Here is a 57,801-nt window from a genome sequence, read left to right as displayed (position 1 = left end):
CACCTGCACTATCGTGGTGAATCTTGCCAACAGAGCTGCAGAATTTATATAATTTATATGTATAAGCCCATTAGTACAAAAGTCAAGAAATGGAAAATGCTCTGCGCCAATATGATATTGAATTAGTTAGGGTGTAGCTTTGGCTTGGTGAAACAGAGTCCAAAATAACAGTGGTTTAAATGAGATGGTTTGCCTGCCCCTCACGGAGCAGTCAGGGGGAGGCGGTTTGGGGGCTGGGATGGCGGCTCTGCTCCAGGGTGTAGTCCGGGGATCCAGGCCCCTTCTCCCGTCACAGTCCACACAGCCTGACATGGCTTCCTACCATCACCTCTATGTTCCAAGCAGCAGGATGAAGGGAGGGGGAGGGCGGGACAGACCCCCCTCCTTTTAAAAGGTTCTACCTGGAAGTGGCACCTGCCATTTCGGCTCGCCGGTCAGAACTTAGTCACATGACCACCCCTAGCTGCAAGGGAGGCTGGGCAGTGTGCCCTTTGTTCTAGGCAGCTACAGGTGCCGGCAGAATTTGGAAGGTGGAATCACTGAATATTAAAAGACAAATAGTAATCTTTCCAATAACCATTTAGGGATATATCCATATGTGGTACACTTTTAAAGAAAAGTAATGAATTGATAAAATCCGGGTAGTGATGATCCCAGGATGGCTGTGAAGAGGGGAGGAAGGTGGGATGGTGCAGGAACCAAAGGGAATATCTAAATTTCTGCTAATATTCCGTCTTAAAGTCAAATGGTGGGTTCGTGAGTACTCGCTGTTCTTTGTTAAACCATACACTTAAATTACGCACATCCTGTCGTGGATGCATGCCGGGGTGGGGTGGGACAGAGCCTTACGCAGTGGCTGTCCTGCCTGGAGCTGAGGAATCAGCACCTTGCTCCAAGACATAAGGTCTTTTATGTGCCTACCTGCTTGGTTCCCCAGTATCCTCTCCCAGCAGCCTTTAATCCTTCCTGGGTACGGTTCCAGCCTGCTTGGAATTGCTTGTTTCTCCCTGAGAAGGCCCTTCTTAGCCCTCCTGCTCTGTGTCTATTCAGTAGACTCATTGTGAGCATCTGCCAGGTGCCAGGGATTCACAGATGTATCGGGCACTTCTGCCTCCTTCTCCTCAAAGCCCTCTCCATCCTCCATCCCCATTTGTCCCTCAAGGCCCAGCCTAGAAATCACCTCCTTCTTGAAGCCCTCCTAGATTTCTCTGGTCATACTGGTCTCTACGTCTCCTGCCCTCTCACGGTATTTCCTTTGTGCTTTTAATATTCGAATGTTGGATTCTCTCCTCCCACTGCTCCGGGTGCTGTTCGGCAGAGCGCTGGCCAGGCCTAGGGAGCAGATCCCCACGCCCCTTCTTATGAGCTTTGTGACCTTAGCTAAATCACAAGACCTCTCTGTGCCTCAGCGTCTCGCTTGTAAAACGTAGGTTGCTAACTCATTGGAACAGGTTAAGGGTATGCCCCGACAGTTAAGAAAACCAAGCACACCCTCCGCCTACAGTTCTAGGGTGTAATTGCTAAAATGCACCCCCAAAACCCCGCTTTCTCCCGAAGGCACGGCGGGGCCTTTTTCCTCTTGGCCTCCATTGGCCTTCGGGAGCGGGGCTCTGCTGGCGAATGAATCTCTACTGCTCCCGCCCCTGCAAGGTGGGGTTCAACAGCCCAGCTCCGCGGGAGGCCAGCGGGGAGACCTAGACAGGTGCCCAGCTCCTGGGCCCCAGGCCCCGCCTGCAGCCCCGCCCCCACGGCAACACCTCACTCTCATTGGTCCGTGACCTGCCTAGCCCCGCCCTTCGAGGCCCCGCCCCGCGGAGCCCGGAGGGTTTCCTAGAGGAACCCGCCCATTCCTGCCCTCGCGGCCCCGCCCCGTGTCGTCACTTCCGGGCGGAGGAGCCCGCGGAAGGCGGAAGTGAGTGCCGGCGGCGGCGGCGCGGCCGGGCTGAGGTGTGCCGTGTTGGCACCTGCGGCTCTTCCGGGTCTGGGCGCGGGCCACGGCGGCGGTCGGCGGGAGCGAGTGAGCCAGAGACGCTGCCATGAGGCGGCCGCCGGGCCTGGCGGGGTCTGCAGGTTGACGGCCCCGCCGCCTTCCCGCGAGGCCGCCTCCTCCAGGCAGCCCCCGGTGCCCGTCAGCGCCTCGTGCCCCGCGGTGGTCCCGGCGTCTCGCACCCGGGCTCCCGGGCCCCCAACTCGGCGCTATGACCGCGGCCGCCGCCTCCAACTGGGGGCTGATCATGAACATAGTGAACAGCATAGTAGGGGTCAGTGTCCTGACCATGCCCTTCTGCTTCAAACAGGTGAGTCCGCGGGCCGCGGTCGCCGCCCTCTGCCCCCCCCCGTGCCCAGGGCTGGGTGGGCGCGCTCCGCCCCGGGGTCTGCAGGCGGCACCCGGAGCTCAGCATTGGCGCCGGCAGCACGTCCCGCACGTTTAGTAACTTCAGACAGAGCGACAGGTGTAGCGAAGCAAAATGATCGATCCGAGGGGTCAGTGCGACTTTTATCGCTTTTTTAAAAAAACTCCGACCCCACCGCGCTCGCGGTCAGAAGCAGGCAGGTCGAGCCCTCCAGGCGGGGAACGGGGGGCGCTGGCTACGCGGCGGCTACAAAGTTGCCAGACTGCACAGCGGAGGGCCGCGCAGTCCGCAGAGGCCGATGCAAACACTGAAACAAGCCTCAGCCCTTAAAATCAGTAGCATCCGACATTAAATGCCGCCTGAGAGAAAGTCGCCGTTTCGATCTGTGGCTCCATGTAGCTTCTGTTTAAACAGCCCACAAATAAATAGGCATTCGGTGCGTTTGGCGGGGAGGGGAGGGTTGCTGCTCCCCCTGCCCCCGAGGGTGAGGGGTGGTGGAGGAGTCTTATGTGATGAAATGAAATAGGTAGGAAAATGGAAATAAGAGGGTCATTTTGGAACTGAAAATGAGCCCCAGTAGTTTAATTTTAGATTAACAGACACTTTGCATTTTTCACACTTAGCGTCTTTTGGGTAAAAACTGCAAAAAAAAAAAAAAAAAAAAGTTTCGGTCCCCCACCTAGAGCCCTGCAGCCTGTCTGCCTGAGGATGCGTCTGACGTGGCTGGCGGGCATGTTGGCAGGAGGATGGTGGCATGCAGGCAGTTGTGGGAGGCCTGGCTGGCAGTTCCTCACGCCCCTGGGGCAACACCTGTATCTGGGCATCGAGCATCCCTGGTGGGTGGCCAGCGCTGGGCGTTTCTGGAAGGACTACGTGTCCCAGTGTGCATTGCGACTTGCCTGGCACGGAACTGCACCCTGGGTCGTGTAGTTGTTTGGCTGCCCATCTGCACCTCCCACGCTGCCAGCCTTGATGCCTGTGTGGGAGGTGCCACCGTGGCTGTCCATGGACTTGAGTGTCTGCCGTGTGTGTGTGTGTGTGGGGGGGGGGGGGGTGTCACATGGCCCCGGCCCGGGCATTTAAACATGGCCAGGCTGACTTGCTTAGCAAGAGCTCACAGCCTAGTGAGCCGAGGACTGGCAATGGTCACCTGTGCAGAGGGCCCGGCCAAGTTAAGGGCGGCCGCTGTCCCGTGGGCTCGGCATCTCCTCCCAGGGGAGCCCCTGGCTGCAGCATAGCGGGAGGCGAGGGGGCAGCTTAGGGGGGTGTGTGTAATTTTAGTGTGTGACAAACAAGTCATTTTTAAAAAGTTTTTTTTTTTGTGTGGTTTTTTTTTTTTTTTGGTTGGTTGGTTTTAGTCATTTTGGTGTTTGTTTTGAAAATTAACATTTTATTGAAGTATAATGTGTATACAGAAACGTGCACGTATTTTAGGTGTGGTCCTGATGAATTTTCGTAAAGTGAGTGAGCACATGTAACTAGCTCTCGAATTAGGGAGCGCGACCTTGCCCGCAGCCCTCCGACCGCGGCCTCCCCGTGAAGGGTCCGCTGCCCGCTGCTGGCCCCAGAGGTCAGTGTCGCCTGTTTCTGAGCTCCGTGGAAAGGGAGGTGTGCGATGCCCGGTTTTAATGTCTGGCTAGCGTTCCACTGTATGGATGTACCACAGTGTATTCCTTTACCTTTGCCGGGCACACCTGGCGTGTCCTGTTTGGAGCTCTATGAACACACGCACAGGGTCCGACTCTGTCTGCCTTTTGTGGGGAATTTACCTCCGAGGAAAGGGCCGGATCGGAGGATATGTATGCGTTCAGCTCCAGCAGGTACCAGGAGGTTGTTTCCTCAGTTTTTGGATCACGGAGAAGCCTGCTGTGAACGTCGGTGCACAGGTTTTTGCGTGAACACGTTTCCACATCTCCGGGGTGCATACCCAGGAGCGTGGTTGCTGGGTCGGATGGGACATGTCTGTCTAACGTATAAGAAAGGTGTAAATGCCATTTTTAATCTCTTCCTTCCAGAACACTCTTACCACTCGTAGCTGCTGATCCGGGTGGCTAGGAGGTGGCACACGGCGGGGTGTGCAGAGAACCGAGGGACGCGTGGAGCCCGTATTCGGACTCTCGGAGGGGCGGGGAGGGAGGTGGTCCCTGCTCTTTCAGGATCACGCACAGGTCTTACGACCCAGACAAAGCGTGCGGCCCCCACAGACAGGGCCTTGCCTCTGCAGGGGTGGGCGAGGGCCATGGAGGGGCTTTTGGAAGCGTTCACTGCGTGCGGTGAGGACACCAGGCCCGCTTCATGCTGTCAGTGTCTCTTTTTCTTTCACCCTCCAGTGTGGCATCGTGCTGGGGGCCCTGCTCTTGGCGTTCTGCTCTTGGATGACGCACCAGTCCTGCATGTTCTTGGTGAAAGCCGCCAGCCTGAGCAAACGGAGGACCTACGCGGGCCTGGGTGAGGATGTGGCCCGGGGAGGGCCTTAATGCCTCCTGAAGAAGCGCGGTGTTCTAGGTCGCGGCGGGCCTTTCGCCTTGGCCCAGTCACGTTCTTCCACCTTATTTATTTGTTCATTTAATACGTCTTTATCGGTTTCAGAGAGAGGAAGGGAGAGGGAGGGAGAGAGAAACATCAGTGATGAGAGTCATCGATCGGCTGCCTCCTGCACGCCCCCTGCTGGGGACTGAGTCCACAACCCGGGCACGTGCCCCCGACCGGGAATCAAACTGAGATCTCCTGGCTCACAGGTCGATGCGCAGCCGCTGAGCCACCCCGGCTGGGCCTCCCACTTTATTCTTAAGGCAGCATTCCTTCAGTGGCAATTGTTTTCCTTATTTTTAAATTTAATGCAGTTTTAAAAAACTGTTACTATAGTCACATGCTTCAAAATTGAGGTGATAGAAAAGCGTCTGAGGTGGCACCTCCCTCCCACCCTGGTTCTCCTGCCTCGCCTGTAAGCAAATACACACAGAGAGGCCCCCCTCCAGGCTCAGGCAGAACCAGCAGCCCCGCCTCTCTGTGGACTTGCTTACTGCCTGCCTCTCCTGGGTCCCAGAGCATCCTCGGAGCTGTCTGGTAGTGCCATGCTCTCCTGTCCCACTCCGAGTGTCCCGGAGGACACGGGAGCAGGCTTGTCACTGGGGGATGAGGGCAGAGGGACGTTCTGGTCTCCCAGGAGCAACCAAAATGGGGTGCATCTGCCCCGCGGCTTCTGTGTTCCTGGTGCTGTTGGTTGCAATTCCGTTTCCTTCGGTTCTTTCCCTTGTCCTTGGATTCTGGCTGCACTTCTGCTTCCTCTCATTTGGGAACATTTCCTGGGCAGCTCGGCTCCGGGACCGAGTTGAGGCTGCATTCCCTGCGCTACCTCGGGACCCTGCAGCTCTGAGCTCCGTTCCTGGGAAACTCGGGGTGGGAGCTGCCCTGTGCCTGTCTGGGGAAAACTCCTGGCCTCCAGGTAAAGCCCCAGACTCCCCCAGCCCACGTGCAGCCGGGACACCGGGCCCTCCTGGGGAGCCTGCCTGGCCCTCAGCTGGCAGCTGCCACACGGAGAGGAAGTGGGGCACAGAGTTCCAGGGACAGACGGATGATGAGGCCTGCAGGACCCTTAGGGCCGGCCTCTGGTTTCCTCCGGTCTGTCTGCTTTGCACGGGCTCCAGATGCTGGTTTGCCCTGACCTCAGGAAGGAAGATGCTTCCTTCTGTCAGACTCGCTGTTGTCCAAGTCACCCGAGGAAGTGAAATTTACCGGCTGAACTTGACCCGTGGGGAGACCTGGCTCAGCTTGGGATGAAATGTGCTCCAGGTGGCCCTTCCTTCATCCGCAGGGCTGGGGCCCGGGGGTGACCCTTTTCTTCCCACTGAGGGCCTCTGTACAGCGAGGTTCCTGTGGCCAGGCCCCGCGATGCCTGAGAGTGGGCGGGTGACCCTAGACTGGGTAGTCCTGGCGTTCGACAGCTGTCTGATGATTCTTGGAAAGTCCCTGAGAGGGCAGACCGGTTTGGCTGGATGGGAAAGACTGAGGAGAGTAAGGCTGCCTGTGGCCACCCTTCCACGTGGCTGCCTGGGGCTCCTGCTTGACCTCGGCCCAGTTCCCACCGCCAGAGACAAAAAGGTTGGGAACAATCAAGTGGCCTTCTATGATGTCCTGGGCACCAAACAAGGGCTCCCAGTGTCCCAAGGCCCGGTCTGCAGCGTCAGCTGCCCATGGCCCTGGCTGTCGCCCGGAGGCATGGGCCTCCTCCTGGTGCCAGCATGGCCGCAGGCTGCTGCTCGCCCTCTGGAGCTCCCAGCTTCTGAAATTCCGTTTGATCTTGACCTGGATCCTGTGCCAAGGGTCTGTGCCTGGTTCAGGTTGGGTTGTGATGCAAACAGGCTTTGTTAGGGGCCCCTGAGATGTGGGTCTCGCCCAGGGGTCCGACAGCCGGGGAGGTGGAGGGAGCCCGAGCGCAGCCTTCACCAGGCGCAGGCCGCTGCAGCCGGCGGAGCTGAGCCTGGTGCCGGGCTCTCTTCCTTTTGGCGGCTCCCTCTTCCTAAGTGATTTGAGAGTAAGGACAAGTGTTTTTTTGGAGTCATTCATGCCAATGGCCTGCATGCCTCCTGCTTCCCAAATCTCCCCAGGGGGCTCTGACCCTGGTGAGGGTGACATGAGGCCGGAAGCTGGGGCCCTCCTGTCACATACACCCCATTCTGGTTGCTTCTGGGAGACCAGAACTTCCCTCTGCCCTCGTTCCACGGGACCGTGGGGGGTCGCAGGGTTCCTGGGCCACTGTGAGGTTGTCCAGTCAGCTCCTAAGGCCCAGGGTTCCTGGGCCACTGTGAGCTGTCCAGTCAGCTCCTAAGCTCTCCTCTGCTGGAAGCATTTCCATGGTCAGGAAGGAAGGACCGATGCCGCTGTCCGCTGCAGGACGTGCGAGGCGCACCGGTCACCAGCCAGGCTCCTTCACTGCCTACCTTGAAGGGGGCCAGCCTGAGAGCGCTTGCTGGAAAGCATTCTCTAAATCTAAGATCAGACAGGGAACATCAAACCCCAGCCAGGCCCTGTGGTTTGAGCTGTGAAAACTGGGTGTTTGGGCTGAGGTGACTGCGCCCACGGGCCCCTCTCAGCTCTGTCCCCAGCATCTTCCACTCCAGGCAGGTTCCTTCCTGCATGCCGTGTGGGGAAACAGGTACAGTGCAGGGACCGACTCCCTCCCTCCCTCCCTCCCTCCCTCCCTCCCTCCCTCCCTCCCTCCCTCCCTCCCTCCCTCCCTCCCATTTTGTGTGAAGCACCAGCCTGCCTGCCTTTCCTTGCTTTGTTTTAGTTTTATGTGGTTTCCATTTGTTGATCGCAGAGCTGACAAAAGTGTGGGACCAAAATAAAAATATGTCTCCCTCACACCTGGGAATCGCCAGACCCAGGGTTTTTGTCACGTTGCCTTTCACGACTGTTACCTGGGGCGTCGTCACCAATGTGCTCGTGCTGCGGGACTGGACGGAGACCGATTCTCTCTTTTTGTTCCGCCCTAGCGTTTCACGCCTATGGGAAAGCCGGGAAAATGCTGGTGGAGACCAGGTAGGCGGTGCCCCCTGGCGGGGGCTCCTCTGTCCTGGCTCACCTGTAGCTGAGGGGAAACACCGCATGGGCTTCGGGGCGGCTGGGCTGGGATCAGCCGGTAACTGAGGGTGTGTTTCTGAAGTGTTACTAAGTATTTGAAAGTTCAGTGTCCTGTGCTCTTAGAACAATTTGCGTCAAGGTTAAAAGAAAATTAAAACGGGAAAACAGGAGCGCAGTGCAGCGGCCCTCCCTCGGCGGGATCACCCCTGGGGGCTGGCCCTGGAGCTGGTGCCCCAGCCCTGCACTGTCGCTGAGGCATTAAATTGGAAACGTCATGGTTTTCCCCCTTTGTAGTAAAGTTTTATGCCCCGAGAGTTGCTGGGGAGCTGCCCTCTCAGGCCTCTAAACCCAGGGCCACGTTTCTGAAGCACAGGTCCTGTGGCTTGTCGGCCACCGCAGCGCAACTTTGTATCCCGCAGTGCAACTTTGTATCCCGCAGTGCAACTTTGTATCCCTGAGGGAGCCTCGGAGCTCCTGCGGGGGGAGAGCCAGAGCCCCGTGGGGCAGAGCACTGCGGCCCTGGGTCTTTACTCCACTCGGACCCTGCGCTGCACAGACGCACCCAGGTCCTGGGCGTGTGCAGAGTTGCACCTTTCACGCAGCCCGGTCTTTGGGTGACGTGTCAGCAGGGGCTGGACCGTGAACACAGCCCGAGCCCGGCCCTCGGCGGAGGGCGGCTCTGACCACGGGGAGACCACAGACCCCTGTGAAATGCCGTTAATAGCCCGCTTGGCTTCCTCCCTCGCAGCATGATTGGGCTGATGCTGGGGACCTGCATCGCCTTCTATGTCGTCATCGGTGACCTGGGGTCCAACTTCTTTGCTCCGCTGTTCGGGTTTCAGGTAGGGACCCTCTCGGGTGTCTGGTGTCTGGACATGCTTGTGCGACGCCCTCAGACCTGCGGGAACAGGGGGGCTCAAGTCCTGGCGCTGGGCAGGAACCCCCGGGGACCCCCAGGTGGCGCCCGCCCAGCATCGCACTCGCCCCCAGGTGACCGGCAAGTTCCGCGTGCTGCTGCTCTTCGCGGTGTCGCTGTGCATCGTGCTGCCGCTGAGCCTGCAGCGGAACATGATGGCCTCCATCCAGTCCTTCAGCGCCATGGCCCTCCTCTTCTACACCGCGTTCATGTTCGTGGTGAGTGCCCGGCGCTTGCTGGCTGGTCTGTCCGCCAACTGCTGCCTGGGGACGACCGGAAGGGAGCTAAGAGCCTGGGAAGTGATGTGAGGGCCACTGCGGGGCCCACAGCGGGCGCTGGGGAGGGGAGGGTGAGATGTGCCTCCTGTCGGGTGGAGTCTCAGGTGGGTGTGGCCAGGGTCCTGGTGCCCCGTGTGCTCACGGGATGTTTTCTCTGTGAGGTTTCTAAGCGACTGGACGGGAGGACCTGTGTGCCGTGGGCGCTCAGAACATTCGGTCTTTACCGAGCGTGCCCCAGGCCCTGAGCCCAGGCCTGCCTGTCCACCGGCAAGGTCAGGGTGATCTCTCCTGGGGAGCAGAACCGGGAAGTAACTGCTGTTGGTTTTCCTCAGAGGACTGGGCACCGGTGCACGTTCCCAGCGGCCCTTGGCCGTGAGCACCAACTGTGAAAGCAACCCACAGCCCTCCCTGAGCCCTTCCTCATGGGGCTGGGGAAGGACCTGCCCGGTTTGGGGGGGACTGTCCTGTCCCTGAGGCAGTGGAGTGGGCATACTGGTGGCCTCACTGCCCGCTGCCTGGGCTAAGGGGCCCCTGCACAGGCTGCTGCCCTGAGTGCCAGGCGGGCCCTGCAGCAGTGCTCCTCTTAGCCGCGCCAGGCCAGCCTGTGGCCTAGAAGAGGGCAGAGAACCTTGACGGTGGGGACCCCGGCAGGCACACGTGGGCTGAGACACGGAGCGGGACTGGCGGGTCCCCGAGCGCCTCTTTCTCCTCTCGCAGATCCTGCTGTCCTCGCTCAAGCACGGCCTCTTCGGCGGGCAGTGGCTGTGGCGGGTCAGCTATGTCCGCTGGGAGGGTGTCTTCCGCTGCATCCCCATCTTCGGCATGTCCTTTGCCTGCCAGTCGTAAGTACCGCCTGCCCCGGGCCCAGGGGGCCTGTGTCCCGGGTGGGTGGGGTCAGGCTGGGCCGCGGACCCCTGAAGAGCCCCATCTTGTTCAGTTGTCTCCTTTGCCCCCTGCCATGAGGGAGACGGTTATGTGTTCACACATCTCTCACACGGAGAAGTTGACTTTATTCCTGATATGTTGCCGGCACTACTGGGGAGAGAACCATTTGCCAAATCCCCCCGAGAAGAGTTGGCTGTGGGAGCACCGAGCAGCCCAAACCATCTGATCCACAGTCCCAAGCATTTTGCCAGAAGTTAGCTGTTTGTGTGAAAGTATTTAAAAGGAAGTTGCATAAACATTGCCTGCAGGCTGCCTCTGGGTGCTGTCAGAGGCCCGTGTGCGTGCGTGTGTGTGTGTGTCTGCGTGTGCGCGTGTGTGTCTGCATGTATGTGCGTGTGTGCGCACGTGTGTGTGTGTCTGCGTGTGCATGCGTGCCTGTGTGCGTGAGTGCGTGTGTGAGTGTGTGTCTGCGTGTGCACGCGTGCCTGTGTGCGTGTGTGTGTGTGTGCGCACGCGCGTGTGTGAGTGCACGCGTGCTCGTGCGCCTTCCCCCAGCGAGGGGCTCTGAGCTCTGAGTGTAGCCCAGGCTGTTCCCACAGCTCCAGCAGCGCCGCCTTCGCCCAATGGCGAGAGCCAGTAACCACTCAAAAGAGGTGCGAACCGGGTGCGGACGGGAAAAGACCATCGGTGTGCCGGGCTGCCAGTGCCCCCCCGTCGCTCTCGTGGGCACAGCCCCGCCGAGTGCAGACCAGTGAGACATGAATGAGCTCCTCCTGTGTGCTCACACCCGCACGGGATCCAAGCTCCATCTCCTACCTCGTCCCTCCTGGCAGCCCGGCACCGCCGGAACGCGCTCCGCCTGCTGCTCAGTGTCCCCTTTACAGCTGGCGACACGGCGGCCGCCTTCCACGGTGCCTGGCTGCCCCTTGTCCCTTCTGTCTCGAGTTTGCTTTTTTTTGCTTTTTGTTAATCCTGACCCGAGGATATTTTTTCCATTGATTTTTTTTTTTTTAGAGAGTGGGGGGTGGGCAGAGAGAGAGAAACATCGATGTGAGAGAGACACGTTGATCGGTTGCCTCCTGCATGCACCCCAACCAGGGCTGGGGATGGAACCTGCAAGCCAGGCACGTGCCCTTGACCAGGAATCGAACCCGTGACCCTTTAGTGTGAGAGCTGATGCTCTAACCACTGAGCATGGCGACCAGGGTGCACCTCACTTTTTAAAGGTGGCTTGGGGGTTGGCTCCACTGACTACTGTGCTTGTCCTGGATCGATGACGGTTTCCTGTCCTCACAGGCCCCCGCCAAGGGCCTTGGGGCCATGTCTCTGGGCCCCACGGGGACCACAGCAGACAGGACAGCAGAGTGACCACCCTCAGCACAGCACCACCCCTTGCTTTCTTGTCTGGGCATCCCCAGCGTAGCTCCCTGCCCCCGGGGCTGCCCTCGGACCTCGTACCCCCCCGTTTCTGACTCTCGCAGGAGAGCCTGCGTGGACCACCCCTTCCCTGCCCAGCTGCACTGCGCGGCTGGCCCAGGGCTGGGGGGCAGAAGCCGCTTTTCTGTCCTCTCCCGTCTCCTGTCCGCGGCTCCGAGCGCCTCCGAGGCACAGAGATGGGCGGGCGTCCAGGCTGCTTGTGTTTGTTTAACTTTCCAGTCTTTTGACAGCAATGCTCTGAACCGCTTCCTGCTTCCCCTGTAAACACGCCGCCTCCGACCGGCGCGCTCCCCGTTAGTGGTCACGCTCCTGCTTCAGCAGGACAGACGGCCTCTCGCTCTGAGGCACTTGTCAAGTGTCTGCAGGGGCGAGTGGGGAGGGCTCCGGGCACCAACCCAGGCCCCCTCCCCCTGGTTGCAACATCTTGGCTCAGCCCCGAGTTAGGCCCTGAGTTTCGTGGTGGCGAGCGTGGCGGGAGGGGAAGGGTTGGGGCCTCTGGGCTGGGGCCTGTCTCTCGAATCTGCTGAGTGAAGCCACCTGTTCTCACAGTCAGGTCCTGCCCACCTACGACAGCCTGGACGAGCCTTCGGTGAAAACCATGAGTTCCATATTCGCCTCCTCCCTCAACGTGGTCACCACCTTCTACGTCATGGTAGGACCCCGCTCGCCCTCTCCCCGCTCCCGCATCACAGGCGGTGGCAGCTCCTTACAGTCCCTGGCAGGGACCAGCTTCTGACCCCTGCGTCGTGTCCCAGAGCCCGGCGGTCGCAGGCAGGCCTGCCCCTCAGCTCCACCCGGGCCACCCTGAGACTGCTTCTCCCGGCGGCCTCGGTGCTTCCGTCCCAGGATGGCTGGGCTGGCTGCCTGGGCCTCGGCTGGTTCCCCCAGAAGGGGGTTGGGGGTGGGCAGTAGGAGTTGCCGCCACAGCCGGTGCCCATTCTCCGTGATACCCCGTTGGCTGTTTCATCGCCAGGTTATAAGTGCACTGGGCTCCTGGCTTGGTACCCGAGCCTCTTGTTCTCGGCATTCTTGTTGTGTTTACAAACGGTCCGTGAAGATTGCCGCCAACCAAGCGTCTGCACCCACAGGGACACGGTTTACCCTGCAGTGCCCTGGCTGGGCTTTCAAACCACATGAAATCCTGCCCTCCACGTGGAGGGCACATGGGGCCCTGGCTCCTTCTGTCCACACAAGAGCTCCGTGTCCTCGGTGCCCTTCCCCATGAGTCGCCTCATGGGACCCTCCCCTTTGGGCATTTACCCTTCTTACCAGCGAGGACCTGTGTCGAGCCGGGAGGCTGGCAGGCACGAGGGTCTCGCTGAGGCTGCTGTGAGGGGCCCACGGGTCCTTCCGGGGAGGGGCGGCCCAGCACAGCCCCCCGCGCTGTCCTCCGCAGGTGGGGTTCTTCGGCTACGTGAGCTTCACCGAGACCATCGCGGGCAATGTGCTGATGCACTTCCCCTCCAACCTGGTGACCCAGATGATCCGAGCGGGCTTCATGATGTCGGTGGCTGTGGGCTTCCCCATGATGATCCTGCCCTGCAGGCAGGCCCTGAATACTCTGCTGTTCGAGCAGCAGGTGAGGCTCCCGCTGCTGACGGTCTGGAACCGGGATGTGCACTTTCCCGGCTTGGTTGTGCTCTCTCCTCGTGGCTTCTGCTAGTTTCTTGTTCTCCAGCCAGTGCTAGGTGAACTCTCCTTGCCAAAGTGAAATCTTTCAATAGGGATTTTTTCCTAATCCAACTTTGGAGAAAAGAGACGGCAGCGGGACAAACGGACTGACTCACACGGAGCCAGGCCCTGCCTGTGCCTGTTGCCGGGGCCTCCCCGCTGTGCTGCTGCTTCCCCAGAGAGGCAGCGGGAGGTCCGGGCCTGTCCCTGCCCTTTCGGCCCGAGGCTGTAGAGCTTATGCCCACTGCTGCCACGGGGAGCAGCCCGGGCCTCACGGGCCTGGGCGTCCCGCACACCCCGGGCACTGGCTCACAGGAGGGCGGTGGGGAAGCCGCGTCTCAAAACCTTCCTGTTTGTGTTTCTGTCCACTCAGCAGCAGAAAGACGGGACCTTTGCTGCCGGGGGCTACATGCCCCCCCTGCGGTTCAAGGCGCTCACCCTCTCGGTCGTGTTTGGAACCATGGTCGGCGGGATCATGATCCCCAACGGTGAGTGGGAGGGCCTGCTGGTCCCGGTCACCGCCTCGGCCCGGGCGTCCCCTCTTCGCCGCAGCCGTTGATGCATGTGGGCGCTCGGCAGCCCGGCCTCAGGGTTTCCCACCGAGAAGCCTCCCTGGTGCTTCTGCAGGGCGTCCAAGCAGCAGTGCTAGGCCTCACTCTGGGGGGCCTGGGGAGACGCTCCTGCTGCCTCAGCGAGGCTCACCCACGACGAACCGGGCGGCGTTTGTGAGGAAATGGGGGCGCAGAACAGGGAACCTGCCCGAGATGCTGTAGCCGGGAAGGAGCAGCCGCAGCTGTGCGGGTGCTGAGTCTGCAGTCCTGAGTGTCCCGTGGGCGCAGAGGCTGTGGCTCTGCTCCTGGCTGGCGTCCAGGGTCGGGCCTGGATCAGCCTCCATGCCAGGCCGGCCGGCTCACCATGCTCGCTGGAAGGTGAAATTCCGTTCCTCCCGGAGCCCTGGGCGTCACCCCCCTGTCTCTTGCCCGCAGTGGAGACGATCCTAGGCCTCACGGGCGCGACCATGGGGAGCCTCATCTGCTTTGTCTGCCCGGCTATGATCTACAAGAAGGTTCACAAGAACACGCTCTTCTCCCAGGTGAGTGCCCCCAGCCTCCTTGGACCCCTGCATCCGTCCCTGTTCTCTCTTGGCTTCTGTGAACTGCGGCTGCTTAGCACACAGGTACTCGGTCCCGTGTCCTGTGGGTCTGGGCGACGCTAGGGTTAGCCAGGGTGAGGGTCCGCACGGCAGGGCCACCCCGAGCGCTAGCAGGTGTGCACGGCGAGGTCCCTGGGCCTGGCGTGGGTGTCGCACCAGCTTCTCAGCATCAAACACTAAACAGCTTTTCCCCAAATGTGGTCCTTCCGTGTCATATCCCTGCCTCAATCTCACCCCTCCTGAGGACACCCCACCCACCATCCTGCTGGGGACCCCGATGGAGTCTCCCTCCGGTCTCCCGCTGCTGCAGACAGGCCGGGAGACGCCCCCTTTTGTCTCTGGAAACACTCTCTCCCAGAGTCGCCAGCTGATACAGTGTAGCCGCCGCGGCCTCGGCCGCTGTCTACAGTGTAGCGGCTCCTCCGGCCACTGTCTACAGTGTAGCGGCTCCTCCGGCCACTGTCTACAGTGTAGCGGCTCCTCCGGCCGCTGTCTACAGTGTAGCGGCTCCTCCGGCTTCTCTTGCTCTCCCGCCTGCTTGAGGTGTGTCTCTTATGACAGCATATGGTTGGCTTTTGTCTTGTCTTGTTTTCATCCAGTCTGTTAATAGGAGCATTTAGGACTGTTTACGGTTGGTGTAATTACTGATTTTGGGGGGATTAAAGCTTCTGTCTTACTCTTGGATTTTTATTTGTCCCATCTGTTCTTTCTTCGTTGTTTTTTCTACCTTTTGGATAAATCGAGCGTTTTGAGTATTGATTCTTTGCTCCTCTGCTCGCTCTGTACGCATGTTTTTTGGTGTCAGACGTGGCCATTTAATAGGAAGCCTGGCTTATTAGAGCTGATGGTAAGTTAGTTATTTACTGATTCCCAGACCAGGCACGGATCCCACGCTATGCTAACTCCTTTTACCCGCCTCCGGCCTTTGGTGCTATTGTTTTTATGTGTTTTAATTTTACATATATTTTAAACTCCTCAAGACACTACGGTTTCACATAGTCAATATTTACTTACACGGATCCTTGCGGTTTCCTGGCTTCCTGTCCCTTGGCCCCGCCTCCTGGCAGCCTGTGGACGTGGCCTGTGACGACCGTCGAGGTTCTGGTGGGACTCTCCCTGCAGCAGGCAGGACGGCAGAGGCCTGTGTCCCGGTGACGCCAACCTGCCTGTGCTTTGCCTTCACTCCTTGGGTACGACCTCTGCAGGTCTCAGGGAGTCACCATCGCCTGAGATCTCTCAGTTCTCTGCTGACCCTTTGGTGGCCAGTCTCTGGGGGGCTGAGACAGCTGGCAGAGGCCCTATCCTGGGGAGAACGCTACGCAGGACGGGGCACCCTCCTCCAGGAGTGGAGCCCCTCACCCCTGGGGCCACCCTGTGCTCATGCTAGTCCAGACCCCGCTGCACCCTGCGCTCAGCACCCCGCCCCTGCGCCCATGTCCCGGGCCTGCCCCTCGGGGCTTGCTGCCTGGGCTCTGCGGCAGCGTCTCAGCCGGGCCCGCGCGCGTTTTTATCAGCTTTCACAGCAGCCGTAAGTGGGGTGCTGTCGGCCATCAGCCCGGCCAGTCACAGAGGCATCTTGGTGACGTCTGGGAACCGCTCACAGTGGGGAAGGAAGCGCGTCGCCCGCCAGGTTGTGGGCGTTTCTCCCAGTCGGTCAGGTTCAGTGTTTTAGTCGATCAGACTCTTTTTGGGAGAGGACGTCAGTTAGAGAGACCCTCCCGCTCCAGTGTTACGTGAAAAAGCTCCCCCCTCTGCTTCTTGCACGACCTTACCGGTCGAGGCCTCTGATCTGTCCTCTGTCTTCGTGTGAGTGAACAGCAGTTGTGCTCCATGTCTTTCCAGGAGGCTCCTAGTGGTCAGACACGTCCTCACCCGTGCGAGACGTGACTGCTCCCTGGCATCCCGTCCTTGTGCGTGTCTGGGCCTCATTGGGCCGCGTCTGGGCCTCCTTTTCTAGCGCGCAGGCCACCTGTCTCGTCGCAGGGCCTCCGCAGTGTTATAATCACTGTGTGCTCGCACAGGACACGCGCTCCCACACGCTCCCTTCTGTCCCCTCCCCTTCGCTTCCATTGATAACACTTCTGGACGGTCCTGCTGGTTTATTTCCCATACGAATGTTCCAGTCAGCTGGTCTCACTCTTCACAAAGACAATTCCCACTTTTTTGTGTTCTGGCCCAATTGGGATTCACTGAAGCTGGAGGCGAAGTTAGGACGAGTCAGTCTGTCCACCCTCGTGACCCACAGCATGTCCTCTGACGTCCTGCGCAGCGACAGGGCCTGGTTGTCCCTACGCAGGCTCCGTGTCCAGAGTGCGGGCCACGTGCACGGCTGGGATCCTGGGGCCTCAGTCTTCCCTGGGCTTTCTACCTGTTGCTGTTTGAGGAGGGGGAGGCCGTGCCTTTCAAATGTTAGTTCCTCTCCTGGTCTCACACCCTGGCCCTGGCGGTGGTGTGAGGGGCAGGCCCTGCAGTGTCTAGTGTGGGCCCGGTCAGCCTGTTGAGCCCGATGCCAGCTCTCGGCACGGTGTCCAGCGTGAGTGTGCACGTGTGCATGCCTGGACACGACACGCCCGTGGGCTCAGACTCAAGGGGACGGGGCCTCTGCTGTGCTGCTTTACGGCTCGCTGAGCTGCATTAACCACCTTCGGCTGCGAGGGCAGAGGCGGTGAAGGTCTCAACTCAATGTGGGGCCGTTGCATCGTGAGCGGTTCTAGAGCGGCCCTGACCGTGGCTGCCCTGCGTGAGCCTCTGCCTGTTTCCCAGCACGTTGCCTTAGCGATTTGAGGAACGTGTCTTCTGAGAGACACACTCGGAAATGTGGCCCCGGTTTCCCACGTTCAGGCCTTGGGTCTCAGCCAGCAGGCACTGGGAGTGTCTCTTACAGCCCCCCCTTCTCTTCCGGCTCCCCTTGTACCCCCACCCCCTTCCCCGTTGCCAGTGGGGCTCGAGCAGTGGCTGATGGTCCGTCCTGTTGATCAGTTGGGGACGACATCTCCCAGTGGCCAGTGGGATGGACCAGCAGGCGGGATGGACCAGCAGTCAGGCCTTCAAGCGCTGTGCCCGGCCCTCCTGCTGTGCTCAGCGAGGGGGCTTCCGCCCGCATGCCTCCCTGCTCCCCAGGAAAGGTGGGGGCCCGGGGACTGCGTGACTCCTCTTGCTCTTGGGCTCTCTGTGTCATCCAGGTGGTGCTCTGGGTCGGCCTGGGCATCCTGGTGGTCAGCACAATCACCACCTTGTCCGTGAGCGAGGAGAACCCTGTGGACTTGGATTTGGCAAAGGAAGCCCCCGGCAGTTGGCTCAAAGAGGCTGAAGGCGGGAAGAAGGCAGAGGTGGCCCAGCTCCCAGGTACGTGGCTCTCAGGTGCACCATGGCCCCCCAGCTCCTGCAGCCCTCTGGGAGGTGCCCCTGCAGCGACACCTTGGGGTCATGGGAATGCAGGTGGCGTGTCCCAGGCTGTCTCATTTGCCCAGCTGCTTCCATCCTGTTTGGAGAGGGGCGGGCAGCCACCTGTGTGCAGGGGACAGATGGCGGATGGGGGACAGCAGGGCCGAGACCGCCACACCCCTATTTAGTGGGCTAACAAGTAATAAACTGTTTGTTAGTTTCGAGGATGTAAATTTCAGCCAGGTTTCTGCAGGACACAGGCTCCTGTGCTTTGTGACTTGTTCACAGTCTTCTCTTGGTCAGTCTGCCTGTTGGTGGAGTGATCACCTCACTTCCTCCCTTGGCTGAGGCCCCCGGGAAGGCCCCTGGCACCCCGTCTATGGCCGAGCCCGTGGAATGCAGGAAGGATGGTTTCTGAGCTCGGCTAAGGTCTCCCCTCCCACCGTGACTGACAAAAGAGTTTGCATGGAAGGGTGGGCCAGGGCGCAGATGTGCTCGGGTGCCAGCAGCGGCGGCTGTGGCCCTGGGACTTCATCTCCTGTGCTTGAGAAGCCCCTGCCTGCGGGGGGCTATCCCTCCCGGGCTGTCGGACCTCTAAGGAATGGCCGAGCTCCCTTCTGCCTTCCTGGGCCCGCAGGGCTGGCGAAAAGATACTCCCTTGGTGGGTTTCCTGCAGAGAAGACCCCTGGGAATGGTGGGACTCACGGAGGAAGCATCCTACGTGCCAGGAGCTGCAGGGCGTCTGTGGTGGGTTGCAAGGATTCAGGGATTTGGACGGAAAAAAAAGTCCACCCGAACAGGGAGGCAATGTCAAGGGCCCACCCTGTGGGCACCCCGCTGGATCCCTTGCCCAGGATGGGTCCACCCCGTGTGTTGGGTACCCCCCGGGAGAACTGGCCTTGGCACCGGCTCTCCCTCCTGAGCTGGCTGTGGCGTGCCGCGGCGGGTTTCTCGGCGTGAGTCAGCACCGGCAGCCAGCCGGCGGAGCAGCTGCATCCTGTCCTGGAGGCGGGTGCTGGCTCACCTGGAGCCATGTGGCCACATCTGGTTCCCATTTACTCACACGGCTGTGGGAGAACACATGGCCTTCGGAGCCTCAGCCGAGTGTTTTTAGCGCGCCCTCTGTTTTCTTGCCCCGGCCTCCCCCGTAATTGATGGGCTGCCTCGGCAGAGCAGAGCCGGCCTGTGCGGCCCGCGCCCTGTACCTGTCGGATCTGCCGCTGCCTTGTGATCGGCTTACTGGCCTCTTTGCTTCTCAGCTGCAAAACGGTGCCGGCTTTACTTAGAGCTCCTCACTGGCCCCCGAGTTACAGTGGGGACACTCTCAGCGAGCGCAGAGCCAGGCGCACGCAGTGTGGAGAGCAGTGAGGGCTGAGGTGCTTAGCCCGTGAAGGCTCACGAGGCCGCTGCCCACTTAGAAAAGGCTAAGTAGGCCCTTATTTTATGTTTGGAAGCACCCTAGGGGGCTGCAGGCGGGCGCAGATTTTGAAATATGGTGGCTGCCTCCTGGGACCACGGCTGTCCCCTTCCTTTCCTCCAGCACCTACACCCCCGTCCGAGGTGTTGGGGAGCAGCTTTGGCCCATGGCCCTTGTAGGACTTGCCCTCTTTCTGCATCAGGGGGTGGGGGCCACTGCTGTGCTTCTGCTCCTGCTCTGTGGGGAAGTGCCAGGCTGGGGCCTCTGGGTGCCTGCTTGATGGGAGGAAGGCCTGCAGGTGGCCGTGTGTCCCTGTGTGTGGATACAGGTGGGCTCACGCCCGTCCCTCCCAGGTGCTCACCCCATGCCGCCCGCTCTAGCTGCCCCAGAGACACCCAGGGGCAGAGTAAGGACCACGGGTGTTGGCAGCCCCCAGCCCTGTCTCCCTGGGCCAGGACTAGAGAATTACTGATGCCCCACTGGATGCGGGAAGTGTCTGGTGGGCACCCAGCCACTGGCCTGCTGTCTCGGGAGCTCCTTGCCGGGAGCACTCCAGCAGGGTGAGTGTGTCCCGTCACCACCATTCTCAGTGTGCAGGGGGGCCGATGACCACCGGACTGCCCAGGCGCGTGGGACCCACTGCTGCCTGGCAGAGGGGCATAAACTCAGAATTTCTGGGTTCTGGTGACCTTGGCCAGTGGTTGCTGGCGAGTCTTGCTTTGGTAATTGGAAGTGATGACTTAGGGGACAAGTGAATTGGGCAGTGACCTTGGGGAACAACGGGGTGGCCAGCGCTGACCTTTGGGAGCCCCAGGTTTTGTGCCAGCCTGGGGCGCCCTCTGCTGGCTGTTCTCAAGCCCCACAGCTGCCAGCCTCGCAGGACAAAGGGGCCCAGAGCCCCACTCCCCTGCAGCCCTGTCCACACCTCGTTGCCCCTGTTCACCGGGGGTAGCACCACCAACCACACACAGGCACTTCCTGTCTTTTGCAACCCGCGGTCACATCGCCGTCGGAAGCCGAGCCAGGCGGAGCGCGGGCTGTTTTCAGTTATTTGTTTGAAGTTTTATGTCCGTTTTACTGTGGCCAAGAGGCGTTGCCGGCAAACGGTCCCCAGTGAAGCTTGGCTCTGCTTCAGGAAGTGTGGTGGCCGTCCCCGTGGACAGCGTTGAGGTGCGGGGTCCTGACCCGAGGTGGCTGCTGCGTGGTGAAGACTCGTGAGTTCCTGCCGTGGTCACTGCCCGGCCTGGCAGACACACGGAGCCTGCCTCAGCCGTCACCTTGGATGGCTGCTAATTTTGTTCCTTTCTGAGAACTGACCTCCAGAGGCAACTTGGCCCTGGATAGAGCAGAGACTCTCTGTTTGTCATACTGGCCCATGCCCTCCCGGCCCCCTTTCTTAACTCGCAACCTGCTCGACAGACACCTCTGATTTAGGGCGCTTCTCTTTGGTGCATGGGCGTCTGCAGGGCACTGATTACATGGCAGAGCCCAGGATGTTTTCACCGGCCTGTGAGCCAGCTGCCTGGTTAGACCCTGGAATCCAGCCGGCAGGGCCGTCCCTGCACCGCACGTGACAGGGCCTCCCTGGCTGGCAGGTCCCATCTCCTCGCTGATCCTCTCCCCTGGGAGGTGACGGGTCCCGTCTGAACTGGAGTGTTGTGGGTGCTCCCGCACGGTCCCCACTCGGGCCTGGGGACCTGGCTTCTCAGAGAGCAGAGGTGGCTTCTGGCCTTGGATGAAACACACGATCGTCTGACACGAAGTGTTTTACGTGGAGATGGTTTCCCAATAGGCTCCGTTTTCGCCCAGTTCCGTGGGCCACCCTGTGCCCCTTCCCGAGGACTGTGGGTGAGGGTGCGGAGAGGATGGCCGTGGTTGCGAGGTGCTGCGGGAGGCGGGTGCGGCTCGGCCGGCTGTGGGCTTCGCTGTCTTCCTCTCGATACTGGTTTTCACCATCCGCGGTAAGGGGCTGGCAGGCTTACGAGTCCATCTGCCAAAGGCACAAGCACCTCTCGCCCTACACGCGGCTGGAGCCCCGCACCCGGCACCCTGCACCCCGCAGCCCACACCCCGCACCCCCCCCCCCCCCGCAGCCCCTCCAACGGTGGGTTTGTGCTGCCACCTGGTGGCAGCGGCCCGTGTTACACGGAGAGCTGCTCCTCTGCGCGCAGTCAGGTGTAAATTTCATCTTGACATTTTTGTTATGAATACACATGAAAAATGACAGTTTTCTGTGCCACTTAGCCGCTAATGATTGAACAGGAAAAAAACCTAACCGCTTAGGCCCCGCCGTTCGCCTGGGAGAAGTGATTACAGAGCAGGGGAACCTGCCCGGCCCGGGCCGGTGGGCGGGCGGCCGTGTGGAAACGCCGCCCAGCTAGCGGGTCTGTGCCCACAGGCCAGGATCCCGCCGTGGACGTGGCTGCGGATGCCCGAGAGAAGCCGAAGCTGCCACGCGAGAAGGACGAGGTAGAGCAGGCCCAGATTAAGGGCCCGGTGGACGTGCCCCCGCGGGAGGCCGCCAAGGAGAAGCAGGAGGAGGCGCAGCTGGATCGGCCCGGGCAAGGTGGTGCAGGCGGGCCGGGGGCACGGGGGCTGGGGCTCCCTGGGCCACGGGTCCTCCCTCCCCCTCCCCCGTCTGGCCCTTCTGCCTCCTTCCCCACGTCAGGCGGCTGTCCTGCCCCGGCCAGAGCAGCTGGGTTCCTGCTGCCCGTCTTACAATTTTCTGGAAACATCTGTCCTCGGCGGGACAGCTGTCAGACCTGCGGAGGTGGCCTTGCCAGCCTGGGACCACCATCGGGCACCAGAGCTCCGCTCTCAGCCCTGGGGTGGAGGCCAGGACCTCCTCCTCGGGCTCCCCAGCATGTCCCCTGTGTTCCAGGTGTGGCGGTGCCCATGGGGGAGGCCCACCGCCACGAGCCCCCCGTCCCTCACGACAAGGTGGTGGTGGACCAGGGTCAGGACCGGGAAGCACCGGCGGAGAGAGAGCACGGATCCCAGCACGCGGGCGAAAAGGCTCCAGGGGGCAAGGGCCAGGTGGTGCCACCTCTGCCGGACTCAGGGAGGGAGAGACGCGGACAGGCCCAGGCCCTGGAGGCAGCGGGGGGTCTCCCTGAAGTTAAGGTTCCAGAAGGAAATGGGCAGCGGGCTGTGGAGCCTGTGAAGGAGGAGCCAGAGCCGGTGGTCAGAGATCTGCGCCCAGGGCCCCAGGCAGTGCTCCCCGAGGGGCAGGACGCCCTGGGGGCAGGTGTGGACAGAATGGAGGGGATCCCGATGCCAGACCAGGCCCCGGGGGCCGTGGGCAAGCCGGTGGAGAGCGAGCCAGGTAGGTGTGGGCCTGGGTGGGCCTGGAGGGCCCGTGGGAGGGTGCGGGAATGACCGGTGGGCTGTGTGCGGTTTCTCCCCGAGAGGCTGGCATGCAAGGGGGGCAGCCCCCAGCCCCTGCAGGGAGCGAGCCCAGTGGCTCCACGGCTCCTGTAGGGCTTGTCATGTGGCTGTCTGCCAGGCCACTAAACGGCAGGGGCCACGCTGCTCCCGTGTGTCCGGGCACACGGGGACGGCCCGCCAGGCGCTTGACAGGTACCGCGTTGTTAAGTGCCGGCTGAGAGCAGGCTGGACGGGGCGTGCGTGCTAATTGGCCGGGTAGTTAGGCTGGCTCGCTGCCACGGCCTGGGAGATTGTTAAATATGTTTTTATTACCTCCCTGGTAATCGTCAGGTTGAACATAAACGGTGCTGACAGGGGAGGGGGCGGAGCGCGGGGTAACTTTAGGGAACATCTGCCACCTTTTGCCCCTCCTCCCCCTCCTGTTCCCCCTCCTCTGAGTCTCCTGCGAACCTGTCTTCACTGTGGTGCAGGTGGGAAGCCAGCCCCCGGGGCCGGGCAGCAGGCAGAGCCTCGCTGGCAGAGGGACTCAGAGGGACAAGCCGGGGGCCAGGCCGGAGACCTTGCGGAGGGACAGGCCGGGGACCATGCCGGCAGCAAGCTGGAGGGTAAGGGCTTTGCTTTCTCACTGCACCCTCCTGGGGCCCAGGGCACGTCCGCCCTTCCTTCCAGACCCCAGCGAGCGGGGCTGGGGAGAAGCCAAGGTTATCTTGGGGGACCTTTCCAGGCCCCCCCTCCGCCGCCCAGCTCCTCTTCGGGCACCACCCCGGTTCTTCTCCCCTCCGCCTGCTGCTCTGCCGCGTGCTTCCCAGCTCTGCCGTCACCCAGAGCGGTGTGAGCGATGCAGGGCGGGTCCCGAGATGCACCGGCCGTCCTGAGCTGCTCCCGGGCTGTGGGGACGGCTGCCGGAGCCGGTGCCGGGCGCCCTGACTCGGTCGCTGCCTCAGGAGCTTCTCCGCGCGGCTTGTCTCTGGGTTTAGTCTCCCTGTGTCCTGGCTCCAGGCCTGAGACTCTGCTCCCTAAACCCATGTGATTCTTTCTCTTTTTCTTTCTGGAAAGAGCGTTTTCACGGTTTCCTATTCTGCCTTTCTCCGTATGCCTCTCATTGGGATGAGCAGCTGAAATCAAAAAGATAGTCGCAGGTAGGAATCGAGAGGCGTGTGTGGAAGGGCAGGGCTGGCGCGGCCACGGTCCCGTCACGGCCCTGCACAGGCAGAGCCCGGGAGCAGGGCAGGCGAGGCCCCCAGCCCCCGCCGGGCCACGGCCCCTCTCTTACAAACACCCTGGTCCTTCTGGCCCTGTGGCGGCTCCAGTCACTAGGGGACAGTCTGTGAGTGCCAGTCGCTTAAGGCCCCGCCTCAGAGCAGGGGCGGGGGTCACGTGTGACTTCTGCCATGCGCGTGCCTGGTGTTAACACAGCGTGTGCAGTAACAGCGGGTGGCTCCCATCCGGCTGCAGGGCTGGTCCCTGTGGTCCTGGTGGCCACGCAGGGGCTCTGGCTGTGGGCATAGCTTGTCACCTCCACTCCGTTTCGTGTCTGTCTCGTGTGTGGCTTCTCCTTCCTGGCACTGGCGCGGGGCAGGTCCTCCCAGGAGCCAGCGAGGCAGTGGGGTCGGCTCCTCCAGAGCCTGCCCGGGGCCGGGTGGTGTGGGCAGCATGTAGGGCCGGCCTCGTAGCACCGGCCAGTGTATGGTCATGAGCCATGGGTGCCCAGGGGGACAGGGCGGCCCACGGCCAAGGTGGCTGGTTGGTCTGTGTGTTTCCCTCACCTAAAGGGAGGCGTGTGGATTTCTGACCCCATCCACGACCATGGCTTTGCGTAAGCAGGCGTTCTAATGACCTCGGGAGGTCTGAGGGGTGCCAGGTAGGGATCAGAGGCTGCCGCGCCTTGGCTGGCTGAGGGTCCCTGCCCCCCGTCTTCCCTGTGGTCGGCCTCAGTGTGTTCCTCACAGGCCCACCACCTGCACGTCCTTGCACTGGCCACCTGCAGGAAACCCCTGCAGTCCCTGGGAGAAGGCTGACCCTGTACCGTTCAGGCAGGTCCCAGGTCACCGCTGGGAGGACGGCCAGCACGTCCTGTGCGCCTGGCAGGCGGGGCGTCGCGGGGCTTTTGGCTGTCCCACTGCAAACCTGCCGCTTCCTTCTGGTGTGGACTTGCCCCCTGGACAGCTCTGCGCAGTCACACGTCAGCGCGTCTTATTAAAGAGAAACGTTGTGAATGTCCCATACACCGGGCCCCTCAGTGAGCAGCGCACCCAGGCTGGAGCACTGGGTGGAAACGGGGGCTCCCCTTCCATGTGGAGGCTGCTGCAGGTGCAGGGGCTCAGCCTCAGGCCTCCCCTGGGCCATGTTCTGCGTGGGACTGTGGACAGCTCAGCAGGGCCTGGCCACACCTGCTGCCCTGGCCTCCCCTCCATTTGCCAAGCTCCTCCTGTGCCGCCTTCAGCCCTGTCCTGGGGGGCGGGACCAGGAGCAGTGTGGGGACACCCCACGTGTTGGCTGTGGCCTTGTCCCATGGAGGTCCCAGCTGCTCTCTCTGCTGGGAAGCGAGACAGTTCTATTGTTTTCAAAACGCTCCCCTTGGAGGGAATGTTCTGTAGGTGCCAGCAGTCTTTTCAAAATGGCTTCTAGCTTAAGTGACCCAGCCCAGATCACACGGGTGCCGCTCTGGCAGGTACCCCGTGAGTTAGGGTACCTGGGGCCCTTCCAGGATGTCTAAGCCACAGGCCAGTGTGAGGCCAGTCAGGGCAGCCGCTGCCAGGCTGCAGAGCTTGGCTGTGCCCTGGGAGCAGCCCTGGGAGCCCCTCTGCTCGTGATGCCTCACTGGCCAGCAGGGGGCCGAGGAGAGCCCCAGGGCATCCAGGGAGGGTCCTTGCAGGCAACTCCGGTGTCCTTGCCGAGGCCCAGCACGGGCTCTGACGGTGTTTTCCAGCCCCAGAGGCCGGCAGAGTGGAGATGCTGGACCATGCGGTCCTGCTGCAGGTGATCAAGGAGCAGCAGGTGCAGCAGAAGCGCCTCCTGGACCAGCAGGAGAAGCTGCTGGCGGTGATTGAGGAGCAGCACAAGGAGATCCACCAGCAGCGGCAGGACGGCGAGGATGGCAAGTGCACCGGGCGGCAGGAAGGCCCGGGGAGAGGGTGCTTCCTGAGGCAGAAGCCACGTCCCCCGACTTCCCGTGTGTGGGTGGCTCTGGCCTGAGTCCCTCTGGGCGAGTGTCTGTGGCTCCTGCTCATTTCTGTGGCTAAACCTGTCTCTTCACTTGCAGTGGACGCACCAGCCGAGCTGGGGGTGGCTGCACCCAGGAGTAAGGAGCAGGAGGCCCACAATGGGGGGACCGTGGCGCATCCCCCCCTACAGCTTTTGGAACCTGAGCACAGGGCTCCTGGGCAGCCCGCAGCTCTGCCCCAAGGACACAGCCAGCACTCCCTGGAGGAGCCCAAGGGGGCTGCAGGCAGAGCCCCAGCCGATCCTCCCGGGGGTGTGGACACAGAACCCCGGGCAGCCCAGGCCAGACCAAGGGAAGGCCAGCAGGGCCCTGAGCATCATGTGGCTGTTGTGCAGGATCAAGCCCCAGAGCCGGGCCTCCCTGGGGCTCCGAGGGGCCCAGAGAAGCATCATGCTGAGGGCCCAGCTGGACAGAGTCTAGACATTCTTAGCAGAGGCTCTCAGGAGAGGAACAAATCCAATAAGGAGGCGGCAGCCGCTGGTGCCGGTGTTCAGGAGGCCGGGGCACGGGGAGAGGGGGTGGGGGCCGGGGACCCTCACGTGAAGCCCCAGCAAGTGAGCCAAGACCGGAGACCTGCAGGCCTGCCTAGCAGGTTGGGAGGAGCAGCCCCTCTGGCCCAGGCTGTGTTACATCAGCCGGAACTCCCAGCCGTCTCTGCCAGGGGTCAGGGAGGTTACCCAGAGGCAAGAAAGGACGACCCTGGTGGGGACCACGTGGGCGGGGAGCATGCGCCTGCTCCCATGGAGAACGCCGCCATCCAAGAGCCCGAGCAGAGGCCAGACCCTGAGCTCGGGCCCAAACAGGCCATGCCTGGGGCGCAGAAGCCGGACAACTCCAAACTGAACCGGGACCTGAAAGTTCAGGTGGGCGCTGACCTGAGGAGGAGACGTCGGCACGTGGCTCCTCACGCAGACGGGGAGCCGGCCCCCAACGAGGGCGTCATCATCAGCTTCGATCCCCTGTCCGACGTGCAGGTCAATGACCTCCGCAGTGCCCTGGACACCCAGCTCCGCCAGGCGGCAGGGGGTGCCTTGCGTGTGGTCCACAGCCGCCAGATCAAGCAGTTGCCCGGGGCCCTAGAGGAGGCCTGAGCACTCGCACGTGGCTGCCATCCTCCCGGTCAGTTGGTCTCACGCAGCCGTGGCTGGGCCGCGGTGACCCTGGCGCTCAGTGGGTGCCGAGTCATGCTTAAGTGGCAGTCTGGAGGCTGTCTCACTGCATCCTTTCCCAGAGTGGGCTCTGCCATCATGGACGCAGCTCTTGTCCGGGTGACCAAGCTCACCGCGGTCACCACTGGACTCCTCGTGACCACCCCTCCGTGTTCTGAAACAGTGGGTCCATGCAGCTGTGGGGGCCGAGTGAGGGTGGTGCCGTCTAGTGCTGACCTGTCCCAGCTCACGGCTGTGAGACCAGCCCTGGCCGCAGACCTCGTTACTCCACATTCCACTTGTCTCCGTTCCGGGTGTTGTAGAAAATCTTAATAAACACCTTTCTTGACCACAAACACTGTGGCCTGAGAGACCTGGGTTGGGACGGCAATGCCGTCCTCAGGCGTCAGAGAGCAGCCCGAGTGTACCCCCTGCCCGTCACATGGCTCTGTTCCATGCTCTCCTTGGCGCCCCACATAATTGTGAGATTTAAGAAAGGACACCACTCGGGTGGTTGGTGAAGTGGGGGTTGAAGTGAGACACCTGAAGGAAGGTGGTGCAGGACCCTGTACAACAAACCACCATCACTGGGGGTCATGAAGGAACAGACCCGTAACTAAACCTGCACCCAAGACTCCACGGGCAGTCAGCTGCTGTGGGAGCTCCTTGGCCCTCAGTGCCAGGCTTGCGGCGAGAACACAGTGGGGGCGGGGGGCCGGGGCAGGGAGGCCTCTGTGCAAACGGCAGTGTTCTGGGCGCCACTTCCCCTGGGTCTGCACGGCTCGGTGTCCTTGCCGGAGCCCGTGCATGTTGGGTTTTCATGATACTTTGTGTTGTTTTCAAGGAGCAGAAAAGATGACAGTGGCCCCCTGGCCCCTGGAGCCTTAGGCAGGTGGACCTAGCAGGTGACCCATGAGAGCCCAGGGCCTTCATCGCTTTGTCCGGTGTGTGCACCTGGCTTCCCTTCTGGAGACGGGGGTGGGCTCCAGCTCCAGACCCTGCTGAGGGGCCATGTGGGGCCTGGGAGGAACCACAGCTGCCTTGGCTTTGAGGCCTCACACGTTGTTTTTTACTTTTTATTGTAATTTCTATGCACTGGGTAGCCTGCCAACTAGAAATGAGTAAGAAAAGGAGTGGGATTTTCTGAGGTCGAGCTGATTCCTCCTGAACCCTGGGTGTGGGGGAAGAGGCACAGGTGCCTGGACACTCCTCATGCCAGAACATGCCTCTGGGTATCTTGGGAGGCCCCAAGAGCTCAGGCTGGTGTTTGGGGTGTGCCTAGCCGGTCAGCAGAGCAAGCCTGCAGTGGCCCTGGGGATGAGACAGTGGTGGCTTCATCTGCCACCGTGGATGGGAGTTTGAAAGGGTGGCAGGACAGTTCTGTGAGGGCCTGGAATAGGTGTGCCCAGTGGAGATGCTGGAAGCTGTCAGAGGTCAGAGTGGATAGGGAGGGAGGGAGGGAGGGTCAGGGAGAAAAGTCCAAGCTTCGGGCTGGACACACCCACTGGGCATGAGCTGTAAGGTCTGGGCAGAGGTCAGACAGGCTGTTTCCTGGCCCACCCCTCCCTCCAGCCTCTGCAATCTGTGTGTCTCCCTCACCACCAGCAGGAGGAGGGGGGTCATGTGACCACTTTCTGGTCAAATCCAATAGCTGCTGTGAAACGTGGCTGCCCAACAGCCCTCAGCCCTTGAACAGGGCCGGCTGCTCCTCCAAAGCTACCCAGGGACCGTGTCACTGAGATGGATGCTAACGTCTTAGAGACCTTGTGGGTTCACTACTTGGGCTAAGTTGGGCTAATTCTGGAATAGTTTTAAAAGGAAACAGAAATATGGGCCTTGGTTCTGGGGCTCAGGGACACCAGGGCGGGGGGAGCTCAAGGACAGTGTGACCTCCATGCCCCTGGGGAGGGGGCTCTTGGAGCAGCCCCAAGAATCCAGCAGATGGCACCCAGGAGCCCTGGAATCAGTGTGCTGCAGGCACTGGGGGGGGGGGGGCCCTGTGTGTGTGATTCCCAGGACAGGGCTGTGAGACCCGAGAGCTCAGGAAAGCTTGCCGGTGATTCACCTGGAGGCTGTGGAAGGGTGGTGGGCGACCCCACACGGGGAGGGGGTCTGCAGCCTTGCAGGTCTAGGAGCTGCTGGGTCCTAAACCAGTCCCCTGGCCTCAGCCTTGTCTCCACTGCCTTCTGTAGACTATCACCCCATCCCCTTCCCTCCAATTCCAGGCCCAGCACCCGTATCGGTCCCCACGGTGGGGTCTGTCCCCCAGGCCGCCAGCCCTCTACCTGTGGTGCGTCCTGTAAACCAGCAGTTATGTCCAGAAGCTTCATGTGATTCAGATGACGTTTTATTGGTGAGAATTCTTTATAAAAAAAATGGGAATCCGGAGGCAGCACCTCCGCAGCCCACACCCGTCAGGTCCTCAGGGCGGCCGGGCCCAGGTGTGCACCTGCGGGGCCTTCCCGCCGCTCGGCCCAGACCCGAGGGCGCGCGCTGGGGGCCGCTCCGCCCCTGCCCATGGCGGTCCCGAAGGGGCGGGCTCGAGCCCCAAGGGCTTTGGGTGTGTCCAGTGCTGGGCCCCGGGGGCCCCGAGGGCCAGGAGCCCGGCTCCGCGTCCTCGGTCCTTCCTAACGGCCTCCCCTCGGGGGCGTCCTGGCCTGGAAGACAAAGCGCTTGGTCTGGAGAATTGTTTCCGAGCGAGACGTGGCTCCAGAGCCCGGAGACCACCAGGCCCAACGCCGCCTTCCAGGGGCCCGGCGGTGGGCTCGCGCCCGGGGCACGGAGCCAGGCCTGAGGCCGGCCCCTGCTGGGAGGGGCGCCGGCCGGGGCTCCTGGGTCGGGCGCCGCCTCCCGCCGCCCGGGGCGGCGCCGTCACCCCCTCTCCCCCCACCCGGCACACGGGCTCGGGGCGGCGCGCAGCGTCGGAGCCCCAACGGGCGCCCAGCACCGAACCCGGAAGGGAAGGGAGGCCGGCGGGTCCCCCCGAGGCGGGGCCGGAGGGGGCCGGGCGTCAACCTACCGCGGCGGCGAAGCAGCGCCGCAGGGCCTCGAACTCCTGCGCGCAGAGATCCTTCCGCAGGCGGCCGCCCGGGCCGGTGGACACCTGCACGCACCTGCCGTAGGCGGCGGCCTGGGGGCGGGGCGGCGCGGGACAGGGTCGCGGAGGACCCGGGCCACGGTCACCGGGGCAGCCCCGCCCCGCCCCCAGTCAGCGCCCCGCCCCGCCCCGCAGGCACTGCCCCGACCGGCGACGGCTCCTCACCTCGGCCCCGCAGGCCGCCAGGCCCTCGGGGAAGGCGCGGAGGCGGCTTCGCACGCGCCCCCACACCGCTCCGTTCCCCGACATGAGCAGCCCTTCCCGGCACCCGTGGGCGCCGCCATCTTAGGTCCGTCCTCTTCCGGAAAGCGGCCCCTTGATAGGTTGACGTTCCCGTCTATCGTCTTTCTTCCGCTTTCTAATAGGCCAGGCCCCGGACCGCGCCTCGGCCTCTCCGGAACCGCGGTCTCCCAGAGCCCTATAATTGGCTGGTAGGCTGTCTGTCTTTGATCTGGGTCTTCTAATTGGTTCAGGCTCCAATTGTTTACCTAAGTCGGCCTTGGTGCCCGCCCCACGCGAGCGATTGGCCAGCGGGGCCAGCCCCGCGCGGTGATTGGAGGGACCCGGCTCCTGGCGGAAACGGGGCGGGGCCGGAAGGTGACCTGCATCATGGCGGCCGCGCCGCTGCTGCGAGACCGGCTGAGCTTCCTGCAGCGGGTGAGTGCGCGCCGCCTCCCCGGCTCGCCCCGGGCCGCAGCCACCCGCCTCCTGGGCCCGCGCGGCCCCCGCCTCCTGGCCCCTCCCGGCCCCGCGGCCCCCCGGGCGCCTCGACCCTCCTCCCCGCCCCCTGCTGTCCGCGGGGCGAGCGCGCGGCGACCCTGGGCCAGCGCCGTTCGCGGGGTCCCGGGGCGTCCTCGCGTGGCGCGCGCTCCGGTCGCGCTAACAAGGCACCGGACGCGTCGGAGCCGCTCTGGCGGCTGCTCTGCGTGCGGCCCGTGGGAGGGTCGGGCCTGCGGCCGCGTCGCCGCCCGTGCCCGCGGGTCCGGGAAGGTGGGCGGCTCGCCCCGCGGCCTCCTGCTGGGGAGAGGGGCGGCCGTGCTGGAAGCGGCCTTGCCCGCGGGTCGGGGCGGCCCTGACTCCGGAACGGGCGCACCTGGCAGCGCCCCCGGCTGCCCTCCCCGGGAGCGAGCGCCCGGCAGCCCCGCTGGCGGCCGCGGGCTCGGCCGTGTGGGCGGTGGCCGCTCAGGGGCGCGGCTCGCGCTGCCTTTCAGCTCCCGCTGCTCCTGAAGGGCACGTCCGACGACGACGTGCCGTGCCCGGGCTACGTACTCGAGGAGGTGGCCAGTATCCTTCCCGTGTGCGCGGCGGGGCCCCGGGGCCTCCCTGGGGGGCCCGGCTCTGCCGCCAGAGCCCCGGGTGTGGGCGGGGCCTGAGCCCCGGCGCTGAGGACTCGCCGGGCGCCCTGGACGCCCCGGCTCCCGCGGGGAGGGCGCGCCGAGAGGTCCGGGCCGGGGTCTCCTCGCTCCTTCCCTAACCCGAGCGCCTCCCAGAAATCTCTCACGAGTCCGCGGGCAGCAGCCAGTGCCTCCTGGAGTACCTCCTGAACCGGCTGCACGGGGGCTCAGGCCGCGTGAAGCTCAAGGTGAGGCCCTGAGCCGCCCCGAAGACCCTCCGGGGTCAGGTCGGGAGGGAGGCAGCCCGGGGTCCCCTCCGGGCCTGGCCCCACCCCACGTGACCGTCCCCCAGGTGCTGAAGATCATGCTCTACCTGTGTGGTCACGGCTCCTCCTCCTTCCTGCTCATCCTCAAGCGCAACCCCACCTTCATCCAGGAAGCTGCAGGTACCTGCGCGCAGCCCCAGGTGTCAGCCAGAGTCCCTTAGCCCAGGTTGAGCCCCCACCTCTCGGCCCTGCCCTCACCCTTGCTCCCAGTCTGGGTCCTCACTGCTATGGGTGTGCGAGGGGGCCAAGGGGCTGCAGTGGCATGTTTCTGTAAAGCACGTGGGTGGTGGGTCCTGGAGGAGGGGACCTGGGGCTCCTGGTCCCTGGGTTTGTCCAAGAAGCAGAGGTGCTCTGGAAAGTGGGGCTACCCCAGGCTTGGGGGTGCAGAAGGGACTTTAACCTGGAAGAGATGTCATGTGGGATTCGAGGTCAGACCTGTGTTTCAGAAAGCTCAGCCTGGTGCAGGGGGTGCAGGGGGGAGGGAGGCTGACCATGGGGAAAGGGCTTCAACTGCATCTCTGGAGGCCACAGTGCCCATCTCAGCCCTGCCCCTCCCTGCCCTGCAGTGTTCACGGGGCCCCCGGATCCTCTCCATGGGAACAGCTTGTACCAGAAAGTGCGGGCGGCCGCCCAGGTGAGCCCAGGACCCAGCTCACCCTGGGGTCCCCAGCTGCACTCCTGCTGTGGGACTAGAGCCCCTGTGTGTGGCCCTAGAGGTGGGGGGCAGGGACACAGTCGGGTTGTGGCTATACTGAACGTACTCATCTCCTGCCTAGGACTTGGGGAGCACCTTGTTCTCAGATACCTTGTCTCCTCCCTCCCAGCCTCCCAGGGCCCTGCCTCCAGCAGGTACACAGCTTTATCCAGCCCCCAGCCCCTTCACAGGGTTCCCCTGGGGGTGGGGAGCCTCCTCTCCCTGGTGTCAGGGTGATGCATTTCCTTCCGCAGGCATGGGCTCTCAGTCCAGGCCCCAGAACACTCTCCAGGGCTTCGGCTACAGCAAGGAGGGGGGCCACACAGGTGAGTGCTGCGTGGGCCCTTCTGTGCAGGGATGGGGGCCGGTGAGGGGTGGGGCCGGCTGTGATGAGTGACTCAGGGCAGGAACAGCTGCTGGTGACAAAAGGACATGGCTAGCCCAGTCTGCCAGGATGGCGGGTGAGGCCTGCAGCAGGGCCATGTGAGCCACGCATGGGCGCGGGGCCACATCCAGCAGTTGTGCTGACTGTGTGGTCTCAGCTCTCAGCCCCAACCCCCGGCCCTTCTGAAGCTCCGATCCCTAGAGTGGGTTTGCCTCCCAGTCCTGTCGTTACTTTGGAGATAGCATCACACTGAGGGTGTAATGCTATCTCCTCAGAGGGTGCTCAGACAGGAAAGCCCTTGTCCCCTGCACTGGCCAGAAGCTGTCCTTGAGTAGCCATGGAGGTTGAGTTTTCCGGACAAGCTCCATAGGAGGCCGCTTGCTCTGTGGGGCCTGTGAATACACTAAAGGGGAATTCACGGGAAGCTTCTAGAAGGGCCCAAGTTTCCGCCACGTGGTCTCTGCTCTGTGACTCTAGCTTGTACCCTGAGCCCAGGGCAGGGAGCAGCCATGGCCCACATCCTGGGAGGACATCAGGGGACAAGACTGAGGGTGTGATGCTATCTCCCGTCTTCTGCTGCAGGCTCTATGGGCGAGACCTTTCTCTCCACCATCCAGAAGGCTGCAGAGGTGGCCAGTGCCTTGTGCCCTGGGTCCGAGAGCCCCAGCACCCAGGGGCCCCTGCTGCAGGGTGACACCTACCAGCCTGCTATGACGCCTTCAGCCAGCCACTGCCACCCCACTCCTGGGAACCCACTCCCTGGAGCCATCCAGGGTTCCCGAGGTACCAGGGAGACTCCTCTCTTGGTGTCTAGCTTTCCCCTCCCGTGGCTTCTTCCTTCTTACCAGCAAGAACCCAGGTTCCTGCTGCAGGCAGCAGGAGCAGAGGAAGAGAGCAGCGAGCCCCACCTTGACACTCCAGTTACTCAATTGGCTATGCGGGAGCCCCGCAGAGCCAGCCATCGATGCCACGTGTGTTCCCAGTGGTCTCTGGTGGCTTCACCCAGACCGGTTCTGCCTCTTTGCCCAGCTTTGTCCCACTGTGTTCAGATTCTTTGCCAGCTGCTCTGAGTGAAATGGTCCTGGGCAGAGGGAGTTCGCTGAGGGTCCCAGCTCCTAAATGCACAGCCAGGATGTGAGCTGGGCCAGGAGCCCCAGCTGCAGCTTTCATTCACTCACCCGTTGCATTCAGGTGGCTCTGTGCCCTGACCGAGATCCTGGGCCAGGCCTGTCCAAGCCACTGTATCCACACTGAGGGCTTTGTGAGAGTCATCCCACCCTGCTGCCAGGCTTTTCAGCCTTGTGTTTCTGGAGCTGGAGCCCCGGTGGCCACCCTGTCCACATCTTGGGGCCCATCCCTCCTCCCTGGTTCCTCCTGGATCCAGCAGTCTTGGGGTCTCCTGGAGGTGGGTGTGAGGCCAGTCTGAGGCCCCCGGGTCTCACCCATGAACACCATTTTTTCTAGCAGTGAGACACCAGCCTGGGCAGGCCGGCGGGGGCTGGGAGGAGCAGGACAGCAGCCCCGGATCTCAGAGCTCTTCCCAGGAGAACAGCCAGAGCAAGGCCTCGGATGTGGGCAGTCGGTCAGGCAGTGACAGCCCCTCAGGAGCCAGCCGGGCACCCAGCGACCTGGCCGAGAGGTGAGCAAGCACCTTGGGGCTCCTCCACGCTCTGCCCCAAGATTGCATCCCAGTGGGGGTGGTTGGTATGATCTGGAAGGGCCTGGACCCTCTCCCTGACCCACCCTGTCCCTGACAGGGTTGAGGCCATGATCCTGAGCGACTGCCAGCAGGAGCTGAGCCTGGTCCAGATGGTGACACAGGGGCCACGCCCCTTCCTGAGCCAAGATGAGGCACAGTGCTTCGTCAAAGAGTGAGCTCCTGACCAACGCCCCCCTCACCCCATTCCCCCTCACCATGCCTCCTCCCCTCCCCCACTGAGGGAAAGGCCTGCCTGCCTGCCCTGCCCAAGTGCCCCCTTCCCGTAGGTGTGGGCTGCTCAACTGTGAGGCTGTGCTGGAGCTGCTGATCCGCCACCTGGGCGGGACCAGCGAGCATGTGCAGATGGTGAGTGCCGCATGAGCGCGTGTGGGGCTGCCCAGGAGATCCTGGGGACTCGGGCCTTCTGGGTGGAGCTTGCTGACCCCCCCCCCCAATCTCATCCACCCTGCAGAGAGCCCTGGGTGCCATTGCCTCCCTGGGGTGCACAGACCTGCTCTCGCAGGAGCACATCCTGTTCCTCACCCGGCCACGCCTGCAGGAGCTCAGTGCTGGCAGCCCTGGACCCGTGACCAACAAGGCCACCAAGGTGGGCAGCGGTAGGGCCCAGAGGAGTGGTTACATGGGCACCCCATCCCACTGGCCTTTTTCAGATGTGCTCCTCTTGTCCCTGTCCTTTGGACAGATTGTGCACTAGAACAGTGGTAGGGTCCTTGCCTCATGCGTGCTTGGGGTATTCCAGGCTCACTGGCCTTTTTCTGGTTCTGGACCCTTCCCTACTCAGGGTCTGACTTATTGCCCAGCAGCTCTGCCCTGCTGGTGGTGTCCTCTCTCACATGGTTCAGCTCATGTGCCACCTCCCACAGGGAGTCCTCCTTGACTACTTAGATGGGCTTATTCTGCTGTTCACTCCATGTCATAGTTTATGGGTCTGTGCTTGACCCCTAGATACGCAGCTCTTGGGGAGCAGGTACTGTTTTACCCATTTGAGTCCCCTTCCTGCTAACGCCTGAATTGTGTGGAGGATGCCTGGACCCTTTTACCAGGCACCTCTCCGCGCAGCCGGGCCCCACACCTCCACTGCCTGTTGGCATCCCTCAGCTTCTTGTTGTTTTCTTTGTGGCCACTGGAAATTCAGATCTTAGTCAACAGTTCTTAAATAGTCCTTCATCATAGCATCAGTGAGACCACGACGCAGGAGACACACAGCATAGTGGGGCATCGTAGCGGTGGTTCTAACACCGATGGTTGAAGCACGTTGTTCCCTCTGGGTGCTATCTCTGCCTGTGTGGGCTTCTCACGCCTCAGTTCGATGGCAGGGAGAACTATCCATGAGACAGCAGGAGGGGAGCAGGTCACAGGCATATGTTGGCACTTGGTGTGGCCGCTGTTTAAGCAGCTCAAGGCCAACAGCAGTCCCCCAGGTGGTGGGATGACAGTGAGGAGACTGCTGTGAGAGGGCCCATAGCCTGCTCTGCCCCCCAGCTGGCCCTGCTGTGGGCAGCGGCCTTAATGACCCTAGAGGGGAGGGTGGATCCTCCATGATTCCCCCAGAGCACAGGGACCCTCACCGACTTCCCTGTTCTCCCTCTGTCTAGATCCTAAGGCATTTTGAAGCCTCCTGCCGACAGTGTCCCCCTGCCCGGAGACCCCTTGCTGAGCCCAGCCCCGAAGCCATCCATGTGGGCCCATCTGACCTGCTGACCGACACTGTGCCCTTCGCCGGGGCCCCAGCCTTTCTCCAGCCTCTGAGTTCAACCCCGTTCTCACCCAAAGGCCCTACAGCCCCTCCGTCCCTGGATGGGTGCTCCCTTCCAGCTCTCAGGGACGCCAGGGAGGCTGACACCAGCCTGACAGGTTCCAGAGAGCAGGAGGTCAGCTCTGAGCAGGGCCTATTGGGCACGGACACTCTGAACGGAGGACCAGAGCTCGGCCCAGGCCCGGGTGACTGCCTGTGGAGCCCGGTGGCCAGTGGCAGCCACAATTCCTTGTTTGCTGGCATGGAGCTGGTGGCCTGTCCCCGCCTGGTGGAGGCCAGGACTGCTGTGGAGGAGCCCCTTCATCCCCCTTGGACATTGTCACAGAGGGTGGCAGCCAAAGGGCCTCCCAGCTCAGAGCCATCAGCTTTTGCGTTCTTAAACTCCTGACCCAGGACCCCATGACCACACCTTTCCCTCTGCCCTCAGCCCTGGATGTGTACATTGGCCTCTTCCTCACCCTGATGCCTCGGTGCAGGGAGCCACCTAGCTAGGTGGGCTTGGTGTGGATGAGCCATCCAGGAGTGAGAGTAGGAGCCCACCAACTGGGCAGAACTGCATGGTGGCCAGGGAACAGCTCACAGGGCTTGCAGACTGGGCGGGACGCACAGAGCCGTGCCGGTTTCTAGGCAGAATCGGGAGCTGAGCTCTGGTTATGATTGGCATCCGGTGGGCCCTGGGCTGCTGGGCCACCTGCCTCACAGCCATCTGGTCTGAGGACTTTAGCACACCGTCTGTGCATGTGGTCCCATCTGCAAACACTGTTGGGCCCTTTGGTGGGCAGAGGGTGCCCCTTGGCCTCCCAGGGGGGGCGGGACAGGAAAGGAGGCCTGGTGATAGAGCTTAGAGGCCAGACCCCCCCCCCCCCCCCGCCCCTTGAGCTGTCCTGAGTTTACCAGCAGAGCTCGTAATGGTACCCTGCTCCCCCATGGGGGGATATGTTAGGAGGAGAGGAGAAGGGCCCACCCGCAGGCAGCCCAGGCCATGGTACTCAGCCCATCTGCTACCTCAGTTCTTCCCCCTCCCCTCTTCCCACCAGAGGCTGGCTTTTTGGCCTTGAATTCCTGTGGTAGTGGGCGGGTAGGTGGCAGGGCCTCAGAGTCCTGTGGGGAAACCCCTACCCACCTTGCCCTCAGAAACAAGGTGTTTTTGTGTGGATTTGGAACCACTCTTGGATCTTTGTTTTTGAGCTCAGAACCCTTCCTCCTCAGGGGGGCCATAAGTAGCCACACACCTGGGTCACCGGGTTGGGGTCTTGCCTGAGTCCAGCTCCCTGTGTGACCCATGTCAGCTCCCTCTGCTGTGACTGCTTCCTGCAGACTGTGCAGGGCAGCCTTGCATGAAAGCTCTGGGACACTTCCTAAATAAACCCTATTGTCTCACAAACTGCTTTTCTTTTCTCTGTGTGTGTGTGTTTAATGAAATAGTGTTAATAAGGGGCACACTTGGAGGTCATCTTTTCTTGAGTTACGGACAGGTATTTTTTCTTAAGCTTTTCAAAGAAGTTTGCCGTAGAACTATATGGTTCTATAATTTTCTTAATTGCAAGGTTTTTAACTTTAAAATCCAGTTTCTTAAGTAGATATAGAACTATTTGGGTCCTATCTTTCTTTGTATGTTTCAGTTACTTGTGTCTTTTAAGGAATCAGTCCCTTTCATAAAAGTTGTCACATTGGCCTTGTAATTTCTGTAGGGTCTGTAATGATATTTCTGATATTTACTATTTTTTCCTCTTGGTTAGTCTGTTTAGAAGTTTATTAACATCATTGGTCTTTTTAAAGAACTAACTGGTTTTATTTTTCTGCAGCGTTTGTTTCTACTTCATTGATTTCTGCTCTTACTGCCTTCAGTGTGGTGTATTTTCCGGGTTCTCCAAGGTGGAGGCTTAGCGGGTCTGAGACCTTTGTTCTGTTCTGACATGAACACTTGAACGACTTCTCTGCTGCTTGGCCAACATCCCCTGAGCTCCGTTTACTTTTATTCTGTTCAAAATACTTTCTGGTTTCCTGCAGACTTGCCCTTTGTCCACTGGGTTATTTAGAGGTGTTTTTCTGCTATTACTGTTTTACTGATGTAGTAAGATGCCTTCTGTATGAGTTAGATTTTATTGCTAAGGTGCTTTGTGGCCCGGAATGGCCCGCGTGCACCTGGTCGGGAGCACAGGTGGGAAAAAACCCTGACTATCAGCAGCGCGAGTCCAGCAATACACGAGAGACGGTGTGAAAGGGTTCACAGCACAGCAGGCCAAGGCCGGTTTAACATCTGAAAATCGTGTAATTCGCCGCATTAGCGCAATGAAAACGCAGGAAAAGCAAGAGACAAGCTCCACGTTCATTCATGAACAGGCGCGCTCGGCAAAGCGGAGATACAAAGGCTCCGGGGTTGCGTGGGCGCGGGGCGGGCGCTGGCGCTGGGGGCCCGGGGCCCGCGTGGGCAGCGGCGCCGGGGGCTGGACCCCGGGCTCGGAGGCGGTGCCGCCCCCCCGCCCCCCGCAGCCGCCCTGCGCCCCGCCCACGCCCCGCGGCCCGCCCCGCGCCTCTTCCCCACGTTTTTGGCCCAGGCCCCGCCCCACACCAGCCGGGCCACGCCCCCTCCGGCCGCGTCCAATCCGCAGCCCGGCGCCACGGCGGCCGCCCAGGTCTCCGCGGCTCCTCCCACGCTTGGACGTCCCGAAAGACAGCCGAGCGGCCCAATGAGCTCCCGCAGCGGCCGGGGCGGCCAGCGGGAGGGCCAATCCGAGGGCGGCGCGGGCAGGAAAGGCGGGGCTCCGCCGGGCCGGGGAGGAGGCGCCGGGCTGGTTGCTGGCGCTGGTTGCTAGCTGCCGAGCGCCGCGCCGCTGCATTGTCACCGGGGCCGCGGGGCCGGGGCCGCGAGGTCGTCGGCTGGAAGCCTGGGCCCCGCGCCCCAGCCGGACGGAACCCGCGCCCCCCTCGCCCTCTGGCCCCGCGGGCCCCGCGCCCCGGCCCGGCTCGCGCAGGTGAGGGGATGCGCTGGGGAGGGGGCCCTGCCCAGGTGAGGGGCGCACGCCCCGCGCCCGTTCCCTCCCTCGGTCTTCGCGGGCAGCAGCCTCAGGTCCCGCCGCCTTGAGCCAAGCCCAGGGAGACGGGGGCTGCCCGGTGCGAGGCTGGGGGTGCCGGGCCGGCCCATCCGAGGGGAGCAGGCGGAGGCTCTGGACCCCACCTCCAGCGAGGACCCCGGGCGTGCACGCCGAGGCTTCCCGGAGCCGCCGTTTGCCATCCCGAGCCCAGCGCGCTGCCGCCGTGCGGCTGGGAAGGGGCGCAGCCTGGGCCGGCGGGCGGGGCCGGGGCCGGGAGAGGTGCTAAATTTCACCCGCGCAGCGAGCGGCCTGCGCGCCGCCCTGGGGAGCGGGGTCCGCCCGGACCCTGGGGCCCGGCGGGGGTGTGCCCTGCGCCCCTGAGCCCCCGGTGGCGGGGAGGGCTGTGCGCATTCCTCCCGACCCTGCTGGTGCCAGTGCCTGCCTGTGCCAGGTGCTGGGGCCTCAAGGTCCTGTCCTCATGGAGCTTCTGCTCTTCTGCTCAGGCAGTGCAGGGACCCACCTGTGTGGCCAGGTGGCCAGATTACCAGGTGAAGGAAAAATAAAACAGGATGAGGGAACAGAGAGTGAAGGGAGACCTCATGGCATCCCAGGGCAGGGGCTCCAGGCAGAGGGGCCCGCGGGTGCAAAGGCCGGAGGTGGTGTGCATGGGGCACTGTTCTCCGGTCGGAGGGCCTCAGCTCGCCTCTTCTTGCTGCTCAGGGCTCACTCATCCACCATGAAGGGCTCCCAGGCCATCAGTGGCCCCCCAGGGCCCCCCCAGAGCAGCCTGGAAGGCTTGGATCTGAGTCTGACGGGGCTCCCTCCACCCGTGTCCCGACGCCCCAACAGCGCCTCGGCTGCCAAGCCGATCACCCGCTCCATCTCTGTGGTCACAGGCAGTGAGTCGAAGAGGAAGGCCCTGGTGAGTGCTAGAGCTGGGGGCGTGCGTGGGTCCTGGGCCTCCCACCTCATGGGGAGTTGCCATCAGGGTGACATCTGACTCCGGGGTGAGCTCCACACCTCAGCAGGTACCTCACATCCGTCGCCCCGGGTAGCCCTGTGGCCTTTTGGAGGGCAGAAAGGACCAGGGAGGTAACTTACAGAGGTCAAGGTCAGGGTCATCTCCCCGGAGCAGAGCCCAGCTCTCCCTCCTGCTCCACCAGGGGCTGAGGGGCTCCCACTTCTTCCCAGGAAGGTGGGCTGATGGAGGCCTTGCCCAGGACCCCCAGGTGCTCCTGCCATTCCCCTCTTCTCACCACACCCACCTCCTCCCTGTAAATCTGTTCTGCATGGCCCAGCGCTGAATGAATGGGCGAGTGTTTGAAACCTTGGCCACACGATTGGTGGTTTCCTCCCTTTTTGCAGGAGGCCACAGGGCCTGGGGGCTCCAGGGCCATCAATAACCTTCGCAGGTCTAACAGCACTACGCAGGTCCACCAGCCGCAAGCCAAGCAGGCGTGGGCTGCCCCCCTCAGGTAACCCCTGAATCCCTCAGGGTTTAATTCTCGGCATTCTTAGGTAATCCCCCACATTCTTGGGTAACCTCTGGTCCCCTCAGGTAACCCCGCCTGTTCCTGTCCTGCCTCTGTCAGCCTTCCTTCCCGCCTCACCAGTTTGGGCACTGGCAGGACTGGGGCCTGAAGTGACCTTCGTTTGGGGCCAGTCCTGGGTGGGGCAAGCAGGATGTCTTGGCCTGTTATATCTGCATGTGGGGGTGTGAACCTCAAGGCCGGTGTCCCCGGCCTACTCCTCTCCCTCTATCCTTGCAGCACTTTTCCTGGGGTGTCGGGGTGGCCACAGGACAGGGCCTCACCTCTTTCAACCACAGCTGTCAGATCAGGACCAAGAATCGTTATTTTGAGCTCCAGGCTTGGGAATAGAATCCCGGCTGGTGACCTGGCCACCCCCATCTGCATTCCTGGGGTCACCTTCTGGGCCGAGGGACTGACTGTCCCTGCCTGCTGCCCTCTCTGACACAGGCCGGTGGAGCCCCCTGACTTCCTGACCGTCTTCAAGGGCAGCCCTGGTGGGAAAAAGAGGCCAGCCAGTCTGAGCAAAGCTTCTGGCGAGAAGGAGGCCACATGGAACGTCCTGGTAAGAGCCTGGACCACGTCTGAGTGTCCCATCGGGAGCAGCACCTGGTTCCCCCTTGTTTTACTGCCCTTTTGGGGGGGGAGGGATGGGGTGTGTGTGTGCCAGCTTTGACCACATCATCACATCTGGGGAGGGGTAGGAACCCCACCCCCTGACCACCCCATTGCCCCATTTGTGACTGGGGCCGTTGGGGCAGGGAAGGGGCGCGGTGTCAGCGGCATGTGTGGTGGAGTCCCAGGCTTAGGTGGCGTTCTGTGTTCACCAGCAGGACGACCAGCCCAGGGCCTTCACCTCACTGCCTGATGCCCGGAGTCCTGGCACCATGGACGTGCCAGTAGGCCCACGGAGGAGAGAGTGCACTGTTCCTCTGGCACCCAACTTCACTGCCAACAACAGGTGTGCCCTCCACAGGTGCCAGACATGGCCCACCCATCTGGGGGCAGATGCTTTGTGTTGTTTGTGGCCAGACCAGAATACGTTGGAGAGAGTGAAGGAGTGAGTGAGTGAGTGAGTGAGTGAATGACTAGCTCCCGACCCGAGGGCCCTGAGAAGGGGGCTGTAAAGGGGTGTCTTGCCCAGGCGGGCTCTGCACTGGCCTGGGGGAACCCAGACAAGCACTCCGCTGGGGGCTTCGTTCCTGAAGAGGCCAGGCCCAGGCAGGGCACACGTGGGCCCCAGGTGGCTTCATAAGGCTCCTCTGAGGTTGTTGAGTTCGAGGCTCAGCCTTGCTCAGGTCTACTTGGTGAAATACTCTGCTGGAGCTTTCCAGGTCCCAAGAGGGTCCCACTGTTGGGTGCAGTGGCCATGCAGGGGGAGACTGAGAGCATGACTTGGGGACCTGACACCTGCCTTCCATCTCTCCCGGAAGGAGCAACAAGGCCGCCGTGGGCAACTGCGTCACTACCATGGTGCACAACAACTACGCCCCCGTGGACACGGTGCCCCCCAAGAGCTCCAACCACGCGACGCCCTCCCTCAAGTAAGGGCCTGGCTCTGGCCTCTGCGTGTGTGTGAGGACACTGGCCCAGGCCGTGTGAGCCCCAGTGCTGCCGCTGTCACCTGTAGGGTGCTGGTGAGGGGACACAGACCAGGCCTGGCAGGTTCACGGATGGGTACCGATGAGGAAGCTACAGCCACCCCATGTCCCGGGCCCCTGGCTGAGTCCGGAGCCGAGGTGGGTCTCGGCAGAGCTTGGCTGAGCTGAGCTGAGCTGAGCTGAGCTGAGCAGCCCCGAGTACGTCACCCCTGTGCTCAGTCAGGGACGGCCACAGGGTTTCCTGATGTGCCTTCCCGCTCTGCTTTGGAACCCTGTGGCTTGTGAGACCTTTTTGCTTCCTTTGTTGTTGTTAATCCTCGCAGGAGGATATGTTTCCCATTGCTTTTTAGAGAGAGTGGAAGGGAGGGAGGAAGGGCGGGGAGAGAGAGAGAAACATCGATGTGAGAGAGACACATTGATTGGTTGCCTCCTGCATGCGCCTGGACCAGGGCCAGGGATCAAATCCGTAACCAAGGTACATGCCCTTGACCGGAAATCAAACCCATGACCCTTTAGCCCGAGGGCTGATGCTGTGACCACTGAGCCAAACCGGCCAGGGCCCCTTTTGCTTTTTAAATGAACTGAACCAGGCAGGCACTTGGGGAGCAGGTGTCCGTGGGGACAGACCAGCATGTGGGAACAGGGAGCAGGTCCTTCCTGGCTCCTCATGGGCTGTGGTGCCTCCTTCCAGGGCCCAGTGGGCAGAGTGTTCCTGGGGCCATGAGCAGGGCCGGGTCAGGTGCCATGAACCTCTCTTTCCCTGCCCGTCAGCAACCTCATCAAGGCGGCCACACACGAGGGAGAGGGCAGCGGCTTCGGGAAGCCACAGAAGAACCTCGCCAGCAGCAACCACGTGGCCCGGAACAACGCGGGGGCCACCGAGGGCCTGCTCAGACGGAGGGAGGTGACCGAGGAGGAGGCAGAGAGGTGACTGCGCTGGGGCGGGGAGGGGGCCCGAGGCTCCAGCGAGGGGAATTCCCGCTTAATAGCCACTTAAAATACAGAGGCTGAAAAGACCACACGCCGTCTGATTCCATTCACCTGGGACATCGGGAAAAGGCAGATCCGTAGGAATGGCAGAGCCACGGTGCCTGGGGCCTGAGACCACAGTAGAGGGGAGAGGGTCCAGTGCTCTAAAGAGTGATCACGCACACTGGCCAGGGCCCCCTTACAGCCTTTGATCTAGCACCTCCCTGGCCTGACCAGGACCACCCTGAGCTGTCTCCTGCTGGCTTTGTCTTCTCTTGAATGCTTTATGACTGGTGTGCCTGGTAATGCCCGCTCCCCCCAAGTACAGTGTTCGCTGTAGGCAGGTGGTGACCTTGGGGTATTTCCAGTTTCAGGGGATTGTGAATGGATGGGGACCGGTGGCCACCTGTGCATACGGCCGCCTGCTTGTCTGCCCTGCTGGGCCTTCTGGGGGGCTGGGGGAGGCTGTTGCTCATCCACTTGGCTCCTCAGGGGTCCTGAGTCCGCTCTCTGGCCAGGTTTATCCACCAGGTGAACCAGGCTGCCGTCACCATCCAGCGCTGGTACCGGCTTCAGGCGCAGCGGCGCAGAGACCACGCCGCCAACCTGGAGCACCTGCTGGCATCCAAGAGAGAGGTCAGTGTGGGTGTGTGAGCCACACCCCGGGCGCCAGGCGAGAACCTAGGGGTCTCAGCCGTACATGGTGGGGTTTCTGGGACCATAGGATTGAAACTAGAATGGCCCATGGCCCATACCCCGTCGGGAGCCCAACCTCTACCCTGCCCTGAGCTGCTTGCTCGGCCATTAGGGCCTGGGTATCAGGAAATGCCAGCTGGGTCCACCCCGGCTGAGAGTCCCAGCAGGTTTCTGGTTCTGGTTTCTGGTTTTGTATCAGGAGCTCCGTGATGCAGAGTCGTCTCCTTGTCCAAAGAAGCTGCCAGGAGGGAGGCTTGTTCTCTGTGGGGCAGAGACATGGCAGGTTGGAGGGCACGTGGAAGCCCCCACCTGGATCGGTCCTCCCATCTTCCCAGGGGCAGCAGAAGCGGCTGGGAGAGGGGAACCTGCTAGACTTGCACCGACAGAAGGAGGCAGCCAGGAGGAAGGCCCGGGAGGAGAAGGCGCGCCAGGCCAGACAGGCAGCCATTCAGGTGTGGGGAGGTGGCGGTGGCGGTGGCGGGATGGGGGGGACCTGGGCCGAGGTGGGACCCGTGTGCCTGAGAGTGACTGCACCTCTGGGGGGCCCCACTGTCCTGTGGGTGAGGCTGCTCAGGAGCCCCCCCCCCCCAAGGAGCTGCAGCAGAAGCGAGCCCAGAAGTCAGGCCATGCTGAGCTTGGGCTGCTGAAGGGGGCCCGGGAGACAGGGAAGCCCCAGCCGGCCCAGGAGCCGCCCCTGCGGCCTGGAGACAGTGCTCCTCAGACCCACAAGGCCAACAATACTGGTGAGTTGAGTGGGGAGAGCCCAGAGGCTGCTCTGCCCCTGCCTCCTTCTGCCTCCTGCCTCCTGTTCCTGGGGGGTGGCGTTCCCCGCAGAGGGCTGTGGCCCCTGCTGCTCGGTTGTTGGCTCCCCACCCCCCCGTGGAGGGGGGGCTTCGGTGGTATGGCAACCCCAAGCCCTGCTCCTCCTCTCTTGCCCCACTTTCTCTGGAGCTGGACACAGAGGACCCTGTAGAGCAGAGGTCAGGGGTCCCCAATGTCCCATCTAACCAGCGAAGCCTGCCGAGCCTGGCCTCTTCTCGGGTTCCTCCAGATGGGGCGGTGTGCAGGGAGGCTGACACTGTGTTTTGTTTCACAGGGGTCAGTCTCCGTACCCCAGGCCCAGAGGACCCCTGCCAGCCCGTCCCCGACTTCTCCCCAGAGCCCCGGCAGCACCCAGAGGACAAGCTGCAGGTCTGGTCACAGACCTTCCTGCCCTGTCCCTGTCCCTCCACAGCTGTGGTCACTCACCAGGAAAGGCTGCTCTACTGTGGGGATGGGGTCCCTGATGGCTCTGGGGTCCTGCTGGGTTGTCACAGATGCCCTGGGGTGGGATCCATGCCCTTGCACACAGAGAAAGCTGGAGGCTCAGAGGTTAGGTGTTGGCAAGGCCACCAGACTGAGGAGGCCAGGCCCTGACACATCCCACTTGGCTGTTCTTTTGTTTCCCTGGAGGTGGGTCTGGGTACACCCAGTCCACATGGCTGAGTGGGTGCCAGGCCTCACCCCCACGGTCCTCAGTGGTGTCGGCCTCTTATGGCCTCACTAGCTTCTTCCGCCCACCCATCTGCTATAGGACACCAGCTCCCAGGACGTGGCTGGTGAGGCCCTGGGGACAGTGGGCCCCATGGGGAGCAGGGCCAAGTGCAGGGCGACTCTGGAGGAGTTGCTGGACACACTGAAGCTGCTGGAGGAGGAACCGGAGCCACTGCCCCGCCCCAGGGCCTACCACAAGGACAAATATGCCTGGACTGACGAGGTGACCGTGGGCACCTCCCTTGACCCAGTCCCGGCACTGGCATCATCCCACGAGGGGGCCGGGAAAGCCTACTGAGCTCCTTCTTGCTTTTCTTGGGCCCCTGATGAGCATCAGATGGGGCCTTGTTGAACCCCCGTCATGAGGGCTTGCTAAGGCTCAGCACCCTCAGAATGACCCGGGGTGGGCGTGGGCACCATCTCTCCAGCGGTGCTCTGCGTGGGTCTCAGCCACCTGAGAGGCCCTTCCTGACTAGGCCCAGCTGCCCTCCTGTCCCCTCCCCTGCCCCAGGGATTCCCAAGGAGCTCCTGGAGGGCCAACCCAGATCCTTGGCTGCCCAACAGCCCCCGGCGCTGTGCCCTCCCCTGCAGGAGGATGATGCCAGCTCCCTGACAGCTGACAACCTGGAGAAATTTGGGAAGCTCAGTGCGTCCTCCAGGCCCCCCGAGGATGGGACGCTGCTCTCGGAGGCCAAGCTGCAGAGCATCATGAGTTTCCTGGATGAGATGGAAAAGTCGGGGCAGGACCGGCCTGCCGCGGCCCCCCAGGTGTGGAAGGGTCCCCGGGAGGGGCGGACGGCAGCTCTTCCCCAGGGGATGGGACCTGCCTGACGCACTGGGTGCGTCCCCAGGGGCTCGTGCTGGAGGAGGGGCTGGGGCGCCTGGAGTCTGCGTCTGAGGTGAGCGCGTCTGTGAGGCGACTGAAGCTAGAGGTGGAGGAGAGGAAGCATGCGATGGTGCTGCTGCAGAGGGCGCTGGTAACGTCACCCCGCACCGCCCGTCACTGACCCTCACCGTCAGCCACCGCTGGGTGCATCCTGCCACAGGGCTGTCACCACCTGTCCCAGGCCACCCTCTGCGGCGTGGTCTGCCCGCGCCACCCCCGAGCGGTCCTTGTCTCCTGTGTCTCCATCCCCGCCCCAGGCGCAGCAGCGGGACCTCACCGTCCGGCGGGTCAAGGAGACAGAGAAGGAGCTGGGCCGGCAGCTGCGGCAGCAGAGGGAGCACTACGAGGCCACCGTCCAGCGGCACCTGTCCTTCATCGACCAGGTGACCCCACCTGGGAAGCGGGCGCCGGGGCCGGGGAGAGGGGCAGGGCTGCAGACCAGCTCGGGCCCCGGGGAGACTTCCACGCCCACAGCCTTCCTGGCCGGGCGTTTTCCTCCCTTCTCTGGAAATGGGCTGTGTCTGCCCCTGTGGGGATGAGGCGTCCAGCGCTCGGTGGACTCGTCCAAGGCTCCCCAGCCCCCACAACCCTGCTTCCCCAGCCCAGCCTGGTGGACAGGGCACACCCGGGCTGGGGTCACTGGGAGGACCCGCTGGTGGGAGGCAGCCACAGGACACACCCTCTGGGCTGTTCCTATGCTTTCTGGGCTGTTGAGTCCTGGGTGGCGGCTCCCGTCTGTGGGGCTGGTGGGCGGCCAGGGTTCCCCAGGTGAGGGCTGCAGAAGCTCCCAGCCCTCCTGGCGCTCAGCCACGCCTCTGCCGGGTCCTGCTCTGGACAAAACGGCAGGTCTGTGAGGAGAGTAAGGAGCCAGGTGGCCTCCAGTGGTCATTAGAGACACTCTACTTGGCTGTTGTAGGTGTGTCCAAACTGAGGCTCTGCCTGGAGCCCTCGATGAGGCTGGTGCCATCCTGGGGCCATGGTGGAGGGGCTCATAGCCAAGGCCACTGTCCCCAGCCATCCCCATCCTGGCTTCTCTGGCACTAGTCGGAAGCCCTGAGGGTGGGGAAGTGGAGGGGGCTGGTGGCAGCTGCAGCCCCTTGTCCACATGCACACAGCCCTCCCAGTCTAGGTGGGAGGGAACCCAGGGGCTCGGGGTGGTGGCCCCGGCCCTATGTGGTGTGCGGGCCCCCAGACAGGGGGAGGTAGGAGTCACGCAGGGTGTCAGGGATCATGCGGAGGGTGGGGGGCTGACCTCAGCGCAGCAGCTCACCTCCCGCTCCTTGACCGCAGCTGATCGAGGACAAGAAGACCCTGGGGGAGAAGTGCGAGGCTGTGGTGGCCGAGCTGAAGCAGGGGGACCAGAGGCGCAAGGAGAGCGAGGCCCAGATGCGGGCGCAGCATGAGCTGGTGAGACCACGCCGCCAGGAGCCTTTCCCTGGCCTCGAAGCGACAGTCACGGAGCTTGGGACAGGGTCGTGGGAGGGTGCGGCGTGCCAGCCGCCCACACCTGGCGAGCCCCCTTGCCAAAACCCAGAAGGTGCCGGGGCGGCGGCATTCCTGTCCCCCGCTTCCTGCAGCCCCTCTGCCGACTGCTCGCTTTCCTGCTGGTAGGAGATTAAGAAACTGAGAGAGCTGATGAGCGCCACTGAGAAGGTCCGCAGGGAGCAGTGGATGAGCGAGAAAACCCGGAAGATCAAGGAGATCACAGTCAGAGGTGGGCGGCCGCGGGGTCTGAGTGAGGACGGTGGCTTCAGTTACGTGGGGGCAGCGGAGCAGGTGACGCAGACCTCAGGCGGCGCAGCCCCCTGGCCGCCGGGCCCGAGCGACGGGTGGGGGGTCGCAGCACTGCCGGAGGGGAGAGGAGTGAGCTGGAGCCCCGGGGGGCCCTGGCTGGACCGCAGCCCTGCTGTCAGTGGGTGAGAACCGAGGGTCCCCTGCAGCGCTGGTGGTGAGGGCAGGGCCCCTACCTAGCCCTGGGCCGAGGTCGGGTCCCTGCAGCGCCCTGCCCCCCCAGGCCTGGAGCCCGAGGTCCAGAAGCTAATCGCCAAGCACAAGCAGGAGGTGAAGAAGCTGCGGAGCCTGCACGCGGCCGAGCTGCTGCAGGCGGACGAGCGAGCGGCACAGCACTACGGGCGCCAGGCGGAGGCGCTGCGGGAGCAGCTGGAGCGGGAGAAGGAGGCGCTGGCCCAGCAGGAACGTGAGCGCTCCCAGCAGCGGTGGGTGTCCCCGTCCTGGCAGCCTCACTGGGGGCGCAGGGGCCGAGGTCCGAGCACAGCTGGGATGAGCCTGGACAGCCCCCCCCCCGAGGGAGGCCAGACCCCAGAGTGAGGCCTGGACGGCTTCGTACATGGACAGCACCCTCCTTCCCCAAATCCGCCCTCAGGGCGGCGGGGGACCGGGACGTGCCCACGCTGACGGCAGTGCCAGGTGGGTGCTGAGCAGGCGGCCTCCCCACCCCAGCCCCAGCCCCAGCGGTCCTTCCTCCACAGCTTGGAGCAGCAGCTGGAGCAGGAGCAGAGGGACCTGCAGCAGCTTCGAAGGAGGCTGTACAGCGAGGTGGCCGAGGAAAAGGAGCGGCTGGGCCAGCAGGCCGCCAGGTGCCTCGGGAGGGACTCCCCGCCCTCTGCCTGCCCCCGCCCCCCCCCCTCCCGTGCACTGACCTCTGCGGGGCCTGCAGGCAGCGGGCTGAGCTGGAGGAGCTGAGGCGGCAGCTGGAGGAGAGCAGCTCTGCCAGGGGCCGGGCCCTGAGGGCCGAGTTCGAGAAGGGGAGAGAGGAGCTGGAGCACAGGCACCAGGTCTGCGTCCGTCCCGCCTGCCCCTGCCGGCCGTGTGGGGAGCCCTGTCCTGGCGGTGCAGGGAGAGACCGAGTCAGGGGCACCGCCAGGGCCAGCCCCCGGGGCAGCTGTGGAGCACTGGCGAGCCCGGGTTCATAGGCCAGGGCTCCCCAGCCTGCTCCCCACAGACCCCCGGCTGGGCCAGGCCACAGGGCCCAGGGGGGTGGCGGCCTGGGAGGCTGCTCTCACGGGTTGCCCGCCCCCAGATGGAGCTGCAGGCCCTGAAAGACCAGCTGGAGGTGGAGAGGCAGATGTGGGAGGCCAACTGTGCCAAGAAGGAGGTGGGTGCTGCGGGCAGGCGGGGGCTGGCCCCCTTCCCTCTCCCCTCCCACGCAGCACCCAGCAGCCAGGCATCGGTGTGGGCTCTGCCCCTGGCCCGTCCCTGGGCCTCCTCCCACCGCCTTAGCTGTCCCCACAGAGCCCTTGCACCTCTTCTCCAGGAAGCGTGGCTGCTGAACCGGGAACGGGAGCTGAAGGAAGAGATCCGCAGAGGCCGAGACAAGGACATCGAGCTGGTCATCCACCGGCTGGAGGCCGATATGACGCTGGCCAGGGAGGAGAGCGAGAGGGCCGCCGAGAGCCGGTGAGGCCTGTCCCACCGGGCGCTGAGGCTGGGCCTTGCCCTTCCGCGCGGGGCTGCCGGGCTGCCCCCTGCGGACCCTGCCTGCTGACCCTGCGCCTCCGTCCACCAGCGTTAAGCGCATCAGAGACAAGTACGAGGCGGAGCTCTCGGAGCTGGAGCGGTCAGAGCAGAAGCTGCAGGCCCAGTGCGGGGAGCTGAAGGGGCGGCTGGCGGAGGCCGAGGGGGAGGCCGCTCGCCTGCAGGGCCTGGTGCGGCAGAAGGATAAGGCCCTGGCGGAAGTGAAGGCGGTGAGGCGGGCGGGAGCGGGCGGTGGGCCCCAGCCCCCCTTTGCCTGGGCTCCGGCTCACACCGTCCCTGCCGGCCCAGGTGAATGAGCAGCTGCTGGGCGAGAGGAGCGGCCTGGCCCAGGTGCTCCGCCAGGAGTTCGCCGACCGGCTGGCGGCCTCCGAGGAGGAGAACCGGCAGGTCAGGGCTGAGCTGGCCGAGCTGCGGGCACAGCAACGGCTGGAACTGGAGCAGCTCAGGCGGGAGAAGCAGGCGGAGCTGGAGGACCTACACGCGAGGTGGGTGCTGGCCTGAGGGGTCCCCGGACGCACGGCAGGGTGGGGAGGCCGCAGCTCCAAACGGGGAGCCCTGGCTGAGGAAGTTGAGGGCCGGGCTGTCCCAGCCGACACGGAGCAAGTGTCCTCAGCAGACAGCCAGTGCCCACCGTCAGCGGGCTGGGACGGGGCGGTCAGGACCACTGCCCCTCCTGCTGTCTGGGGGTGGAACCCCCCCTGCCATCCGCAGGCTCCCCCAGAACTCTGCCGTGCATCCCGCAGGGTGAAGGTGGCCCTGGCCAAGAAGGAGGCGGCCGTGAGCAGCCTCCGGAAACAGCACGAGGTGGGTCCTGCGGCGGCCGGTGCCCCGGGGGTGGGGGTGGCCCGGCCCGACCACGGTGGACACGTGTTGCAGGCCGCAGTGAAACGGGCAGACCACCTGGAGGAGCTGCTGGAGCAGCGTCGGCGGCCACTCCCGAGCACCAAGTGACACCCGCCCCCTCGACGTGGACACGGACACGGACACGGACACGGACATGGACATGGATGCGCAGCAGCAGCAGGCGGGGCCCTGGCGGGAGGGGGATCCGCCCTCTTCTTCCCTTTGCCCCGTTTGCCTGCCCTGCAGCTGTGGCTGCATTTTAACAGTAAAGAGCTGTTTTTTAATACCGTGTCCCCTGTTTGTCTCTCTCCTGGGGTCCTGAGGGGCTGCAGGTCACCCAAGGGCCCCCTCTGCAGAGTGGCCCCAGCTCAGCTCTGCTCTCCGCCTGACTCCCAAGTTCCCTGCCTGCCCCGCCACCCCCAGCTCGAATCCTGTGTTCCAAGGTGACCCTGTCCAAGGGCCCCGGGCACCCTCTCCCGCCCACCATCCCATGCCTCCTCCCCGACCCATGCCAGGAGCCCCAGCCGTGAGGAGGGTGGAGAGAGTCAGGGCAGGGGAGCGGGGGGCAGCAGATGGGGCTCCCCTCCTTGGGAGGCTAGCTGCCCCCCTTCCACTTGGCTGTCTGGATGCCGCTGCTCTGGTCAGGGTATGGGGTCCAGGCCGCCTGGGCGACCCCTAGTTGTCCAGGAAGTCCCTCCTGCTCCCACAGTATGGGGGGACCCACTTGTGGGATTGCTGCAGCGCCTCCAGGTGGAGATTGAGCCCCTCCCTCTCCCTCTAAGGGCCCTGGGGGATTTGGGCTCCTTTGGGTCTGAGTCCCAGCAAAGGTCACTCTCAGTCCGACTGCCAGCTGGACATGGGGACAGCAGCAGACTCCTCCTGGGCCCTTTCTCATCCCCCCCTTGGGATGTGTCAGGGCCACAGTTTCCTCTGCAGAGAGGGCTTTTCCTGCTTTCCTGGCAGAGGTCTAAGGGAGAGGAAGGCTGGCTTGGTGGGGCTCTGGGAGGGTCGGGGCTCAGCCTTGGGCACCTTAAGTTCCAGACACTTCCCTCATGTGAAATGGGGTGTCAGGGAGCCAAAATGGGTGCAGGAGCCCCGAGTCCAGGAGAGAGGTCTGGGTGGGAGCTGCCGGCCCCCAGGTGGTACTTAGGCCACAAAACAAGAGCTGACCAGGTGGGCAAATGGGTGGGGCAGAGGCCTGGGGCAGGGTGGGTGGGATCCTCCATTAGGAAGAGCTTGGGGAGAAGTGGGGCATGAAGGGGAGGCAGGAGGAGGCTAGGAGAGGCAGGCAGAGAACTGACCCCTGGACGTGTCCAGGCCAGAGTGAGTGGCCCAGGGCACACGCCTGGGTCCCCCGTGGGCACACCCTGGGGCTGCAGGTGTCCCTGTGCTGTGCTCACACAGCTGCTCTGTGGGCCCCAGGTGGCCCAGGGACCAGCCTGGCTTGAATCCTGAGCAGAGTTCAGCCGGGCTTTGGAAGGAGCTCCTGGAGGGGTCTGGGCCCAGAGAGCATCGTGGGGGGGCCTCTGGGAGGGGCCAGGGCTGGTGATGGGATCACCCTCTGTGGGAGCCTGCAGTGAGGTGGGGACAAGGGGAGGCGGAGGGACAGGGATAGGGGCTGGACATGCTCACCCGCGCTCCCCTCAGCTGTCCCCAGAGACCTGCAACCCTGCCCCCAGCTCACGCAGCACCCGCCCCACAAACACACACAGGCCAAGTCGTTCATTTAATGCTGGTTTTACTCCATTTCCCTGGCACAGGTCTCGCCCACCCCCACCGTCTCCTTGGCGGGGCACACGCTGTCCCCCTGCCCCTCAGGCCCTTGGGCCAGGGCTGGGCGTGGTGCTATTTCTTCTTTGGGATTTTCTCCTTTTTGTAAGTTCAGAAAATTCTAGAGCAGAAGACAGATGTCTAGTAAAGAACCCCCCTGCCTTGTGCCCCTGCCAGGGCCCTGTAGGTCCAACGGGGAGGTGTGCCCCCTTTATGAGCAGGGACCCCACAGTGCTGGGGCCCTGCGTCCTGCCCTCTGAGCCCTGCCAAGGAGCAAGAGGGACCAAAACTGCCCTGCCCGAGCACCCACACATGCTGGGTGCCCTGCACCCACCCACCCGGGGTTCAGGATGGACTGGGTTTTGGCAGAGACCCTCCAAATTCAGAGCCTCTGCCCGCCTTCATTGGGGAAACTGAGGCACGGAGGGGCTGGGGGCTCAGTCTTAAGCAAGCCTCTCGGCCACCCCACAAGTCAGTTTGCAGGAGCGGAGGCCTGGGAGTGAAGATGGGCCCCCAGCTGGCGGGGTGTCTGGAGGCTCCTCTGCCTGGGGCCCAAAGCCTATGCTCCCCCTTCCCAGGACCACCTGGCCGCCCTCCACCCCTGCCCCCCAGGCCCAGGGTGGCAGCTGGGGAGGGTGCGGGTGCAGAATGACCCAAACCACAGGAGAGCCTCAGGGAAGGCCTGCAGCCCCACAAATGCCAATTCTCCTGTGGCAGCCCCCCCCCTGCCCACCCCACACCCGTCCCCTGGGCCGCAGCCCACACCCACCCACCTCCCTCCTTCTGTGTCCACCCCTGCAGCCCCTCAGGCCCTGGTTCCTGCCTCCCTCCTCACCTTGAATGTGCCCCACCCCCAATACCCTACCAGGGACCCTTGGCCTGAGGCTGCCCAGGTGACCTTCCCTAAAGCCAGCTCAGTGGCCCTCACGGCCCTGCCACACTCAGCATCTCTGAGACTCAGTTTCCCCATCCGTGAGTTGGGGGGGTGGCACCCATCCCAGACGCCTGTGAGCTTCGTGGGACAGGCCAGCGCCCGGCAGCGGGGAGCCGCTCAGCTCTGCACCGAGAGGGACAAGTGATGCTGGGCCAACTGCTGGAGTGTGAGCGACCCCGGGGCGGCCTGGAGGGGCGGGGCGGGAAGGACAGGACCTCCGTCAGTGCCGCCCACCTTCGAAGTCAATCCTCCCGTCCCCGTCGGCGTCGGCTGCCTGGATCATGGCCTCCGCCTCCTCATCTCTCAGCGGGGCGGCGGGCCCGCTGCTGGGGATGGTGGACAGGACGTACCTGGGCCAGGTGGACCCGGGTCAGAGCCAGGGCGTCTGGCCAGTGCCGGATGGTTTGCCAAGTGCTCGCTCCCCACTTTACAGGTGGGGAAACTGAGGCCCAGCTAGAGCCGGGTCTGGTGCTGTCCCTGTGGCCCTGGGCGGCCTGGCCCTGCCTCCCGAAAGGTCAGGGGGGGCCACTGGGGGTGTCGGGTCTGCTGGGGTGGGCGTGGTGGCGTGGACCAGGCCGGGGCCCGGGCTCAGCCCCCCAGTAGCCCCCACCCGCCCTCGCGCACTGCCTGTTACTTGATCTCGTTCCACTCGATGAAGCCGCTCTTGTCCTTGTCGAGGGTCTGGAAGGCCTTGCGGATGACGCCCTCCAGCTGCCCCGAGGCCTGGAACTTCTGCATGTACTCGAAGAACTTGAGGTAGTTGAAGGAGCCTGGGATGACCGGGTCGGGTCAGCGGCGCCGCCTCAGGGGGGCTGGGCCCAGAGGGAGGCCCTGCCCTGGGGTGGGGGCTGCTGGGTCTGTCCCTCCCCCGTGTCCTGGCCGGTCAGCCCAGGGCGGGAGGAGCTCGCAGGCCGCTCCCCACTCCCCGAGCCCACTGCCTCCTCCGCCACGGTGGGCCGGCCCGGCGGGGGTGCCTCGAGAGGGGGCAGCTGTACCGTGATGCCTCATGTCCGTGGGCAGCAGGTCTAGGTCCTTGTCCGACAGGGAGGTGCCCATGGCCAAGGCCACCTTCTTCATCTGGGAGGAGAATTCCTCACCCATCCTGGCCCTGCCGTGGACAGGAGCCAGCTCAGTGTGCGCAGCGGGAGGGGCCCTCCGCTCGGACCCTGCACGGTGCCGGCTCCTGCCCTGAGTGGGGTCCCTAGGGGCCCAGGCCAGACCTCCGGGCCCCTGATCTTGCAGAGGCCCCTGTGCCCAGGGCCCCAAGGAGGACGAGCCTGAGCCCCCACCTCTTGCTAGCTGGACACCTTGAGGTATTTCACCCATTTCACAGAAGAGACTAAAGGTCTGAGACAGTAAGCGATGCACAGCAGTTCCTTCACTCTGCTCAGGAGAGGTGGCATTGGCAACCATCCGATCCCTCCGTGCTGCCAGGGGAATTCCCTGTGTCCTTCAAGGCCCATCTCAAAGCCACCTCCTCTGGGAAGCCTTCCTGGTTACCTAAGCATCACTTCTTCTGGCCAAAACTCAAGGCCCAGGGGCTTGGCCTCACTCTCCCGGCCCCCAGACAGTGGGCCCTGGTCGTCCCTGCCGGACGCTGACCACCTGCGGTGGGGTGTGCTGGGTCTGGGCCAGTCTGGAGCTGGCCTTGGACTGAGGGAGGCCCAGAACTCTCCATCAAGCGGGGTGACCACTGCTCCTTTCCAGGCCCTCAGGAGGTACATCTGCCCACAGCCCCTGAGCACACATGTGCACGACCCTGTCCCCACTTCATGCAGAGCCACCAAGGCAAGTGCCCCCAAGGCAGGCAGGGGTCTGGGCACAGGAAAGGGGCCAGCAGTCGGGGACCAGGCTGTCCTGTGCCCCTCACAGTAGTGCCTTATGACCTACTGAGCTCTTGGGTTGCTGTCCCCAGAGGGGGGGTTAGGTTCTGGGGCTCGTGGCAAAGCAGCTATTTCAGAGGCTGCTTGGCCCTCTCAAAAGTTCACCGGGGGATGGAAACTTCTGGAACATCTCCTGCTCCTGGGAGGGCCTGCCCTGTGGCCGGCGGGTCTGAGCAGCCCAGGCCGTGGTCGGAGGAGTCTCAGAGGTTGCACTCAACCCTGGCAGCCCTGGGACTGGGGCCTGCTTCCTGACCCTGGGTGGGCCCCTGTCTGCTCGGCCCCCTCACAGGGTCACGTGAGGAGCCGCGAGGAAAGGGAGATGGTGGGGAAAGGCTTTGGGCCCTGCGAGGGTCCAGCCCCCTTTATCCCTCCCTCCCCTCCCACCTCACTGCCCTCCACAGCCAGAGCTGGCCGGGGCTTTAACGCCTGGCTGAGACCCCTCAGACCCTCACGTGTCCCAGCGCTGCTGTGTCCTGGATGCCCCCCAAGGCTGGCAGGCACCTCCCCCCAGACCACTGGACTGCCCACGTGGCCTCCTGAGGGCTGTGGTCTGCATCCAGCAATAGCCAGTGATCCCTGAGTGGGTTCAGGTGCTGATATGGGCCAGAGGGGGCGGGAGAGGTGATGGGTGCAGCAGGGGCCCCATCTGGACGGGCTGGCACAGGGCCCCAGAGTTGGCTCAGTGTGTCCGTCTCAGGGCCCCAGAGTCAGTGGGTCCGTCTGCTTGGACCCTGGGGCCTGCCAGGCCTCCTTGCCCCCTTCAGCCCTTGGGGTCCCCAGGTCAGCTGCTAGGTCTCAGTTTCCCCATCACAGCTGCCCTCTTTACCTGCACAGGCCCACGTGCCCACCTCCCTGCAGACCCCTGCAGCTGCCTTCAGACTGGGGCTCCCTGGACCTGCCTGGGGTCCCAGGATCCTGCTGAGGCGCACGCTTGGGCCCAGGCTACCCCTCCCTGGTGGGCTCACCTCCGCCGGGCTTCCCTCGAGGCTCTGCTCTTGGAGGCGGGTCAGGCTGGTGCTAAGAGGCTGCGGGGGCTCCAGCCTTTATACCTGTTGCCGCCTGGCCTGTTTACAGCTTGGGGCTTCAGCTGTCCCTCCACCCTTCTTGGGCACTCCATCCTGGTGCTGGCTGCCCCCAGGGGCTCACTGGCACTTGGCGCATCCACACCAGGCCGGGCGGACTTACCATGAGCAGTGCCCAGCCTCCCTGAGCCCGCGGTGGGGGTGGGGAGAGCAGAGTTTCTGTCAGTCACAAGAGGTCCCACCCTGCCTGCTGGCCTCACAGAGGCGAGGAGGTGTTGGGGTCCTGGAGGGGGCTGGCTGGTGCCACCATGGTCACTGGGGGGTGCAGGCTGGCCAGCGAGCCTAGGAAGACAGCAAAAGATGCTGGAGAAGGAGGCCTCCTCTGCTAAGCAGCCAGGCTGGGCAGCCACCTTGTGCCTGGGGTCACTTTGGGGGGCCAGGGAGCCAGGCCAGCAGTGTCCCCTGGGGCACATGGAGCAGGGCTCTGTGACCCCAGCAGGGCTGGCCTCTCTCCCCAGGCAGGACCCTCACAGGGCAGTCACGAGGGTGAGAACAGGGGGACCAGAAAGGGACACACCACCGATTTTGCAGAAACATCTTCCCAACCCCTGAACCACCAGCTCCCCTCTGTGCCAGTTTCTGCCTGTTGTCATAGTGGCCGTGAGGTTTCTCTTGCCCTGGGGACGTTCACCATGTGGCACTACCGCTGGGTGACCTAAAACAGCTCCGTGCAGGCCGGGGAGCTAGGGGTGTCCCAGTGCCCTCCTTGACTGGCCACCCACTGGGCCTCCAGCAGGTCCCCTTGTTTTTGTCATTGCAGGTGGCGTTTTGATATGTCTCTGTCCAAGGGACTGTGCCGTCAGTTCTCAAGAGCGGGGTGACCAGGATGGGCTTCGGAAGAGTCCATGCTCCTGACTATTCTCCCAAAAGGTTAACCCAGATCCCCCAAACAAGCCGGGTGCTGAGCCCAGGTGGGTGGGGCGGGCCACCTCCCTGCATGTCCCTCATACTACAATCTTGTCCCCGCAGCACCGGACACCCCACGTGCGTGTCCCACCGTGAAACATGCTTGGCGTGAAAGGGGGGCACATGACGTGCTACGGCTGAACGTGACGTCCTGGTGCCGAGTGGAGGAAGCCAGGCACAAGGGCCACGCACCGAGTGCCCCTGCTCCGCGGTGTCAGTGTCCAGGGACAGGGTGCCGATGGGTGCCTGCTGGGGCTGGAGGGCGGGCGGCTGGGCAGTTAGGGTTTCCGGGTGCGGGTCTGATCTAGAGCAATGGAAACGTTCGGGAAAGGTGGCAGCTACGCGGCACTGACTCCATGAAATGCCACTGGATTCTTCACATGAATACGGTTTTTTATGTTATGTGAATTTCACCCCAGTGGGAAAAAAGAAGAAATATGCAGAGCGAGAAACAGTGCTTTTAATAAATCATAAAGAAGCAGGTAGCACCC

The 57,801-nt window shown here is 63.2% G+C and overlaps 5 protein-coding genes across 5 annotated transcripts; 3 read left to right on the top strand and 2 right to left on the bottom strand.

Moving 5' to 3' along the window:
- The first annotated feature begins 1,976 nt into the window (after positions 1 to 1,976).
- SLC38A10 (solute carrier family 38 member 10) lies at positions 1,977 to 27,187 on the top strand. Its single transcript, XM_087826409.1, has 16 exons — positions 1,977 to 2,297; positions 4,685 to 4,802; positions 7,850 to 7,895; positions 8,686 to 8,779; positions 8,928 to 9,071; positions 9,849 to 9,973; positions 12,003 to 12,105; positions 12,850 to 13,032; positions 13,501 to 13,612; positions 14,111 to 14,217; positions 17,460 to 17,622; positions 21,477 to 21,644; positions 21,960 to 22,403; positions 22,936 to 23,070; positions 25,395 to 25,562; positions 25,728 to 27,187. The coding sequence occupies exons 1-16, from the start codon at positions 2,199 to 2,201 to the stop codon at positions 26,777 to 26,779; spliced, it is 3,261 nt and encodes a 1,086-aa protein (XP_087682535.1). The 5' UTR covers positions 1,977 to 2,198; the 3' UTR covers positions 26,780 to 27,187.
- A 1,978-nt stretch (positions 27,188 to 29,165) lies between these two features.
- Positions 29,166 to 30,189, bottom strand: NDUFAF8 (NADH:ubiquinone oxidoreductase complex assembly factor 8). The gene is made up of 3 exons (XM_087826405.1): positions 30,099 to 30,189; positions 29,856 to 29,966; positions 29,166 to 29,493 (listed from the first exon to the last, which is right to left on the bottom strand). The coding sequence occupies exons 1-3, from the start codon at positions 30,180 to 30,182 to the stop codon at positions 29,464 to 29,466; spliced, it is 225 nt and encodes a 74-aa protein (XP_087682531.1). The 5' UTR covers positions 30,183 to 30,189; the 3' UTR covers positions 29,166 to 29,463.
- Positions 30,190 to 30,538: 349 nt separating this feature from the next.
- On the top strand, positions 30,539 to 37,532 carry TEPSIN (TEPSIN adaptor related protein complex 4 accessory protein). The gene is made up of 13 exons (XM_087826402.1): positions 30,539 to 30,590; positions 31,145 to 31,217; positions 31,424 to 31,515; positions 31,620 to 31,713; positions 32,160 to 32,227; positions 32,370 to 32,442; positions 32,542 to 32,613; positions 33,255 to 33,455; positions 34,137 to 34,311; positions 34,430 to 34,543; positions 34,659 to 34,737; positions 34,844 to 34,978; positions 35,988 to 37,532. The coding sequence occupies exons 1-13, from the start codon at positions 30,543 to 30,545 to the stop codon at positions 36,534 to 36,536; spliced, it is 1,773 nt and encodes a 590-aa protein (XP_087682528.1). The 5' UTR covers positions 30,539 to 30,542; the 3' UTR covers positions 36,537 to 37,532.
- A 1,413-nt stretch (positions 37,533 to 38,945) lies between these two features.
- CEP131 (centrosomal protein 131) lies at positions 38,946 to 50,882 on the top strand. The gene is made up of 26 exons (XM_087826408.1): positions 38,946 to 39,123; positions 39,904 to 40,105; positions 40,549 to 40,658; positions 41,163 to 41,277; positions 41,546 to 41,673; positions 42,146 to 42,256; positions 43,085 to 43,240; positions 43,801 to 43,918; positions 44,314 to 44,430; positions 44,571 to 44,721; positions 45,075 to 45,169; positions 45,552 to 45,734; positions 46,103 to 46,279; positions 46,363 to 46,488; positions 46,655 to 46,780; positions 47,688 to 47,804; positions 48,009 to 48,111; positions 48,412 to 48,613; positions 48,887 to 48,994; positions 49,075 to 49,192; positions 49,438 to 49,512; positions 49,672 to 49,814; positions 49,924 to 50,101; positions 50,181 to 50,377; positions 50,636 to 50,696; positions 50,769 to 50,882. Exons 2-26 carry the CDS (start codon positions 39,920 to 39,922, stop codon positions 50,841 to 50,843), a joined length of 3,276 nt encoding a protein of 1,091 aa, XP_087682534.1. The 5' UTR covers positions 38,946 to 39,123; positions 39,904 to 39,919; the 3' UTR covers positions 50,844 to 50,882.
- Positions 50,883 to 53,659: 2,777 nt separating this feature from the next.
- PVALEF (parvalbumin like EF-hand containing) lies at positions 53,660 to 54,618 on the bottom strand. Its single transcript, XM_087825774.1, has 3 exons — positions 54,435 to 54,618; positions 54,074 to 54,209; positions 53,660 to 53,789 (listed from the first exon to the last, which is right to left on the bottom strand). The coding sequence occupies exons 1-3, from the start codon at positions 54,538 to 54,540 to the stop codon at positions 53,660 to 53,662; spliced, it is 372 nt and encodes a 123-aa protein (XP_087681900.1). The 5' UTR covers positions 54,541 to 54,618.
- Between the last annotated feature and the right edge of the window lie 3,183 nt (positions 54,619 to 57,801).

Source organism: Miniopterus natalensis, chromosome 17, assembly GCF_054644295.1.
Source record: "Miniopterus natalensis isolate mMinNat1 chromosome 17, mMinNat1.hap1, whole genome shotgun sequence".
In the NCBI taxonomy this organism is placed as follows: domain Eukaryota; kingdom Metazoa; phylum Chordata; class Mammalia; order Chiroptera; family Miniopteridae; genus Miniopterus; species Miniopterus natalensis.
This window is presented reverse-complemented; position numbering and strand designations above follow the sequence as displayed.

Excerpts from the sequence above, each read along its gene's own strand:
- SLC38A10 (XM_087826409.1), top strand. The coding sequence starts at position 2,199 with ATGACCGCGGCCGCCGCCTCCAACTGGGGGCTGATCATGAACATAGTG. Across the intron at positions 22,404-22,935 it reads GCCGGTGGAGAGCGAGCCAG|GTGGGAAGCCAGCCCCCGGG; the intron begins GTAGGTGTGGGC and ends ACTGTGGTGCAG. Across the intron at positions 25,563-25,727 it reads GCGGCAGGACGGCGAGGATG|TGGACGCACCAGCCGAGCTG; the intron begins GCAAGTGCACCG and ends CTTCACTTGCAG.
- NDUFAF8 (XM_087826405.1), bottom strand. The coding sequence starts at position 30,182 with ATGTCGGGGAACGGAGCGGTGTGGGGGCGCGTGCGAAGCCGCCTCCGC. Across the intron at positions 29,967-30,098 it reads TGGCGGCCTGCGGGGCCGAG|GCCGCCGCCTACGGCAGGTG; the intron begins GTGAGGAGCCGT and ends CCCCGCCCCCAG. Across the intron at positions 29,494-29,855 it reads GGCGCTGCTTCGCCGCCGCG|GCCAGGACGCCCCCGAGGGG; the intron begins GTAGGTTGACGC and ends TTTGTCTTCCAG.
- TEPSIN (XM_087826402.1), top strand. The coding sequence starts at position 30,543 with ATGGCGGCCGCGCCGCTGCTGCGAGACCGGCTGAGCTTCCTGCAGCGG. Across the intron at positions 30,591-31,144 it reads GGCTGAGCTTCCTGCAGCGG|CTCCCGCTGCTCCTGAAGGG; the intron begins GTGAGTGCGCGC and ends GCTGCCTTTCAG. Across the intron at positions 34,544-34,658 it reads GCACAGTGCTTCGTCAAAGA|GTGTGGGCTGCTCAACTGTG; the intron begins GTGAGCTCCTGA and ends CCCTTCCCGTAG.
- CEP131 (XM_087826408.1), top strand. The coding sequence starts at position 39,920 with ATGAAGGGCTCCCAGGCCATCAGTGGCCCCCCAGGGCCCCCCCAGAGC. Across the intron at positions 46,280-46,362 it reads GGCCTGCCGCGGCCCCCCAG|GGGCTCGTGCTGGAGGAGGG; the intron begins GTGTGGAAGGGT and ends GTGCGTCCCCAG. Across the intron at positions 46,489-46,654 it reads TGCTGCTGCAGAGGGCGCTG|GCGCAGCAGCGGGACCTCAC; the intron begins GTAACGTCACCC and ends TCCCCGCCCCAG.
- PVALEF (XM_087825774.1), bottom strand. The coding sequence starts at position 54,540 with ATGGGTGAGGAATTCTCCTCCCAGATGAAGAAGGTGGCCTTGGCCATG. Across the intron at positions 54,210-54,434 it reads CACGGACATGAGGCATCACG|GCTCCTTCAACTACCTCAAG; the intron begins GTACAGCTGCCC and ends CGGTCATCCCAG. Across the intron at positions 53,790-54,073 it reads ATCGAGTGGAACGAGATCAA|GTACGTCCTGTCCACCATCC; the intron begins GTAACAGGCAGT and ends CACCTGGCCCAG.